The sequence below is a fragment of the Amblyraja radiata genome, chromosome 1, assembly GCF_010909765.2.
Source record: "Amblyraja radiata isolate CabotCenter1 chromosome 1, sAmbRad1.1.pri, whole genome shotgun sequence".
In the NCBI taxonomy this organism is placed as follows: Eukaryota; Metazoa; Chordata; class Chondrichthyes; order Rajiformes; family Rajidae; genus Amblyraja; species Amblyraja radiata.
The window spans coordinates 190,626,852-190,698,125 of NC_045956.1; the positions used below are offsets into that span (position 1 = coordinate 190,626,852).

General features: G+C 52.4%; 2 protein-coding genes across 2 annotated transcripts; both read right to left on the reverse strand.

Moving 5' to 3' along the window:
- Positions 1–1,473: 1,473 nt before the first annotated feature.
- Positions 1,474–13,670, reverse strand: LOC116989505 (galectin-3-binding protein-like). The gene is made up of 5 exons (XM_033047005.1): positions 13,613–13,670; positions 10,605–10,796; positions 8,742–8,873; positions 7,969–8,236; positions 1,474–3,992 (listed from the first exon to the last, which is right to left on the reverse strand). The coding sequence occupies exons 1-5, from the start codon at positions 13,668–13,670 to the stop codon at positions 2,921–2,923; spliced, it is 1,722 nt and encodes a 573-aa protein (XP_032902896.1). The 3' UTR covers positions 1,474–2,920.
- Positions 13,671–32,354: 18,684 nt separating this feature from the next.
- LOC116989572 (galectin-3-binding protein-like) lies at positions 32,355–42,571 on the reverse strand. Its single transcript, XM_033047133.1, has 6 exons — positions 42,511–42,571; positions 42,042–42,233; positions 38,612–38,743; positions 36,399–36,666; positions 32,496–33,670; positions 32,355–32,458 (listed from the first exon to the last, which is right to left on the reverse strand). The coding sequence occupies exons 1-6, from the start codon at positions 42,569–42,571 to the stop codon at positions 32,355–32,357; spliced, it is 1,932 nt and encodes a 643-aa protein (XP_032903024.1).
- Positions 42,572–71,274: the final 28,703 nt, after the last annotated feature.

A 71,274-nucleotide genomic window follows, 5' to 3' on the forward strand; every position in this document is an offset into this window, starting at 1 on the left:
GTGTATATATGTGTGTGTGTATATGTGTGTGTGTGTGTATATGTGTGTGTGTGTATATGTGTGTATATGTGTGTATGTGTGTGTGTATATGTGTGTGTGTGTGTATATATGTGTGTGTGCCTATCAGTGTATGTCTGGCGCGGACGGATTCACCAATGCCGGTCACGGGCCGCTGTCCCGCAATTTGACGGAATTTTCCGGACACGGGACCGAGCGGGGCCCGGGCGACGGAACCGCGAGTGTCGGATCCTACGACCGGCCGTCTGGCTCAGCCCGGGACAAATGTCCGTCTCCCCGCGGCGCGTTGCACCCGAACTCACAATAAACTGACAGCGAAAATCTCCGCTTTAGAGACTGTGGTCCTTGCGTCGGCGCCGGAGGTCCGCGGGCAATAATTTGGGGGGGACGAGGACGTGGGGTGAACGTGTGGCGGGAGTGTCCGGGTGTGGGAGGGGTCGGGGGGGGGGGGGGGGTCTGCGGGAGCCCCGGCGTGAGGAGGGGTCTCCGGGTGGGTGAGGGGAGCCCGGGCGGTGAGTGCGTGGGAGAAGTCAAACACAAGGACAACTTTGAAAAGGTGACGCTCTTTAATTACAGCGTGTTCTCGGATTCTAGATGTTTCCGGGATTTTGTGCATTGTCACTTTGTGTACAAATCAACGCGGTAAATGGTTAGTTTGGTGCCGTGGGCAGCGTGGACCTGGTGGGTCGATGGACCTGTTTCTGTGCTCGCACTACCCGTGTTGAGTCTTGTGTAAACTGCTTTCGAGATCGTGGACAGTAAAGGGCCTGTCCCACCGGCGTCATTTGCGCGTAATTTACGCGACATCATTCACGCGTCACGCCGCGCGCATGCTGTGCGGTGACGTAGGCAGTGACGCGCGGTCGCCCCAGGATTTGAGGTTTTACAAAATCTTCGCGCGCCATCTGCGTGACGCGCAAATGACGCCCAAGTGGGACAGGCCCTAAGGTAACAGCTCTGTGCATTGAACAGTGCAGCACAGAAACAGGCCCTCTATGTTCGTGCTGAATATGGTGCAGCGTTAAAGTAATATTCTCTGCCTGAACGTCATCCATATCCCTCCATTCCCAGAATGTGTTCATGTCCATTCCATTTTACAGTGATCTTGGGCCCATAACCTGCTGTGTGGCATCCTCAGTACACAGTCTAACAGTCTGTACAAGATTACAACTGTAGAATTCGGTGTAACACCATGAAAACACAGTGGAACTCCCTCAGTGCACAGTTTAGCACCATCAGTACACAATGTAACACCATCAGTAGAGTGTGACACCATCAATACAGTGTAACGCCATCAACGTACAGTGTAACACCATCAGTACATAGTATAACACCATCGATGTTCAGTGTGGCACCATCAGTGCACAGTGTAACACCATCGGTACAGTGTAACATCATCAATACAGTGTGACACCATCACTACACAGTGTAACCATCAGTACAGGGTGTAACACCATCAGTACAGGGTGTAACGCCATCAGTACAGTGTAACATCTTCAGCACAGTGTAACACCATCAATGCTCAGTGTAACACCATCAGTGCACAGTGTAACACCATCGGTACAGTGTAACATCATCAATACAGTGTGACACCATCACTACACAGTGTAACACCATCAATGCACAGTGTAACACCATCAATGCACAGTGTAACACCATCAATGCACAGTGTAACACCATCAATGCACAGTGTAACACCATCAATGCACAGTGTAACACCATCAATGCACAGTGTAACACCATCAATGCACAGTGTAACACCATCAATGCACAGTGTAACACCATCAGTACAGTGTAACATCGTCAATGCTCAGTGTAACATCATCAGTACATTGTAACACAATTCAGTACAGGATTAACACCATTACTACAGTGTAACACCATCAGTACAGGGTGTAACGCCATCAGTACAAGGTGTAAAACCATCAGTACAGGGTGTAACACCATCAGTACAGGGTGTAACGCCATCAGTACAAGGTGTAACACCATCAGTACAGGGTGTAACACCATCAGTACAGGATTAACACCATTACTACAGTGTAACACCATCAGTACAGGGTGTAACACCATCAGTACAGGGTGTAACGCCATCAGTACAAGGTGTAAAACCATCAGTACAGGGTGTAACACCATCAGTACAGGGTGTAACGCCATCAGTACAAGGTGTAAAACCATCAGTACAGGGTGTAACGCCATCAGTACAGGGTGTAACACCATCAGTACAGGGTGTAACACCATCAGTACAGGATTAACACCATCAGTACAGGGTGTAACGCCATCCATACAGGGTGTAACACCATCAGTACAGGGTGTGACACCATCAGTACAGTGTAACACCATCAGTACAGTATAACATCACCAGTACAGGGTGTGACACCATCAGTACAGGGTGTGACACCATCAGTACAGTATAACATCACCAGTACAGGGTGTGACACCATCAGTACAGTATAACACCATCAGTATAGTGTAACACCATCAGTACAGGGTGTAACACCATCAGTACAGGGTGTAACACCATCAGTACAGGGTGTGACACCATCAGTATAGTGTAACACCATCAGTACAGTATAACACCATCAGTATAGTGTAACACCATCAGTACAGTATAACACCATCAGTACAGGGTGTGACACCATCAGTACAGGGTGTGACACCATCAGTACAGAGTGTGACACCATCAGTACAGTATAACATCACCAGTACAGGGTGTGACACCATCAGTACAGGGTGTAACACCATCAGTATAGTGTAACACCATCAGTACAGGATTAACACCATCAGTACAGTATAACATCACCAGTACAGGGTGTGACACCATCAGTACAGGGTGTAACACCATCAGTACAAGGTGTAATCCCACCCGTACAGCCCACTGTCGAGGGTCTCGTTGCTGGGCTATTCACTTGTACACAGGTCTGACCACGAACCTGAGAGTGGAGAAAAGGCCAGATTCACAGCCGAAGAAGAAGAGGCCCTGGCCTTTGAAGGAGGGGAGGATAGCGCTGTTCTCCTTCACGTCGTGTACGTATGAGACGTAGTTGTTGCTGCAGAGTAGCAGGACCTTGTTGTGGTAGCGCACGTGGTTCTCCTTGTTGTGGCCATTGCTGGTGAGGGTGGCGATGGGGTAGATGGTGAAGGGGCAAGGCACGTTGCTGCTCTTACAGCTCTGCGCACTCAGGTGGTAGAAGGCCGTCCAGAAGATGTTGTCGGAGTCGTAGAAGGAGCTGGTATACCTGTTGGTCTGGAAGGAGATGGTGGGCGAGGAGGGCTGGGTAAAGCTGAGCTGGTGTACATACTGGTAGCCGTTGTAGTAGGTGGCGGCTGAGCTGTGGGCCTGAGCGCCCGTGTCGACGTGCAGGGCCGCGCTCCAGGCCGGAGATGTGTAGATCCTGGGCTCCAGGCTGAGCTCCGAGCCGTGCCGCTCCACACTCAGCTGGGCCACCGACACAGAGTGGAACTCGAAGGCTTTGAGGAACCTCTTGAGGAAGAAACTGTCGTGTTCTTCGTAGAGTGAAGACTGCAGCTGGATCTTGGACAGGTCCTCGGCCGAGATCATTTGGAAGCGGATCTTGTCCATCAGCTCGTGGGTGAGTTCCGTCTTCTTGTTGTTGACGATCCACGACTCGACGGCGCGGAACAGAGTCACCTCGTTCCAGATGACGATGTCCGACCTGAGCAGCAACGAGTTCAGCTGCTCGCCGCTAAACTCCAGCCACGACGGCGAGCGGATAAATGCCTGGCAGTTCCACGCCAAGTACTCCAGGCAAACCTCCTTCAGGAGCGGGTCCTTCACCGCCTCCGCATAGTTGAACAGCTCCAGCTGGTGGCGGAAGGACGGGTCCTGCGGCAACAGTTTGTAGAAGAGTCGGTCACAATGATCCCGCACCGCAGTCACCCCGTAATCTGATGCCATGTTGTGGATACACTTCACCGACGCTAGAGTCACATCGATGGTCTTGGTGTAGAAATACCTGCGGGGGAGACGGAGGGGGTGAGGGGGGAGGGGAGGGGGGTGAGGGGGGAGAGAAGGGAGGGGGGGGGGTGAATCAGGGGGGCGAGAGGAGGGGATGAGGGAGGGGAGGGGAGTGCAGGGGAGGGGAGTGAGGGAGAGAGAAGGGGAGTGAGTGAGGGGGGCGAGAGGCGGGAATGTGGGCGGAGAAGGGGTGAGGGGAGGGAAGTGAGGGGAGGGGAGTGAGGGGAGGGGGGTGAGAAAGAGAAGGAGGGTGAGTCAGGGGGGTGAGAGGAGGAAATGAGGGGGGGGAGGGGGGCAAGAGGGGAGGGGTAAGAGGGAAGGGGAGTGAGGGGGGGGGTGAGGGGAGGGGGTGAGAGGGAGTGGAGGGAGTGAGGGGGAGTGAGTGAGGGGGGCGAGAGGCGGGAATGATGGAGGGGAGAGGCGTGAGAGGGGAGGGGAGTGAGGGGATGGGGAGCCGATCCGGGGAGTGGAGAAGGAGGCGAGGAAAGGGTAGGAGTGTGAGTGTTAGCCACGGGGACGAGGAGACACCGAATATACGCACGAAATCACGGGGTGAACACACGAAGTCAGGAAGCTGTTAAATCTCTGTCGGGCTGACGCATTATAGATTCACTGTAGAGTGAATGGCAGGGCCATGGGGAGTGTTGTAGAGCAGAGGGATCTAGGGGTGAACACAGGGCCATGGGGACTGTTGTAGAGCAGAGGGATCTAGGGGTGAACACGGCCATGGGGAGTATTGTAGACCAGAGGGATCTAGGGGTGAACACAGGGCCATGGGGAGTGTTGTAGAGCAGAGGGATCTAGGGGTGAACACAGGGCCATGGGGACTGTTGTAGAGCAGAGGGATCTAGGGGTGAACACAGGGCCATGGGGAGTGTTGTAGACCAGAGGGATCTAGGGGTGAACACAGGGCCATGGGGAGTGTTGTAGACCAGAGGGATCTAGGGGTGAACACAGGGCCATGGGGACTGTTGTAGAGCAGAGGGATCTAGGGGTGAACACAGATACACAGTTCCTTGAAAGTGGCGGGTGGCCGTGAATTCATTTGGCACATTGGCCTTGATCAGTTGGGGTAGTGAGTGCAGAAGTTGGAAGATCGCGTTATCGTCGTTCAGGACATTGGCGTACACACACTGGGTGATTGTATCTATTTTTGGTCGCCATGTTGCAGGAAAGAGTGCAGAGAAGATTAATGAGGATGTTGCTTGGACTCGAGGGCTTGAGCTACAGGGAGAGGTTGGGCAGCCTAGGACTTTATTCCGTGGAGCGCAGGCACGGTCATGATAGGAATGGATTGGGTGAAGATTCTTTCACCGCGGACCAGCCGTTTAGTGCAGGGAGAACCGTCTCACACAAATGTGATTGTTTGATTTGAAGAGGTGACAGGGAGGTTGATGAGGGCGGGGTGGGAGATATTGTCTACCTGGACTTTCACAAGGCCGGTTGGTCTGAAGGTGATGGGATCCAAAGTGAGCTGGAGAAGAGGACACAACACTGGATCTGGGGCACACAAAATTGCTGGGGAAATTTCCCCAGCAATTTTGTGTACCTTCGATATTCCAGCATCTGCAGTTCCCTTTTGAACACTGGATCTGGGGCTCCTTGTTCATCGGTCTATGAAAGTAAGCATGCAGGTACAGCAGGCAGTGAAGAAAGCGAATGGAATGTTGGCCTTTATAACAAGAGGAATCGAATATAGGAGCAAAGAGGTCCTTCTGCAGTTGTACAGAGCCCTAGTGAGACCACACCTGGAGTATTGTGTGCAGTTTTGGTCCCATAGTTTGAGGAAGGACATTCTTGCTATTGAGCGAGTGCAGTGTAGGTTTACAAGGCTAATTCCCGGGATGGCGGGACTGTCATATGCTCAGAGAATGGAGCCGCTGGGCTTGTACACGCTGGAGTTTAGAAGGATGAGAGGGTATCTCATTGAAAAATATAAGATTGTTAAGGGTTTGGACACGCTAGAGGCAGGAAACATGTTCCCGATGTTGGGGGAGTCCAGAACCAGGGGCCACAGTTTAAGAATAAGGAGTAAGCCATTTAGAACGGAGGCGAGGAAACACTTTTTCTCACAGAGTGGTGAGTCTGTGGAATTCTCTGCCTCAGAGGGCGGTGGAGGCAGGTTCTCTGGATACTTTCAAGAGAGAGCTGGATAGGGCTCTTAAAAATAGCGGATTCAGGGGATATGGAGAGAAGGCAGGAACGGGGTACTGATTGGGGATGATCAGCCATGATCACATTGAATGGGGGTGCTCGCTCGAAGGGCCGAATGGCCTCCTCCTGCACCTATTGTCTAACTCTGGCTGGTGGTCATTCAGATCGGAGATGTCTGACCATGTGAGTGGCCAGCGGAGAGTGGACAGGGGAGGGGTGACCAGGGCAGTGGCCCAAGGGAGTGACTAAGGGGAGAGAATGACCAGGGGAGGGGGCTTTGCGACGTGGGTGGGCACTGGGGCCACCGTGACCGCGTTACCTATTTTGGAGACCATCTAGTTGCCATGTTCAGTAGGTTTGTAGACGACACTGAATGAGTAGATACTGCTGGGTATCTGCTGGTGAGAGATGACTAAGGACGTGGGCGAAGGCAGGTGGAGGTTGCATCTGTTTTCACCGAGGAGGGCGGTGAGATCAGTGTGGAGAATGCTAATATGCAAGGGTTGTTTGAGATCAAAGAGAAATAGGTGTTTGGGCTCTTCAAGCGCATGAATGTGGATAAATCCCCAGGACCTGTTTGTGTTAAATTTTATTGTGTATTGTGTGTTCTTTTTAAATGTATCGCTGCTGGCAAATTCATTTCACTGCATGAATAAAACTTTGACTTTTGACTTTGACCTGATGGGATCGATCCCAGGTTATTGAGAGAGCCAACAGTGGAGATTGCGGGAGGTTTGACAAAGATCTTTGTGTCTTCTCTCGCCACCGGCAAGATGCTGGAGGACTGGTCAGTAGCCAATGTTGATCCTTTATTTAAGAAGGGAAGAAGCGAGAACCAGCGAATACCAGGCTGGCGAGCCTGAGTCGTGTCAGTGGTGGGGAAGCTCGGACAGGATGTATCCTGCAGATGCTGGTTAACGCCGAAGATAGACACACAAAAAGCTGGAGTAATTCAGCGGGACAGACAGGCAGCAGCTGTGGAGAGAAGGAATGGGTGACGTTTCAGATCGAGACCATTCTTCGGTCTGAGATGCTGCCCGACCCGTTGAGTTACTCCAGCATGTTTTGTCTGTGGGAGAGGATATTTGGGATCGGATTAGGTTTAATCAGAGACGGGGAGTGTTCTAGGTTTGTTTTTTTGCCCCCGTGTGGGAGAGGTCCCCTCAAGAAGGGGTTCGGAGTGGAGGTCGTGAGGGCAGGGGTCGTGGGTCGCTCCCCACCCGGTGAGGCCCACGTACGCTGCACCGTAATGTAGTCGGGACCGAGGCTCAGGGCCGGGCCGGGTGAGGGAGTCAGGGTTGGGGGTCGGTGCGGGGACTGGCGGTCCGGTAACGGGTCGGCGGGGTTGGAACCCGGGGTCGGGATCAGGGCCGGGGTCAGGGGTCTGGGATCAGGGGCTAGGTGCCGGGGTCATGGGTCGAGGTCAGGTGCCGGGGTCAAGGGCCGGGATCAGGGGTCTAGGTTCAGGGTCGGGTCAGGTGCTGGGGTTGAGGGTCGGGGTCAGGTGTCGGGGTTACGGTCGGGGTCAGGTGCCGGGGTCAAGGGTTGGTGCTGGGGACAGGTCCGGGGTCAAGGGGCGGGGTCAGGTGCCGGAGTCAAAGGTTGGAGTCAGGGTTCAGGGGCTAGGTGTCGGGGTCAGGGGTTGGGGTCAAGGTAGGGGTCAGGTATCTGGGTTAGGGTCTGGGTCAGGTGCCGGGGTCAAGGGTTGGGGTCAGGTAGCGGGGTTATTGGTCGGGGTCAGGGGTCTGGGCTCAGGGGCTAGGTGCCGGGGTCTAGGGTCAGGTGCCGGGGTTAGGTTCGGGGTCACGGGTGTCGCCCACCTGATGAAGTCCTCGACATGGGGCAGGCACTCGGGGCGGACGGTGATGTGGACGCCGCTGCTCCGGTTGCCGCTGATGAGGTTGCCGTCGGCGCTGAGGCCGAGCACCAGGCGGTGGGCGCACAGGTGCAGCTTGACGGGGCCGCGTCTCGCCGTCTGCACCAGGATCCGCACCTGGCAGCGCTTCTGGCTCAGGTACAGTTGCCCCAGAGACTGCCGCAGCTCCGCCGTCTGCTCCAGCCGGTAGCTGGGCAGCGCTCCGGCCAGGCCTGGGGCAGAGACTGACCGTCAGTGTCCGGCCACTCACCGTCCGCACCCCCCCCATACCTCCTCCCCCCCCCCCCCCCCCCCCCCCCCCCCCCCCCACTCCCACCCCCGCACGTACCTTTCAAGAGAGAGCTAGATAGGGCTCTTAAAGATAGCGGAGTCAGGGGATATGGGGAAAAGGCAGGAACGGGGTACTGATTGGGGATGATCAGCCATGATCACATTGAATGGCGGTGCTGGATCGAAGGGCCGAATGGCCTACTCCTGCATCTATTGTCTATTGTCTATTGAGCCGGGGTCACAGCGGGCCCCTGCATCCTCCGAGTGCTGGCAGCCGTGGCCTCCCCTTCCCTACTCGCCCTCTCGCCCTCTCCCCTCCGCCCCCCTCCACCCCCCACTGTTCTCCATCTCCCCTTACAACCTCCTCCCCTTCCCCCTCCCTCCTCCCTCTCCCCCACCCTTGCCCTCCCGACCCCTTCTCTATCCCCCCCCCCTCCCCATACGTACGGGGGTCGCAGCGGGCCCCTGCATCCTCCGAGTGCTGGCAGTCGTGGACCTTCCAGCCACGACTCTTGCAGAGTGTGAGCGAGGTCTCGGTGCCCGCACACGCCACCTCGTCCATCAGGATGGGGCCAGAACCTGGAGTGTAGGGGGGGGGGGGGGGGGGAAGAGAGAGAGGTTGAGGGGGTCAGTATGGCCGCGCTATCTCCGCACGGACCGCCCCCCCCCACCTCCCTCCTGCTGATCGCCCCCCCCCCCCCCGTGTATAAAGGGGCTCTTACCACCCCCATTGGAGTTGCCGCCCCAGGCCGCGGTGTCACCAGTCACAACCCCCCTCCCCGTTGTTGATATGTGCAGCTTCAGCGGCGTCTCTGCGGACAAGCCCAATCTCCGCATGTTTCTCGGGACGTTGAGGTCTTGATGGGTTTTCTCCACCACCGACCCACCGACAGAGTCACGGAGCTGCACGGTACAGCACGGAAACATGCCCTTCGGCCCACTTTGTCCATGGCGGGACTGTTATATGAGGAAAGATTGAAAAGACTCGGCTTGTATTCACTGGAGTTTAGAAGGATGAGGGGGGGGGGGGGGGGTCTTAAAAAAACAAATAAAATTATAAAAGGACTGGACAAGCTAGATGCAGGAAAAATGTTCCCAATGTTGGGCGAGTCCAGAACCAGGGGCCACAGTCTTAGAATAAAGGGGAGGTCATTTAAGGCTGAGGTGAGAAAAAACGTTTTCACTCAGAGAGTTGTGAATTTGTGGAATTCCCTGCCACAGAGGGCAGTGCAGGCCAAATCACTGGATGGATTTAGATAGAGCTCTAGGGGCTAGTGGAGTCAAGGGATATGGTGAGAAGGCAGGCACGGGTTATTGATAGGGGACGATCAGCCATGATCACAATGAATGGCGGTGCTGGCTCGAAGGGCCGAATGGCCTCCTCCTGCACCTATTTTCTATGTTTCTATGTTTCTATGTTTGTCCGACCAAGTTAGCACTCTGGGCTCAGTCCATTTGCCAGTATTTGGCCCAAATCCCAATTCACCGACAGCGTGTGTTTGGGATTCCGAGTGAGAGTTTGTCACACAGATGGGGGTTATATCTGGAATTCACTGTCTGATTGGGGGGAATGGAGGAGGTGAGGGACAGGTAACGTCAAAGTGCTGGGGTAACTCAGCGGATCAGGCAGCATCTGTGGAAAGGGATCTAGAGACGTGGTTGAATTTAGGCAGAGAAGGCTAATGTAGATAAAAGTGACGTCAGCCCGCCTTGGCCATGCCGCCTGTTACCAGTCTGGGATAGTCCCATTTGCCTGTCCAGGTGTCTTTAGTGCAGATAGGTTTGTGGGAGAGGCATCGAATGATAGGCCGAAGGGCCTGGCACTGTCCAGTTACAAACGACATTGTCATAACACTGACCTCCCTCGGGGAGCAGGGTGTTTCAACATAGCGTAGTAGACTGCGCTGTACCCCCCCCCCCCCACCCCCTCTTCCCCTCTACCCCCTCACCAGATGTCACCCCGGCCACCACTGCCCGTGTCCCCTTCCTTGGCAGGTCTAGTCCTCCCTCCCAACAGACCCGGGTTCGATCCTGACTACGGGTGCTGTCTGTACGGAGTTTGCAGGTTCTCCCCGTGACCGTGCGGGTTTTCTCCGGGTGCTCGGGGTTCCTCCCACACTCCAAAGACATACAGGATTGTAGGCTATTTGGCTTGGTATAAATGTAAATTGTCGCTAGTGTGTGTATAATAGTGTTAACGTGCGGGGATCACTGGTCAGCACAGAGCTTGTGGGCCGAAGGGCCTGTTCCCGTGCTGTGCTGGCCCATGTTGTGTGTGTGCAGCGTGTGGGTGATGTGTGGCGCTCCCACCTGCCCCGAACACGCCTCCGATGGTGGCCTCTGTGGCGTTGAGGAAGCCCAGGCTGCGGCAAACCACGTTGGCGTCGGTCAGGTCCCAGCCATCGTCACACACCGTGCCCCACTCCCCGTCATAGTAAACCTCCACTCGGCCCTCCGTCGGCTGCTGGCCCCCTGACAGACGCAGCTCACCACGATCCACCGCTGGGGAGACAGGGTGGTCAGTACAGGGGGAGACACAGACACAGGGGGAGACAGAGACACAGGGGGAGACAGAGACACAGGGGGAGACACAGGGGGAGACACAGGGGGAGACACAGACACAGGGGGAGACAGAGACACAGGGGGAGACAGAGACACAGGGAGAGACAGAGACACAGGGAGAGACACAGACACAGGGGGAGGCAGAGACACAGGGGGAGACAGAGACACAGGGGGAGACAGAGACACAGGGGGAGACAGAGACACAGGGGGAGACACAGAGACACAGAGACACAGAGACACAGGGGGAGACAGAGACACAGGGGGAGACACAGAGACACAGAGACACAGGGGGAGACAGAGACACAGGGGGAGACAGAGACACAGGGGGAGACAGAGACACAGGGGGAGACACAGGGGGAGACACAGGGGGAGACACAGACACAGGGGGAGACAGAGACACAGGGGGAGACACAGGGGGAGACACAGACACAGGGGGAGACAGAGACACAGAGACACAGGGGGAGACACAGACACAGGGGGAGACAGAGACACAGGGGGAGACACAGAGACACAGGGGGAGACAGAGACACAGGGGGAGACAGAGACACAGGGGAGACAGAGACACAGGGGAGACACAGAGACACAGGGGGAGACACAGGGGGAGACACAGGGGGAGACAGAGACACAGGGGAGACAGAGACACAGGGGGAGACACAGACACAGGGGGAGACACAGGGGGAGACAGAGACACAGGGGAGACAGGGACACCAAAGTGGATAACCTCACATTTATCCGTATTAAACTTCATCTGCCATGCATCTGCCCACTCCCCCAACCTGTCCAAGTCACCCTGCATTCTCATAGCATCCTCCTCCCAGTTCACACTGCCACCCAGCTTTTTGTCATCTGCAAATTTGCTAATGTTACTTTGAATCCCTTCATCCAAATCATTGATGTATATTGTAAATAGCTGCGGTCCCAGCACCGAGCCTTGCGGTGCCCCACTAGTCACTGCCTGCCATTCTGAAAGGGACCCGTTAATCCCTACTCTTTGTTTCCTGTCTGCCAACCACTTCTCTATCCATGTCAGCACTCAACCCCCAATACCATGTGCCCTCTGGCACATGGTATTGGCCACTAGATCCTCTGGCCACTACTATATCAGGAAGATTGTTTGTGTCCTCCTTAGTGAAGACAGATCCAAAGTACCTGTTCAACTCATCTGCAATTTCCTTGTTCCCCATAATAAATTCACCTTTTTCAGTCTTCAAGGGTCCAACTTTGATCTTAACTAATTTTTTCCTCTTCACATACCTAAAGAAGCTTTTACTATCCTGCTTTATATTCTTGGCTAGCTTACCGTCGTACCTCATCTTTTCTTCCCGTATTGTCTTTTTAGTTATCTTCTGTTGTTCTTTAAACATTACCCAATCCTCTTGCTTCCCGCTCATCTTTGCTACGTTGTACTTCTTCGCTTTAATTTTTATACTGTCCCTGACGTCCCTTGTCAGCCATGGTCGTCCCTTTCTCCCCTTGGAATCTTTCTTCCTCCTAGGAATGAACTGATCCTGCACCTTCTGTATTATTCCTAGAAACACCTGGCATTTTTGTTCCACTGTCATCCCTGCTAGTGTATCTTTACAGTCAACTTTGGCCAGCTCCTCCCTCATGGCCCCATAGTCCCCTTTATTCAACTGTAACACTGACACCTCCGATCTACTCTTCTCCCTCTCCAATTGTAGATTAAACATGATCATGTTATGGTCACTGCCTCCTAATGGCTCATTAACCTCGAGGTCCTTTATCAAATCCGGTTCATTACATAACACTAAATCCAGAATTGCCTTCTCCCTGGTAGGCTCCAATACAAGCTGTTCAAAGGATCCATCACAAGCTGTTCAAAGAATCCATCACGAAGGCACTCCACAAAGTCCCTTTCTTGGGGTCCAGTACCAACCTGATTTTCCCAGTCTACCTGCATGTTGAAATCTCCCATAACAACCACAGCATTACTTTTGCTACATGCCAATTTTAACTCGATTCAAGTTGCGCCCTATGTCCAGGCTACTGTTTGGGGGCCTGTAGATTAGTCCCATTAGGGTCTTTTTACCCTTACAATTCCTTAGTTCTATCCATACTGACTCCACATCTCCTGTTTCAATGTCACCCCTTGCAAGGGACTGAATTTCATTCCTCACCAACAGGGTAACCCCACCCCCTCTGCCCACCTGTCTGTCTTTTCGATAGGAGGTATACCCTTGAATATTCAGTTCCCAGCCCTGGCCCTCTTGCAGCCATGTCTCAGTAAATCCCACAACATCATACTTGCCAGTTTCTAACTGAGCCTCAAGCTCGTCCACTTTATTCCTTATACTCCGCGCATTCATATACAGTATGTTGACCCCGACACGGGGGGAGGGGGGGGGGGGAGACAGAGACAGAGGGGGAGACAGAGACAGAGGGGGAGATAGGGACACGGGGGGAGACAGGGACACGGGGGGAGACAGAGACAGAGGGGGAGACAGGAGAGAGACGGAAGGAGACGAGGGTGGGGGGTCAGTACAGTCGGGGGATCGGGATACATATTGCGCGCTTCAGTGCTGGTGGGGGGAGAGACATGGGGAGGGGAGTCGGTACATGCGGGGGGAGAGGAGGAGCGGGAGAGACTGGGGAGAGGGTTGGGTAGCGGGCGTGGGGGGTGGGGAGTGGGTGGGGCGGTGGAGGTGTGTGGAGCGGGTGGGTGTTGGGTGGAGCGGATGCGGGGTGAGTAGAGTATGGGGGGGGGGGGGTGCGGTGCTCTCGGGGAGGGAGTTTACCTGTGGTGGGGAGGGCGGTGAGCAGAGACAGGCAGAGCGCCGCCAGCAAACTCTCCATCGTCCGTCCGTCCGTCGCCTGCGGGAGCGGGTCAGTGGATGAGGCGCGGTCTGGGGCCGCCCGGACCCCCGTCCCCCTCCAACCCGGACACCCAGCGCTTCCCCCGGGAATCAGCGCCTCCAACCCCCCTCCAGCGGTCCCTCACAGCGCGGACCCCCCCCCCCCCCCCTACCCCCGTCGTCCAGGAATGGTCCTGAGGCCAAGTCCGCCCACTCCCCCACTCACCCCACCCCCTCCCCCACTTTAATCCCACCCCCTCTCCCACTCGCCCCGCCCCTCCCCATCATTACCCCTCCCCATCACCCCCCCCCCCCTCAACCCTACCCCCCCCCCCCCATCCATCCACCGCCCTCCCCCCCACAGATGGTGGTTTACGTGATCCCGGTCGCGCTGACTCCGTCTCCGGGAAACACCGATCTGCGCTCGCGGATTCCCACCGGCGTCGGCGGCCGCAGCTCCCCGTCTGTGTCCGTGTCCGTGTCTGTGTGTGTGTCTGTGTGTGCGTCTGTGAGTGTGTGTGTGTCCGTGTGTCCGTGTCCGTGTCCGTGTCTGTGTGTGCGTGTGTGTGTGTGTGTGTGTCCGTGTCCGTGTGTGTGTCCGTGTCCGTGTCCATGTGTGTGTGTCTGTGTCCGTGTTCGTGTCCGTGTCCGTGTCTGTGTGTGCGTCTGTGTCTGTGTCCGTGTCTGTGTCTGTGTCCGTGTCTGTGTCTGTGTCTGTGTCTGTGTCTGTGTCTGTGTCCGTGTCTGTGTTTGTGTCTGTGTCTGTGTCCGTGTCTGTGTCTGTGTCTGTGTCCGTGTCTGTGTCTGTGTCTGTGTCCGTGTCCGTGTCTGTGTGTGCTTCTGTGTCTGTGTCTGTGTCTGTGTCTGTGTCTGTGTCCGTGTCTGTGTCTGTGTCTGTGTCTGTGCCTGTGTCTGTGTCTGTGTCTGTGTCTGTGTCTGTGTCCGTGTCTGTGTCCGTGTCTGTGCCTGTGTCTGTGTCTGTGTCCGTGTCTGTGTCTGTGTCTGTGTCTGTGTCCGTGTCTGTGTCTGTGTCTGTGTCTGTGTCTGTGTGTGCTTCTGTGTCCGTGTCTGTGTGTGCTTCTGTGTCTGTGTCTGTGTCTGTGTGTGCTTCTGTGTCTGTGTCTGTGTCTGTGTCCGTGTCCGTGTCTGTGTGCGTGTCTGTGTCTGTGTGCGTGTCTGTGTCTGTGTGTGCATGTCTGTGTCGATGTCTGTGTGTGCATGTCTGTGTTTGTGTCTGCGTCTGTGTGTGCATGTCTGTGTATGTGTCTGTGTCTGTGTGTGCATGTCTGTGTCGATGTCTGTGTGTGCATGTCTGTGTATGTGTCTGTGTGTGTGTGTGTGTGTGTGTCTGTGTCTGTGTCTGTGTCTGTGTCCGTGTCCGTGTCTGTGTCTGCGATGTGTCCGTGTCTGTGTCTGTGTCTGCGTCTGCGTCTGTGTCTGCGTCTGCGTCTGCGTCTGTGTCTGTGTCTGCGTCTGTGTCTGCATCTGCGTCTGTGTCTGTGTCCATATCTGTGTCCGTGTCTGCATCTGCATCTGTGTCAGTGTCTGCATCTGCGTCTGCATCTGTGTGCGTGTCTGTGTCTGCGTCTGTGTCTGTGTCTGTGTGTGTGTCTGTGTCTGTGTCTGTGTCTGTGTCTGTGTCTGTGTCTGTGTGCGTGTCTGTGTCTGTGTCTGTGTCTGTGTCTGTGTCTGTGTGCGTGTCTGTGTGCGTGTCTGTGTCTGTGTCTGTGTGCGTGTATGTGTGCGTGTCTGTGTCTGTGTGCGTGTCTGTGTGCGTGTCTGTGTCTGTGTCTGTGTGCGTGTCTGTGTGCGTGTCTGTGTCTGTGTGCGTGTCTGTGTGCGTGTCTGTGTCTGTGTCTGTGTGCGTGTCTGTGTCTGTATCTGCGTCTCTCACCCTTCCCGCCCCGACTGTGTCTGTGTCTTCCCCATCACTGCCTCCCCGCCCCCCCCCCCATCTCTGTCTCCACTCCTGCCATTGTGTGTGTCCAAACGGGGAGTTCCGACCTTGGTCAGTGTGTGTGGTCAGTGGTCAGTGGTCAGTGTCTGTGTCTGTGGTCAGTATCTGTGTGTGTGGTCAGTGTCTGTGTCTGTGGTCAGTATCTGTGTGTGTGGTCAGTTTCTCTGTCCGTGGTCAGTTTCTCCGGCCGGACCGGCGGGCGGAGTGAATGCCTCGGACAGTCTGGACATCCGTGGCCGTAGCATCGAGGTGGTGACCAGTGCGGGAAGATGCCTCATCTCCGAGCGCACCCTCAGGCCAGTCCCCGCCTCACCCCCTCCTGCCCGGTGGGACAGAGCCCGCGGTGGGATGGGTGGGGGGGGGGGGGGGGGGGGTGGGGGGGGGGGGGGGGTAGGGGGGGGGATAGTGTCCAGCGATGCGGTCACACAGCCGATTCAGACCAAAACCAGGGACCTCCCCTGAACACTGACCATCGGGGGAGGTTGAGGGGTGACATTATTGAGGTGTACAAGATCATGAGGGGCACGGATAAAGCATACACTCTCATCCTTATCTCCAGGGTAGAGGATTATAAAACTAGAGGGCACAGGGTTAAGTTGAGGGGAGAGATTTAAGAGGGACCTCAGGGATATCATTATCACACAGAGGGCAGTCCGCATCTGGAACAAGCTGCCAGAGGAAGCGAAACAAATAATACAATTACGACTTTTAAGACATTTATCAAACATGTAGAAACATAAAAACATAGAAACATAGAAATTAGGTGCAGAAGTAGGCCATTCGGGCCTTTGAGCCTGCACCGCCATTCGATATGATCATGGCTGCTCATCCAACTCAGTATCCCGTACCTGCCTTCTCTCCATACCCCCTGATCCCTTTAGCCACAAGGGCCACATATAACTTCCTCTTAAATATAGCCAATGAACTGGCCTCAACTACCTTCTGTGGCAGAGAATTCCACAGATTCACCACTCTCTGTGTAAAAAATGATTTTCTCATCTCAATCCTAAAAGACTTCCCTCTTATCCTTAAACTGTGACCCCTAGTTCTGGACTTCCCCAACATCGGGAATAATCTTCCTGCATCTAGCCTGTCCAACCCCTTAAGAATTTTGTAAGTTTCTATAAGATCCCCCCTCAATCTTCTAAATTCTAGTATGTACAAGCCGAGTCTATCCAGTCTTTCTTCATATGAAAGTCCTGCCATCCCAGGAATCAGTCTGGCGAACCTTCTCTGTAAGAATGTGAAAGAATGGATGGACTGGGCTTGCATTCACTGGAATTTAGGATGAGAGGTAGTCTTATAGAAATATTTAACATTCTTAAAGGATTGGATAGGCCCGGTGCAGGAAAAATGTTCGCAATGTTGGGGGAGTCTAGAAAATAGGGGTCACAGTTTAAGAATAAGGGGTTGGCCATTTAGGACTGAGATAAGGAAACACTTTTTCGCCAAGAGAGTTGTAAATCTGTGGAATTCTCTGCCAAAGAAGGCAGTGGAGGCCAATTCATTGGATGTTTTCAAGAGAGAGTAAGATTTAGCTCTTAGGGCTAAAGGAATCGAGGGATATGGGGAGAAGGCAGGAACGGGGTACAGATTGTGAATGATCAGCCATGATCACATTGAATGGCAGTGCTGGCTGGAAGTGCCGAATTGCTTTGTCTATGTTTCTATGACAGGGTTTAGATGGATCAAATATAGGTTAATGGGACTAGCATCGAACCGTGAAGCGCAGGAAGAGGCCTTTCGGCCCACAATGTCTGTGTTGAACATGATGCCGACACGATCTCTCATCTGCCTGTACATGGTCCGTATCGCTTTATTCCCTGAGTATCCACGTGTCCAAAAGCCTCGTAAACACCACTATAGTATCTGCCTCCATCACCACCCTCTGTGTAAAATAACTTGCTCCGCACATCTCCTTTAACCTTTGCCCCTCTTACCTCAAACTTGTGTCTTCTAGCATTCACTCATTCCCCGCCAATATCCACTCACTCCACACCAGTGTCCACTACTGTCCACGCCAGTGTCCACTCACTCCACACCAGTGTCCACTACTGTCCACATCAGTGTCCACTCACTCCACGCCAGTGTCCACTCACTCCACACCAGTGTCCACTACTGTCCACATCAGTGTCCACTCACTCCACGCCAGTGTCCACTACTGTCCACATCAGTGTCCACTCACTCCACACACCAGTGACCACTCATTCCACACGCCAATACCCACTCACTCCACGCCAGTGTCCACTCACTCCACACCAGTGTCCACTACTGTCCACATCAGTGTCCACTCACTCCACACCAGTGTCCACTACTGTCCACATCAGTGTCCACTCACTCCACACACCAGTGTCCACTCACTCCACACCAGTGTCCACTACTGTCCACATCAGTGTCCACTCACTCCACGCCAGTGTCCACTACTGTCCACATCAGTGTCCACTCACTCCACGCCAGTGTCCACTCACTCCACACCAGTGTCCACTACTGTCCACATCAGTGTCCACTCACTCCACACCAGTGTCCACTACTGTCCACATCAGTGTCCACTCACTCCACACCAGTGTCCACTACTGACCACATCAGTGTCCACTCACTCCACGCCAGTGTCCACTAATGTCCACATCAGTGTCCACTCACTCCACACGCCAATACCCACTCACTCCACGCCAGTGTCCACTCACTCCACGCCAGTGTCCACTCACTCCACGCCAGTGTCCACTCACTCCACACCAGTGTCCACTCACTCCACACCAGTGTCCACTTACTCCACACACCAGTGTCCACTCACTCCACACGCCAGTGTCCACTCACTCCACACGCCAGTGTCCACTCACTCCACACCAGTGTCCACTCACTCCACACCAGTGTCCACTCACTCCACACGCCAGTGTCCACTCACTCCACACCAGTGTCCACTCACTCCACACGCCAATACCCACTCACTCCACGCCAGTGTCCACTCACTCCACACGCCAGTGTCCACTCACTCCACACCAGTCCACTCACTCCACACGCCAGTGTTCACTCACTCCACACCAGTGTCCACTCACTCCACACGCCAGTTTCCACTCACTCCACACCAGTGTCCACTCACTCCACACCAGTGTCCACTCACTCCACACGCCAGTGTCCACTCACTCCACACCAGTGTCCACTCACTCCACACGCCAATACCCACTCACTCCACGCCAGTGTCCACTCACTCCACACGCCAGTGTCCACTCACTCCACACCAGTGTTCACTCACTCCACACCAGTGTCCACTCACTCCACACGCCAGTGTCCACTCACTCCACACCAGTGTCCACTCACTCCACATCAGTGTCCACTCACTCCACACCAGTGTCCACTCACTCCACATCAGTGTCCACTCACTCCATGCCAGTGTCCACTCACTCCACACTAGTGTCCACTCACTCCACGCCAGTGTCCACTCACTCCACGCCAGTGTCCACTCACTCCACACGCCAGTGTCCACTCACTCCACGCCAGTGTCCACTCACTCCACGCCAGTGTCCACTCACTCCACACACCAGTGTCCACTCACTCCATGCCAGTGTCCACTCACTCCACACTAGTGTCCACTCACTCCACGCCAGTGTCCACTCACTCCACGCCAGTGTCCACTCACTGCACACATCAGTGACCACCCACTCCACACCAATACCCACTCACTCCAGTGTCCACACCAGTGTCCACTACTGTCCACTCACTCCACACCAGTGTCCACTCTTGTCCACACCAGTGTCCACTCTTGTCCACACCAGTGTCCACTCAGGAAGAGGGGTGATCTTATAGAGGTGTATAAAATCATGAGAGGAATAGATCGGGTAGACGCAGTCTCTTGCCCAGAGTAGGGGGGTTGAACCATAGGTTTAAGGTGAAGGGGGGAAGGAGAAAAATTAATAGGAACCTGAGGGGTTTACATTTCCACACAGAGGGTGGTGGGTGTATGGAACGAGCTGCCAGAAGAGGTAGTTGATGCTGGGATTATCCCAACATTCCAGCGATCTCCGCTTGACGTGGACTTGACTGGACAGCTATCCCGTCATTGTGCCTTGTTACTCGAGACACTGACTGACCGATACACTGCAGGAGGTCAACCTGGAGCCCACACTATCCATCCCCATCCACCCCCCACCCTCCCCCCACTAACCCTCCCCATTCCCCTCTACCTCCCTCACCCTCCACCTACCCCCCTCGCGCCCCTCGCCTCATCCTCCACCGGTCTGCACTCAATCAATTATCTCTGGCAGTTTTACCCAAACAATACACCCCCACCGACCCCCCTCTCTTGACCCCCCCTCCCCCCTCCTGCTCCGACCCCCGACCCCCGACCCCCCGCCGGCCCATTCCCCGGGCGAGGCCAGAGCGACAGCCGGGAGCCGCACTTACCCGATCCGGAGCCGCTCCACCGCTCGTTGCTCCCGCGGCCACTGAGCTCTGCACCTCCTCCCCTCCCGCGGCCGCTCCCCCGTCCCGCCCCGTCCATCCCCTCCCCGCCCACAGGCCTCCTCAGGGGGAAGGGGAGGCGGGAGAGCGGGGAGAACGATAACTGAGCTGCTGTGGGGGGGGGGGGGGGGGGGGGGGGGTGAATGGGAGAGAGGAGAGGAGGAGGGACGGGTGTGTGTGTGTGGGGGGGGGGGGGGTGAAGGGAGGGAAGAGGCCTGGGGTGGGGGTAGTAGGGGAGGGGAGAGGGGTTGGGGGCGGGGGGAGTGGAGGGGGCAGGCGGGGAGGGGTGGGGGCGGAGAGGAGAGGGGGAGTGGGTGAGGGGATGGGGTTGAGGGCGGGGGGGTGGAGGAGACAGGCAGGGTGGCGTTGGGGGAGGGGGGGGTGAAGGGAGGGAAGAGGCCTGGGGTGGGGGTAGTAGGGGAGGGGAGAGGGGTTGGGGGCGGGGGGGGGGGGGGGGGGGGGCAGGAGACAGGCAGGGTGGCGTTGGGGGGAAGGGGGGGGGTGGTGGTGCGATCACCGCCCAGCGGCGGATGGGGAGCGGAGGAGCGCGTCCTTGCTCGGACACAAGTTCCCGCCGCTAGATTGTTGCAGCCTCCGGTTCCTGCTTCCGCCGCTCGGTCGACAGAAGCCGCAACATCGCAAGGACACGGCCCCGCACTTCACACAGACTCGCCCAGCACGGGAACAGGTCGTTCGGCCCAGTTCTCCCTCGCCCACCAACATGCCCCATCCACACGTGTCTAACCTGCCCGCGCTTGGCCCTCTACACCTTCCCTATCCATGTACCTGGCTAAATGTCTTGTATGTGTTGTGATAACAGCAGCCTCAACCACCTCCTCCGGCAGCTCGCTCCAGAAACTACCCCCTCTCCCTGAAAAGTTGCCCCTCGGGTGCCAGGATGTTCATGTTAAAATGTATTTTGTGTGTTTTGTTGATTTTTTTCATTTGTTGATTTTCATGTTGATTTGTTGAAATCAAATTCCTGGTGTGTTGCAAAACATACTTGACTGATACATTATGATTGTGATTATGATTTTTTGTTTAAGAAGGAACTGCAGATGCTGGAAAAATCGAAGGTAGACAAAAATGCTGGAGAAACTCAGCTGGTGAGGCAGCATCTATGGAGCTAAGGAATAGATGACGTTTAGTGTTGAGACCCTTCTTCAGACTGATGTGGGGTGGTGGGGGGGGGGGGAGAAAGGAAGAGGCGGAGACAGTGGGCTGTGGGAGATCTGGGAATTGGAGGGGAAAGAGGGAGAAAACAAGGACTACCTGAAATTGGAGAAGTCAGTTAGTCCTTGCTTTCTCCCTCCTTCCCCTCCCCTCCCTAGCTCTTCCACAGCTCCCCCACCCCCACCCTGAAGAAGGGGCTCGACCCGAATCGTCACGTTCCTTCTCTCCACAGATGCTGCGCCACCCGCTGAGTTTCTCCAGCATTTTTATGATTATGATATTGATCAAATCTATCTTCCCTCATCTTAAACATATAGTTCTTGATTCCCCAACTTTGGGAGTAAAATTCTCAGTCTATTCACCATTCGTCTCATGATTCTTATACACCTATATAAAATCACCTCTAATCCCCCTACGCTCCAAGGTATATAATCCTAGCCTGCTCAACCTGTCCCTGTAGTTCAACCTCGAGTCCTGGCAACATTCTTGTAAATATTCTCTGCACTCTTTCCAGCTTAATGGCATCCATCCTATAACAGCGAGGCCAAAACTGAATACAATACTCGTTGGACAAAGCGCGCAGGAATAACTCAGTGAGTTCAGTTACTCCAACACTTGATGTCATCGTTTATAAACCACTATCCGCAGTGCATTGTTTCTACATAATACTCCGTGTGACGCCTCAACAACATCTCGTCAGGAATCGAGGGTCTGTGTCATAGGAAACCTCATGAGACTTTGTGCCCCACCCAAGGTTTCCGTGCGGTTCCCAGAGGTTTTTGTCAGTCTCCCTATCTGCTTCCACAACCTGCAACCTCCGGGAACCTCCGGGAACCGCACGGAAACCTTTGGTGGGGCGCAAAGTCTCCAGAGGTTTCCGTTCAGGTTTCCTAAGTGGGACAGGGGCATAACAGCCCATAGCTACAGCCCGTAGAGAGATACAGCGTGGAAACAGGCCCTTCAGCCCAACTTGCCCACACCGGCCAACGTGTCCCAGCTACACTAGTCCCACCTGCCCGCGTTTGGTCCATATCCCTCCAAACCTGTCACATCCATGTACCTGTCTGAGTGATGGGGAGAGATTGAGTAGGCTGGGTCTCTAAACCCTGGAGTGCAGGAGGATGAGGGGCGATCTTATAGAGGCGTACAAAATCATGAGAGGAATAGATATGGTAGATGCACAGAGTCGCTTGCCCAGAGTAGGGGAATCGAGGACCAGAGGACATATGTTTCTCCTCCAGTCACGTTGACCTTGGTGCATGCCAGGCGAACTGGCAGAGAATGTTCCAGAACAGGATGATCCTCCCACTTCCCAGGACACAGTGTCTCTCTACGCAACGGTTCCTCCACCTCCTCTCTACAGTCCCTCCCTCCGGCCTCACCCCCCCCCCCCCCCCCCCCCCCCCCCGCTCACGTAAACATTTACATCTAACACATCATCCTCCGACATTTCAGCCTCCAACGTTATCCCACCACCAGTCACATCTTCCTCTCTCCTCTCACCCTTCCTGCGCACCCCCTCTCTCCCCGCCTCTCATGACTTTCTCTGCAACAGGGACGTTATGTTGCTGTAACACTATATCCTGCATCTGGTATTTTCTCTTTGTACTACTTGTACATGTGTGTGGCTTGTCTATGACAATAGACATTAGGTGCAGGAGTAGGCCATTTGGCCCTTCGAGCCAGCACCGCCATTCAATATGATCATGGCTGATCATCCCCAATCAGTATCCTGTACCTGCCTTCTCCCCATATCCCCTGACTCCGCCCAGGCCACCCTTGACTCCCACACGGACATTGACTCGTATACTCTTATACATCCTCTGTTTCAGATTTTATCAACTCCGCCATCAACAGTGTCACCTCCCTCAAACGGGTGACCATATTCCCGAATCAGAAGCCATGGATGAACAGCGAGGTCAGGCTACTGCTGAAAGCACGGGACACTGCTTTCAGGTCAGGTGATGCCCGAGCCTACAGTTCATCCAGGGCTAACCTAAAGAGGGGCATCAAGAAGGCCAAGCACTGCCATAAGCTCAGGATTGAGGAGCACTTCAACAACAACTCCAACCCCCGACGCATGTGGCAAGGCATCTAGGCCATCACGGACAATAGACCCACCAACACCACCCCCACATCCAGCGACGCCTCCTTCCTTGAGCAGCTTAACCACTTTTATGGCCGCTTTGACAGGGACAATCTAGAGACAGCCATCAAGGCTGTGCTCCCTGCCGATCACCAACCCCTCACACTCACCCCTTACGATGTGTACATGGCACTGAGTAGGACTAATGCACGTAAGGCTGCTGGCCCTGACGGCATCCCCGGGCGCGTCCTCAGGGCCTGTGCTGCGCAGCTGACAGACGTCTGGACTGACATCTTCAACCTGTCACTTGCCCAAGCAGTTGTCCCCACGTGCCTTAAAACCACCTCCATCGTGCCGGTGCCAAAACACTCCACTGCGGCAAGCCTCAACGACTTCCGCCCAGTTGCACTTACCCCCATCATCACCAAGTGCTTCGAGAGGCTGGTCCTGGCACACCTCAAAGGCTGACTACCCCCCACATTGGATCCCTATCAGTTTGCCTACCGCAAGAACAGGAGTACGGAGGATGCCATCTCAACGGCACTTCACTCCGCCCTCTCCCACCTCGACAACAGAGACACTTACGTGAGAATGCTGTTCATCGATTACAGCTCAGCATTCAACACCATTATACCATCTAAACTGATCACCAAACTCGGTAACCTGGGCATCGACCCTTCCCTCTGCAACTGGATACTGGACTTTCTAACCAACAGACCCCAGTCTGTTAGGTTAGACAAGCACACCTCTTCAACCCTCACCCTGAACACCGGCGTTCCACAGGGCTGTGTGCTGAGCCCCCTCCTATACTCCCTCTTCACCTACGACTGCACACCTGTACATGGTACTAACACCATCATCAAGTATGCAGATGATACAACGGTGATTGGCCTCATCAGCAACAACGATGAGTCGGCCTACAGGGAGGAGGTCCAGCTCCTAGCAGCATGGTGCGCTGACAACAACCTGGCCCTTAACTCCAAGAAGACCAAGGAGCTCATTGTAGACTTCAGAAAGTCTAGGGGTGGCACGCACACTCCCATCCACATTAACGGGACGGAGGTGGAATGTGTTTCCAGCTTCAGGTTCCTGGGGGTCAACATCTCTGATGACCTTACTTGGACCCACAATACCTCAACTCTGGTCAAGAAGGCTCACCAGCGTCTCTTCTTCCTGAGGAGACTAAAGAAGGTCCATCTGTCTCCTCAGATCCTGGTGAACTTCTACCGCTGCACCATCGAGAGCATCCTTACCAACTGTATCACAGTATGGTATGGCAACTGCTCTGTCTCCGACCGGAAAGCACTGCAGAGGGTGGTGAAAATTGCCCAACGCATCACCGGTTCCTCGCTCCCCTCCATTGGGTCTGTCCAAAGCAAGACATGTCTGCGAAGGGCGCTCAGCATCGCCAAGGACTGCTCTCACCCCAACCACAGACTGTTTACCCTCCTACCATCCGGGAGGCGCTACAGGTCCAGGAACAGCTTATTCCCTGCGGCTGTTACACTACTCAACACTGTACCTCGGTGATTGCCAATCACCCCCCCCCCCCCTCTCTGTACTGTACACTGCTCAATGACAATAAAAGTTTAATCTGAATCTGAATCTGAATCCGGAATTTTAAGAGCCCTTTCTAGCTCTCTCTTGAAAGCATCCAGAGAACCAGCCTCCACCGCCCTCTGAGGCAGAGAATTCCACAGACTCACCACTCTCTGTGAGAAAAAGTGTTTCCTCGTCTCCATTCTAAACAGCTTACTCCTTATTCTTAAACTGTGGCCCTGGTTCTGGACTCCCCCAACATCGGGAACATGTTTCCTGCCTCTAGCGTGTCCAAGCCCTTAACAATCTTATATGTTTCAATGAGATACCCTCTCATCCTTCTACACTCCAGAGTCTACAAGCCCAGCCGCTCCATTCTCTCAGCATATGACAGTCCCGCCATCCCGGGAATTAACCTTGTAAACCTACGCTGCACTCCCTCAATAGCAAGAATGTCCTTCCTCAAATTAGGGGACCAAAACTGCGCACAATACTCCAGGTGTGGTCTCACTAGGGCTCTGTACAACTGCAGAAGGACCTCTTTGCTCATATATTCGATTCCTCTTGTTATAAAGGCCAACATGCCATTCGCTTCCTTCACTGTCTGCTGTACCTGCATGCTTACTTTCATAGACTGATGAACAAGGACCCCCAGATCCCGTTGTACTTCAACTTTTCCCAACTTGACGCCATTTAGATAGATAGATGCTGATGTACAGTATGATTAGACTGGATAGCCTGCAGACAGACAAGTTGCCACTGCATCTTGGTGCACGTGACTATAATAGAATCTATCAGCTGGAAAATGATAAACTTCAGCGGATTGAGGTGAGAAATGAGAAGAAATCGCTTCAGGGGAAAGCAACGTTTGCAAAGTTCTAACCGAGTGGCCGCCGATTATCAGAAAATACAAAGTGCTGGAAGAACTCAGTGGGTCAGGCAGCATCTGTGGAAGGTGGACACAACGAATTGTAGATGCTGGTCGCTGAAGGGATGCTGAAGAAGGGGTCCTGACCCGAAACGTCTCCTGTCCATTCCCTCCATAGATGCTGCCTGACCTGCTGTGTTCCTCCAGCACTTTGTGCTTTACTCAAGATCGCGTCATCTGCAATTCCTTGTGACTCTGCACATCCTGCTGTGCTTGTGTATAACGTGAATGTACACATGTGTAGTATGATCAGGCTGGATAATATGTGGATGGTATGACCGGATGTTATGACTGGATAGTATGTGTATTATGACATGGATGTACACATGTGACCAGTGGATAGCGTGTTTTCGCTGTATCTCACTGCAAGTGACAATATAAATCACCAACTACCTGGGTGGTTGAATGAGGGAGACCTGTTTCGTTGGTCGAAAGGTAACGTGGCGGTTGGTGGATTTGTGGGCGATGAGAAGCTTTGTCTCTGACTACAGAGTGGGGTTAATGGGTTGGGGCCAAAGGGGGGGGGGGGGAATGAGATAGAAATGGACACCAGTGGCTGCAGTGGGACTTAGATGAACCGGAAGGTATCTTTATGGAAGGTAGACAAAAGTGCTGGAGAAACTCAGCGGGTGCGGCAGCATCTATGGAGCGAAGGAAAGAGGCAACGTTTCGGGCCGAAACCCTTCTTTATGGAAGGATCTTTTCTAATGACGAGGCAGCGTGAAATGTAGATGGAGTCAATGGTGGGGAGTGTGGCCAGTCTGATGGACTGTGCTAAATCTACAATGGCGAGGAGTCTGATCTGTGGTGACCTGGGCTACACCCACAACTCCTTGACATTTCTTGCGGTCTTGGGCAGAGCTGTTTCCAAAACAACAGATTCCACGGATGGCGGGACTGTCATATGCTGAGAGAATGGAGCAGCTGGGCTTGAATACTCTAGAGTTTAGAAGGATGAGAGGATATCTCATTGAAACATATAAGATTGTTAAGAGTTTGGACACGCTAGAGGCAGGAAACATGTTCCCGATGTTGGGGGAGCCCAGAACCAGTGGCCACAGTTTAAGAATGAGGAAACACTTTTTCACACAGAGAGTGGTGGAGGCTGATTCTCTGGATGCTTTCAAAAGAGAGCTAGATAGGGCTCTTAAAGATAGCGGAGTCAGGGGATATGGGGAGAAGGCAGGAACGGGGTACTGATTGGGGATGATCAGCCATGATCACATTGAATGGCGGTGCTGGCTCGAAGGGCCGAATGGCCTACCCCTGCACCTATTGTGTATTGTCTATTGTCTATATACCTTCAATGGTGTATCAGTTCATACGCTCATACGTGAGAGGAGCAGAATTAGGCCATTCGGTCCATCAACTCTACTCCGCCATTCAATCATGGCTGATCTGTCTCTCCCTCTTATCCCTAATTCTCCTGCCTTCTCCTCATAACCCCTGACATCCGTACTAATCATGAATCTATTAATTAAAATATCCATGGCCTTGGCTTCCACGACCTTCTCTGGCAATGAATTCCACAGATTCATCACACTCTGAAGACTATCTAAATTCCTCCTCATCTTCTTTCTAAAAGGACGAACTTTAATTCTGAGGCTATGACATCTAGTCCCAGACTCTCCCACCAGTGGAAACATTTTCTCCACATCCACTCCACCACACATGGAGTATTACGTACAGTTTTGGTCTCCTAATCTGAGGAAAGACATTCTTGCCATAGAGGGAGTACAGAGAAGGTTCACCAGACTGATTCTTGGGATGTCAGGACTTTCATATGAAGAAAGACTGGATATACTCGGCTTGTACTCGCTAGAATTTAGAAGATTGAGGGGGGATCTTATAGAAACTTTAAAAATCCTTAAGGGGTTGGACAGGTTAGATGCAGGAAGATTGTTCCCGATGTTGGGGAAGTCCAGGACAAGAGGTAACAGTTTAAGGATAAGGGGGAAATCTTTAGGACCGAGATGAGAAAAATATTTTTCACACAGAGAGTGGTGAATCTGTGAAATTCTCTGCCACAGAATGTAGTTGAGGCCAGTTCATTGGCTATATTTAAGAGGGAGTTAGATGTGGCCCTTGTGGCTAAAGGGATCAGGAGGTATGAAGAGAAGGTTGGTATGGGATACTGAGTTGGATGATCAGCCATGATCATATTGAATGGCGGTGCAGGCTCGAAGGGCCGAATGGCCTACTCCTGCAACTATTTTCTATGTTTCTATGTTTCTATCCAGTAGAACATTGTAAGAGTCACTGGGGACATGTCGGATTTCCCAGTCTGCCATGTAAGTAGATGTGTTCGTGTGGTTTAATAGACGATAGACAACAGCTACAGGAGGAGGTATTCCCTTGAATATTCAGTTCTTGGCTTCTTGGCTGTTGCTCCAATGTGGTCGGTTCGACAGGTTGTTGAGGCCAAGAAGCTTCATGCTCTCAACCACTTCCACATCCGCACCAATGCTGCTGGTTGGCGCTTGTACTCCATCCATCACGTTTCCTGTCATTGATAACTGGCTCCTGGACGTGCTGGCACTGATGGAGAGGTTGTTGTCCTGACACCATGTTACCAAGCTCTCTGTCTCCGTCTCGTCAAATGCAATGAAACCCTATTTACACAGAGAACTGGGCTGGAAGGATATGGGCCAAATGTAGGCAAACAGGACTAGCCCAGTATGTCAACTGGCTCAACATGGACATTGCGGGCCGAAGGGCCTGTTCATGTGCTGTACTGTTTTATGTTCTAGTATGTTCTGCAGACACGTGACTCGGTGAAGGGTGAAAGGTCACCGCGGACCGGGATGCAGAGAAGGTTACAATGGGATCAGCGACGATCATCTTAATGGTGGGGTAGAATAGAGGGGCAGAACGGCCTCATCTTGCCCCCAGTCCCCAGCTTCAGTCCTCCCTTCAGTCACCCAACCACTCCCCCCCCCCTCCCTCCTCCTCCCCACCAACCGCTTTACGATTTCTCCCCCAGGGACGTGTGAGTGTTGTTCCTGAGAGAAAACGCCCCCTCCCCCACTCCACCCAGTGGCTCGTCATTATACTCCCCCCCACACACCCACCAGTCTACCCCGTCCCCCCTTCCCTCACCCAACCAACTCCCACCACACTGATGGGCCCATTGCGTCACACAGCACTGAAAAAGACCCTTCGGCCCAACTTGCCAACCCGACCAGGATGCCCCATCTACACTAGTCCCACCTGCCTGCGTTTGGCCCATATCCTTCTCAACCTGTCCTATCCATGTACCTGTCTGAGTGTATTATAAATGCTGTTATAGTACCCGCCGACTTCGGGTGCTATCTGTACGTTCTCCCCGTTTCTTCGAGATCTGCGGTTTCCTCCCACACTCCAAAGACGTACAGGCGTGTAGGTGAATTGGCTTGGTACATGTAAAAATTGTGCCTAGTGTGTGTAGAATAGTGTTAATACGCGGAGATCGCTGGTCGGCGCGGACCCGGTGGGGTCGAAGGGCCTGTTACCACAGTGCATCTCTCAACTAAAGTAAACTAAATTAAATATCTTCATAAATATTCTCTGCACTCTATAACAGTACAACTGTGACACGACGCTCCGTCGTCTGTACTAAATACCCGGACTGATGAAGGTCAACGTGCCAAAAAGCCCCTTGACCCGAGCTACTGTGAAACCACGTTCATGGAACTATGTACCTGCACCCCTAGATCCCTCTGGTCTACAACAGTCCCCATGGCCCTGTGTTCACCCCAAGATCCCTCTGCTCTACAACAGTCCCCATGGCCCTGTGTTCACCCCAAGATCCCTCTGCTCTACAACAGTCCACATGGCCCTGTGTTCACCCCTAGATCCCTCTGCTCTACAACAGTCCACATGGCCCTGTGTTCACCCCTAGATCCCTCTGCTCTACAACAGTCCCCATGGCCCTGTGTTCACCCCTAGATCCCTCTGCTCTACAACACTCCCCATGGCCCTGTGTTCACCCCTAGATCCCTCTGCTCTACAACACTCCCCATGGCCCTGTGTTCACCCCTAGATCCCTCTGCTCTACAACACTCCCCATGGCCATGTGTTCACCCCTAGATCCCTCTGCTCTACAACACTCCCCATGGCCATGCCACTCACTCCCATATCCCTTCAGCGAGTGGGAACCCGTACCCGGGGCAGCTCCGCGGCCCCCACACACGTCACCAGGACACGGCTTGCAGCAAACATCCTTTATTGAAGGCAGTAACGGCGATGACTGGTGGGGAATGTATCAGGGCTCGCGTCACCTTTCTCACGGACAACAGAGCCACAGAGCTGGAGTAACTCAGCGGGTCAGGCAGCATCTGTGGAGAACGTGGATAGGTGACGATTTGGGTCGGGACAAATCTTCTGAAACGTCATCTATCCATGTAAATCAGCGTTTGAAGTTCCTTGTGATCAGGGCCGGCGTGTAGTCCGTGGTCCGGGTGGGGAGCCTCAGGGGGGTCGAAGGCCTGGGAGCGGGGGGGTGGGGGGCGGAGAGGAGCCGCTGGTGCGGGGGTGGGCGCGGGTCCGGGCTGGGAAACTCCACCAACGGGTGGCGAAGGGCGAAACCGCGGGCGCTCGGGATGAGATCTGTGGTGCGTAAGTTGCCGTAGAGTATTCTGAGGGGTAAAATATAAATGCAGTTAGATGGACAAGGGCTGATAGTCAACATGGTTTTGTGACCATAAAGGATTGATGAGGGCAGAGCTGTAGATGTTGTGTACATGTATTTCAGTACGACGTTCGACAAGGTGCCGCATGGTAGGCTGCTCTGGAAGGTTAGATCTCATGGGATCCAAGGAGAGATATATATGAATGGATAGCAAATTGGCTCCATGGAAGGAAGCAGAGGGTGATGGTGGAAGGTTGCTTCTCGGACTGGAGGCCTGTGACTAGTGGTGTGCCTCAGGGTTCAGTGCTGGGCCCATTACTGTTTGTTATCTACATCAATGAATTGGATGAGAACATACAGGGCAAGATTAGCAAGTTTGCTGATGATTCAAAAGTGAGTGGGTTTTGCAGATAGTGAAGATGGTTGTGAACGATTGCAGCAGGATCTGGATCGATTGGCCAGGTGGGCGGAGGAATGGTGGATGGAATTTAATACAGAGAAGTGTGAGGTGTTGCATTTTGGGATGTTGAATAAGGGCAGGATCTACACAGTAAATGGTAGAGCTCTGGGTAGTGTTGTAGAGCAGAGGGATCTAGGAGTACAGGTGCATGGTTCAATGAGAGGTGTGACAGAGTGTTAGGGAGTGTCGGGTGTCAAGGCATGATCGGATATGTTCGGTGCGCCCAGGTGTGACAGGTGCGGCCAGTTGTGACAGGTGCGGCCAGGTATGACATAGAAACATAGAAACATGGAAACTAGGTGCAGGAGTAGGCCATTCGGCCCTTCGAGCCTGCACCGCCATTCAATATGATCATGGCTGATCATCCAATTCAGTATCCTGTACCTGCCTTCTCTCCATACCCCCTGATCCCTTTAGCCACAAGGGCCACATCTAACTCCCTCTTAAATATAGCCAATGAACTGGCCTCAACTACCTTCTGCGGCAGAGAATTCCAGAGATTCACCACTCTCTGTGTGAAAAAAGTTTTCCTCATCTCGGTCCTAAAAGATTTCCCCCTTATCCTTAAACTGTGACCCCTCGTTCTGGCCAGGTGTGACAGGTGCGGCCAGGTGTGACAGGTGCGGCCAGGTGTGACAGGTGCGGCAGGTGTGACAGGTGCGGCCAGGTGTGACAGGTGTGACAGGTGCGGCCAGGTGTGACAGGTGCGGCCAGGTGTGACAGGTGTGACAGGTGCTGCCAGGTGTGACAGGTGCGGCCAGGTGTGACAGGTGCGGCCAGGTGTGACAGGTGTGACAGGTGCGGCCAGGTGTGACAGGTGCGGGCAGGTGCGGGCAGGTGCGGCCAGGTGTGACAGGTGTGACAGGTGCGGCCAGGTGTGACAGGTGCTGCCAGGTGTGACAGGTGCGGCCAGGTGTGACAGGTGCGGCCAGGTGTGACAGGTGCGGCCAGGTGTGACAGGTGTGACAGGTGCTGCCAGGTGTGACAGGTGCGGCCAGGTGTGACAGGTGCGGCCAGGTGTGACAGGTGTGACAGGTGCGGCCAGGTGTGACAGGTGCGGCCAGGTGCGGCAGGTGTGACAGGTGCGGCCAGGTGTGACAGGTGCGGCCAGGTGTGACAGGTGCGGCCAGGTGTGACAGGTGTGACAGGTGCGGCCAGGTGTGACAGGTGCGGCCAGGTGTGACAGGTGCGGCCAGATGTGGACAGGTGCGGCCAGATGTGGCCAGGTGCGGCCAGATGGGCCAGGTGCGGCCAGGTGCGGCCAGGTGTGGCCAGGTGCGGCCAGGTGTATTCGTGGCACCCACACCCATCTCCTGTCCCCCGGGGTGGGGTTCAGACGTAGACGGGTCGCACGACGAAAGTGAGCGCGGTGATGCGGGTGTGACAGGCGAAGCGGGACAGGCGGGAAGCGTCGGGGCCGGGGGACGAGGCGGGTGTGGATCCGGGCGGGGGAGCAGGCAACACGGCGCTCGAGTTCTTCATCTCCTGGGCGTGGACCACGATGGCCCCACAGTGCAGAAGCAGCCGGTTGTGGTAGAACAAGCCGGGCCGGCGGGAGGGCAAGGCGGCCGTGCCAGGCGGGCTGGTCGCGGGGGGAAGAGGACCGGGGGCGGGAGGACCTGGCGCGGGGCCGCGGGCGAAGCCGGGCGAGACGTCGGGTCTGGCGGCGGGGCCCCGGGCGAAGCGGGACGGGGGTTTGGGTTTGGGTTTGGGGTTGGGGCCGGGCGGGAGGTCGGGGCCGGGTGTGGGCCAGGCCGAGAGGTCAGATCTGGCGGCGGGGCCGCGGGAGAAGCGGGGCGGGGGTTTGGTTTTGGGTTTGGGGTTGGGGTTGGGGCCGGGCGGGAGGTCGGGGCCGGGTGTGGGCCAGGGCACAAGGTCAGGTCTGGCGGCGGGACCGCGGGCCGACAGCACGGCCACCGGGTAAGTGTCGTACGGGCACAGGAGGCCGGCGGCCCGGCATTGGGCGCGGCTGGCGTGGTAATACGCTGCCCACGACTGGCGGCCGCCCCGGTGCCCGCTGGTGTAGAAGTAAAGGCCGGGCGAGGCGGGGTCCCTGGGCGGGCCGGCCCGCTGACTGTCCTGGCCCGGGTAGGCGAACCTGCCCCCGTAGCGGCCGGTGCGGCTGTAGGCGGGGTGTCTGCGGGCCGGCGCGGCGGGCTGAGCCCGGGGAATGACCGCTAGCTCCAGGCGGCAGCTCCACGCCGGCGAGGTGTAGAGACGCGGGCGGAAGCGTGGCTGGGACAGGTCGGTGTAGAGTCTCAGGCGCTCCGGGGCCACGGCGTGGAACTGAAAGGCCTCCAGCAGGCGAGGCGTGAGCAGAGGCCGGAGCTGCTGCCCCACCGCCGCCGGCAGCGAGACCAGCTCCTCCGGCGACATCATGGGGAAGCGGATGCGGCTGAGCAGCAGGTCGGCGGCGTCTCCTCGCCCGCGGGTCTCCAGCCACCGCTCCAGCGCCCTGTACAGCGACAGCTCGCTCGGCACCGCCAGGTCCGACCGCTGCAGCAACGTGTCCAACTCTTCTGCCGTCACCTCGGGCCACGCCAGCGACTGCATGAATGCCTGGCAGTTCCACGCCAAGTACTCCAGGCAAACCTCCTTCAGCAGCGGGTCCTCCACCGCCTCCGCGTAATTGTACAGCTCCAGCTGGTGGCGGAAGGACGGGTCCTGCGGCAACAGTTTGTAGAAGAGTCGGTCACAATGATCCCGCACCGCAGTCACCCCGTAATCTGATGCCATGTTGTGGATACACTTCACCGACGCTAGAGTCACATCGATGGTCTTGGTGTAGAAATACCTGCGGGGGAGACGGAGGGGGGAGTGAGGGGGGAGGGGAGGGAGTGTGGGGAGGGAGTGAGGGGAGGGAGTGAGGGGAGGGGGTGAGGGGGTGAGGGAAGGGGAGGGAATGAGAGACCAGAGGACTGGGAGAAATTCAGAGTCCAGCAGAGGAGGACAAATGGCTTAATTAGGAAAGGGAAAATAGATTATGAAAGAAAACTGGCAGGGAACATAAAAACCGACTGCAAAAGTTTTTATAAATATGTGATGATAAAAAGATTGGTTAAAACAAATGTAGGTCCCTTGCAGTCAGAAACAGGTGATTTGATCATGGGGTACAAGGACATGGCAGACCAATTGAATAACTACTTTGGTTCTGTCTTCACTAAAGAAGACATAAATAATCTGCCGGAAATAGCAGGGGACAAGGGGTCAAATGAGATGGAGGAACTGAGTAAAATCCAGGTTAGTCGGGAAGTGGTGTTAGGTAAATTGATTGGATTAAAGGCCGATAAATCCCCAGGGCCAGATAGGCTGCATCCCAGAGTACTTAAGGAAGTAGCCCCAGAAATAGTGGATGCATTAGTGATAATTTTTCAAAACTCTTTAGATTCTGGAGTAGTTCCTGAGGATTGGAGGGTAGCTAATGTAACCCCACTTTTTAAAAAGGGAGGGAGAGAGAAAACGGGGAATTACAGACCAGTTAGTCTAACATCGGTAGTGGGGAAACTGCTAGTCACTTATTAAAGATGGGATAGCAGCACATTTGGAAAGTGGTGAAATCATTGGACAAAGTCAGCATGGATTTATAAAAAGTAAATCATGTCTGACGAATCTTATAGAATTTTTCGAGGATGCAACTAGCAGCGTGGATAGGGGAGAACCAGTGGATGTGTTATATCTGAACTTTCAGAAGGCTTTTGACAATGTCCCACATAAGAGATTAGTATACAAACTTAAAGCACACGGTATTGGGGGTTCAGTATTGATGTGGATTGAGAACTGGCTGGCAGACAGGAAGCAAAGAGTAGGAGTAAACGGGTCCTTTTCACAATGGCAGGCAGTGACTAGTGGGGTACCGCAAGGCTCAGTTCTGGAACCCCAGCTATTTACAATATATATTAATGATTTGGGCGAGGGAATTGAATGCAACATCTCCAAGTTTGCGGATGACACGAAGCTGGGGGGCAGTGTTAGCTGTGAGGAGGATGCTAGGAGGCTGCAAGGTGACTTGGATAGGCTGGGTGAGTGGGCAAATGCATGGCAGATGCAGTATAATGTGGATAAATGTGAGGTTATCCACTTTGGTGGCAAAAACAGGAAAGTAGACTATTATCTGAATGGTGGCCGATTAGGAATAGGGGAGATGCAGCGAGACCTGGGTGACATGGTACACCAGTCATTGAAAGTAGGCATGCAGGTGCAGCAGGCAGTGAAGAAGGCGAATGGTATGTTAGCATTCATAGCAAAAGTATAGGAGCAGGGAGGTTCTACTGCAGTTGTACAGGGTCTTGGTGAGACCACACCTGGACTATTGCGTATCGTTTTGGTCTCCTAATCTGAGGAAAGACATTCTTGCCATAGAGTGAGTACAGACAACGTTCACCAGACTGATTACGGGGATATCAAGACTTTCATATGAAGAAAGACTGGATGGACTCAGCTTGTACTCGCTAGAATTTAGAAGATTGAGGGGGGATCTTATAGAAACTTACAAAATTCTTAAGGGGTTTGACAGGCTAGATGCAGGAAGATTGTTCCCGATATTGGGGAAGTCCAGAACAAGGGGTCACAGTTTAAGGATAAGGGAGAAATCTTTTAGGACCGAGATGAGAAAAACATTTTTCACACAGAGAGTGGTGAATCTCTGGAACTCTCTGCCACAGAAGGTAGTTGAGGCCGGTTCATTGGATATATTTAAGACTTAGATGTGGCCCTTGTGGCTAAAGGGATCAGGGGGTATGGAGAGAAGGCAGGTACGGGATAATGAGTTGGATAATCAGCCATGATCATATTGAATGGCGGTGCAGGTTCGAAGGGCCGAATGGCCTACTCCTGCACCTATGTTCTATGTTTCTATGAGTGATTTTGCAGATAGTGAAGATGGTTGTGAACGATTGCTGCAGGATCTGGATCGATTGGCCAGGTGGGCGGAGGAATGGTTGATGGAATTTAATACAAAGTTTGAGACGTCGAATAAGGGCAGGACACCAGCAGGCTGGAGATGGGCCCTATGTTCGCCCCCCCCCCCCCCTCCCCGTATCTGCCCCCTCAGCCTTGCGAGAGAAGGAGAGGCAATGGGTGATGAGGGGTGAGGGAGCGGGGGTTGGGTGGGGTAATGGGGTTTGGAGGGAGTGACGGGGTGTTACGGGGTTGAGGGAGTGAGGGGGGTGGGGGTTGAAAGGGTGTGGGTGAGTGGGGTAACGGAGACGGGGAGGGGTGTGGGGTGATGGGGTGAGTGGGTGAGGGAGGGGGGTGGTGAGCGGGTGAGGGGAGTGGGGGTGAGCGGTGGTCAGTGATGGGGTGAGGGTGGTGGGGATGAGGGAGGGGTGAGCGGGATGAGGGAGGGGTGAGCGGGATGAGGGAGGGGTGAGCGGGGGGGGGGGTGAGCGGGATGAGGGAGGGGGTGAGCGGGTGGTGGGGATGAGGGAGGTGGTGGTGGGGATGAGGGAGGGGTGAGCGGGATGAGGGAGGGGGTGAGCGGGGGGGGGGGGGGGGTGAGCGGGTAAGGGATGTGCGGGCCTAACCTGATGATGCCCTCCACGTACTGCACGCAGTCCTGTGACAAGAGCAAGCTGACGTTGGGCCCGTCGCTGCGGCTGATGGTGTTGCCGTCGTTGTGCAGCGCCAGCACCAGGCGGTGGACACAAGAGCGCATCTGCTCCCTGCCGGTCTCCAGCGCGATCACGGTGATGTTCAGGTCGCAGTCCCTGCGACTAGCGTACAGCTCCTGCAGCGACACCCGCAGCTCCGCCGTCAGGTCCAGTCTGTAGCCGAAGAAATGGTCCCATCTGCCTGCAACACGCATTGTATGCAGCAACGCATCGCAACTGTGCATGGAGTCTCGCAACCGTGCATGTATAACCATATAACAATTACCGCACGGAAACAGGCCATCTCGGCCCTTCTAGTCCGTGCCGAACACTTACTCTCACCTAGTCCCATCTACCTGCACTCAGACCATAACCCTCCATTCCTTTCCCGTCCATATACCTATCCAATTTATTTTTAAATGATAAAATCGAACCTGCCTCCACCACTTCCACTGGAAGCTCAGTCCCGCAACCGTGCATGGAGTCCCGGAAGCATGGAGTCCCGGAAGCATGGAGTCCCGGAACAGTGCATGGAGTCCCGGAACAGTGCATGGTCTCGCAACCGTGCATGGTGTCCCGGAACCATGCATGGAGTTCCACAACCATGGAGTCCTGGAACCGTGCATGGAGCCTCGCAACCGTGCATGGAGTCCCGCAACCGTGCATGGAGTCCCGCAACCGTGCATGGAGTCCCGCAACCGTGCATGGAGTCCCGCAACCGTGCATGGAGTCTCGCAACCGTGCATGGAGTCCCGCAACCGTGCATGCAGTCCTGGAACCGTGTATGGAGTCCGGGAACCGTGTATGGAATCCGGGAACCGTGCATGCAGTCCTGGAACCGTGCATGCAGTCCTGGAACCGTGCATGGAGTCCCGCAACCACGCATGGATTCTCGCAATCATGGAGTCCCGCAACCATGCATGGAGTCCCGCAACCGTGCATGGATTCTCGCAACCGTGCATGGAGTTCCGCAACCGTGCATGGAGTCCCGCAACCGTGCATGGAGTCCCGCAACCGTGCATGGAGTCCCGCAACCGTGCATGGATTCTCGCAACCGTGCATGGAGTCCCGCAACCGTGCATGGAGTCCCGCAACCGTGCATAGAGTCCCGCAACCGTGCATGGAGTCCCGCAACCGTGCATGGAGTCCCGCAACCGTGCATGGAGTCCCGCAACCGTGCATGGAGTCCCGCAACCATGCATGGAGTCCCGCAACCGTGCATGGAGTCCCGCAACCGTGCATGGAGTCCCGCAACCGTGCATGGAGTCCCGCAACCGTGCATGGAGTCCCGCAACCGTGCATGGAGTCCCGCAACCGTGCATGGAGTCCCGCAACTGTGCATGGAGTCCCGCAACCGTGCATGGAGTCCCGCAACCGTGCAACATTTTCCCATCGGGCAATGGATACAGAAGTGTTAACACACACATGTCCAGATCCTTCCCAGCTGGTTGGTTTAGTTTCGAGATACAGCGCAGAAACAGGCCCATCGGCCCACAGAGTCGACGCCGACCGGCGATCCCCGAACACTAGCACCATCCTACACACTCTAGGGACAATTTGCATTTACACCAACGCCAATTAACCCACAAACCGGTACGTCTTTGGAGTGTGGGAGGAAACCAAAGCACCCGGAGAAAACCCACGCGGTCACAGGGAGGACGTGCAGACCCCGCACACACTGCGCCGGGAGTCGGGATCAAACCCGCGACTCTGCTGCGCGACTACTATGTACCTCTGTACAAAACCTTGATCGCACTTCACTGAATGTTATCTTGTACTATGGTAGGATCTTGTACTGGAGAGAGGCACGCTAGAAGCTGGTATGGAGGGTAGTGAGATAACCAAAATGGCAATACGGGGGGAAACGATGAGGTACGAAGGTAAGCTAGCCAAGAATATAACGGAGGACAGTAAAAACCTCCCAAACACCTCAACCCCACCCCCACAATGAACCCCCTGACCCCCTCCTCCATCTCCCTCTCCCTTCCCTCACCTACCTCCAGACCCCCCCCCCCCTCAACCCCAGCCCCACAGTGAACCCCCAGTCCCTCTCCCCTGCCCCCACCTTCCTCACCCCCTCACTCCCCTTTCTCTCTCCCCCCCCTCTCCTCCCGACCACTTCTCTATCCCATCCTCTCCATACGTACGGGGGTCGCAGCGGGCCCCTGCATCCTCCGAGTGCTGGCAGTCGTGGACCTTCCAGCCACGACTCTTGCAGAGTGTGAGCGAGGTCTCGGTGCCCGCACACGCCACCTCGTCCATCAGGATGGTGCCAGAACCTGGGAGGGGGGAGGGGGGCGGGGGGAGTGGGGAGTGGGGAGAGAGGGGGAGAAGGGAGAGGGGAGGGGGAGAGAAGAAGGAGAGGTGGAGAAGAGAGAGGGGAAGGAGAGGGCGGGAGAGGGGATAAGGCAGAAGGCAGAGGGGAGAAGAGAGAGGGGAGAAAGGGGAAAAGGGGGAGTAGAGAGGGGGTGTGAGGGGGAAGGGAAGGAGGAGAGAGGGGGAGGGGTGTGAGTGGGAAGGGAAGGAGGAGAGAGGGGAGAGAGAGGGGGAGGGGGAGAGAGAGAGAGAGGGGGAGGGGGAGAGAGAGGGGGGGAGGGGGAGAGGGTGAAAGGGATCAGTGTAGCAGGGAATCGAGCGATATGGATCACATGCAGGCTGAGGAGACCAGTTTAACTTGACATCATAGATAGACACAGAGTGCTAGAGTAACTCTGCGGGTCAGGCAGCATCTGTGGAGAACATGGATAGGTGACGTTTCACAGAGTGCTGGATCTAGTAACTAAACCTATCCATGTTCTCCACAGATGCTGCCTGACCCGCTGAGTTACTGCAGCACTCTGTGAAACGTCACCTATCCATGTTCTCCACAGATGCTGCCTGACCCGCTGAGCTACTCCAGCACTCTGTGAAACGTTACCTATCCATGTTCTCCACAGATGCTGCCTGACCCGCTGAGTTACTCTAGCTTTTTGTGTCTATCTTAGGTGTCTATCTTAGGTATCCCAGTTTAGTTTAGATTAGAGATACAGCGTGGAAAAAGGCCCTTCAGCCCACCGAGTCAGTGCCGACCAGCGATAATTCCCGATAATTCACCAGACTGATTCTTGGGATGTCAGGACTTTCATATGAAGAAAGACTGGATAGACTCGGCTTGTACTCGTTAGAATTTAGAAGTTTGAGGGGGGATCTTATAGAAACTTACAAAATTCTTAAGGGGTTGGACAGGCTAGATGCAGGAAGATTGTTCCCTATTTTGGGGAAGTCCAGAACAAGGGGTCACAGTTTAAGGATAAGGGGGAAATCTTTTAGGACCGAGATGAGAAAAACATTTTTCACACGGAGAGTGGTGAATCTCTGGAATTCTCTGCCACAGAAGGTAGTTGAGGCCAGTTCATTGGCTATATTTAAGAGGGAGTTAGATGTGGCCCTTGGTGCTAAAGGGATCTGGGGATATGGAGAGAAGGCAGGTACAGGATACTGAGTTGGATGATCAGCCATGATCATATTGAATGGCGGTGCAGACTCGAAGGGCCGAATGGCCTACTCCTGCACCTATTTTCTATGTTTCTATGCACATAAACTTCATCCTACACACACCAGAGACATGTTTTTACATTTATGCCGAGCCAATTAACCTACACACCTATACGTTTTTGGAGTGTGGGATGAAATTGGAGCACACGGAGAAATCCCACACAGTCACAGGGGGAAATCATATGCTGCGAGAATGGAGCCGCTGGGCTTGTACATTCTGGAGTTTAGAAGGATGAGAGGTTATCTTATTGAAACGTATAAGATTGTTAAGGGTTTGGACACGCTAGAGGCAGGAAACATGTTCCCGATGTTGGGGGAGTCCAGAACCAGGGGCCACAGTTTAAGAATAAGGAGAAAGCCATTTAGAACGGAGATGAGGAAACACTTTTTCACACAGAGAGTGGCGAGTCTGTGGAATTCGCTGCCTCAGAGGGCGGCGGAGGACGGTTCCCCGGATGCTTTCAAAGTTCGCTGCTGGCAAATTCATTTAACTGCATGAATAAAACTTTTACTTTTGACAGCACACGGCATTGGGGGTTCAGTATTGATGTGGATAGAGAACTGTCTGGCAAACAGGAAGCAACGAGTAGGAGTAAACGGGTCCTTTTCACAATGGCAGGCAGTGACTAGTGGGGTACCGCAATGCTCAGTGCTGGGACCCCAGCTATTTACAATATATATTAATGATCTGGATGAGGGAATTGAAGGCAATATCTCCAAGTTTGCGGATGACACTAAGCTGGGGGGCAGTGTTAGCTGTGAGGAGGATGCTAAGAGACTGCAAGGTGACTTGGATAGGCTGGGTGAGTGGGCAAATGTTTGGCAGATGCAGTATAATGTGGATAAATGTGAGGTTATCCATTTTGGTGGCAAAAACAGGAAAGCAGATTATTATCTAAATGGTGGCTGACTAGGAAAAGGGGAGATGCAGCGAGACCTGGGTGTCATGGTACACCAGTCATTGAAAGTAGGCATGCAGGTGCAGCAGGCAGTGAAGAAAGCGAATGGTATGTTAGCTTTCATAGCAAAATGATTTGAGTATAGGAGCAGGGAGGTTCTACTGCAGTTGTACAGGGTCTTGGTGAGACCACACCTGGAGTATTGCGTACAGTTTTGGTCTCCAAATCTGAGGAAGGACATTATTGCCATAGAGGGAGTGCAGAGAAGGTTCACCAGACTGATTGCTGGGATGTCAGGACTGTCTTATGAAGAAAGACTGGATAGACTTGGTTTATACTCTCTAGAATTTAGGAGATTGAGAGGGAATCTTATAGAAACTTATTAAATTCTTAAGGGGTTGGACAGGCTAGATGCAGGAAGATTGCTCCCGATGTTGGGGAAGTCCAGGACAAGGGGTCACAGCTTAAGGATAAGGGGGAAATCATTTAAAACCGAGATGAGAAGAACTTTTTTCACACAGAGAGCGTGAATCTCTGGAACTCTCTGCCACAGAGGATAGTCGAGGTCAGTTCATTGGCTATATTTAAGAGGGAGTTAGATGTGGCCCTTGTGGCTAAGGGGATCAGAAGGTATGGAGAGAAGGCAGGTACGGGATACTGAGGTGGATGATCAACCATGATCATATTGAATGGCGGTGCAGGCTCGAAGGGCCGAATGGCCTACTTCTGCACCTAATTTCTATGTTTCTATGTTTCTATGACAGAGAGCTAGATAGGGCTCTTAAAAATAGTGGAGTCAGGGGATGTGGGGAGAAGGCAGGAACGGGGTACTGATTGGGGATGATCAGTAGATCGCATTAACTGGCGGTGCTGACTCGAAGGGCCGAATGGCCTACTCCTGCACCTGTTGTCTATTGAACGTGCAAACTCGGTAGAGACAGCAGCCGTAGTCAGGATTGAACCCGGGTGTCCAGCGCTGTGAGGCACCAATTCTACCGCTGCGCCACCGGGCCGCTCTGACCATCATCTGCAGTAGCTTCCTATCATGTCCAGCACAGAGCTTGTGGGCCGAAGGGCCTGTTCCCGTGCTGTGCTGGCCCATGTTGTGTGTGTGCAGCGTGTGGGTGATGTGCGGCGCTCCCACCTGACCCGAACACGCCTCCGATGGTGGCCTCTGTGGCGTTGAGGAAGCCCAGGCTGCGGCAAACCACGTTGGCGTCGGTCAGGTCCCAGCCATCGTCACACACCGTGCCCCACTCCCCGTCATAGTAAACCTCCACTCGGCCCTCCGTCGGCTGCTGGCCCCCTGACAGACGCAGCTCACCACGATCCACCGCTGGGGAGACAGGGTGGTCAGTACAGGGGGAGGCAGGGTGGTCAGTACAGGGGGAGACACAGACACAGGGGGTGACACAGACACGGGGTTGAGGTGGGGCTGAGGGGCGAGTTGAGGAGGGGTTTGGGGGGGGGGGTTTGGGGGGTGGGTTGAGGGGGGGGGGTGAGTCGGGGGGGTTAAGGTGAGGTTGGGGAAGTTGGGGTTGAGGGGAGTGAGTTGGGGGGTTAGGGTGGGGTGGGGTTGAGAGGGCAGTTGGGGGTTGAGAGGCAGACGCTACCTTTGCTGAGGCCAGCCAGCAGCAGGGTGAGTACCAGGGTCCGCGGGCGAGGCATCTCCATGGGGATGGGCGAGACCTGGGAGAGAAGGGTCGTGTCAGACGCTGGTCGCCATTGTCCATCCGGGCAGCGAGTATAAGAGTGACGGTGCGGCTCTGCAGGACTTAGTTTAGGCAGTATTTGGAGCAAGGGGCAGCGGTAGAGTTGCTGCCTCACAGCTCCATAGACCCGGGTTCCATCATGAACACGGGTGCTGTCTGTACGGAGTTTGTACCTTCTCCCCGTGACCATGTGGGGTTTCTCCGGGTGCTCCAATTTCCTCCCACACTCCAAAGACATGCAGGTTTGTAGGTTAATTGGGTTTGGTATAAATGTGATTTGTCCCGAGTCTGTGTAGGATGGTACTAGTGTGCGGGGATCGCTGGTCGGTGCGGACTCGGTGGGCTGAGGGGCCTGTTACCGTGCCGTATCTCTAAACTATTGCGTGTAGTTCTGGTCTGCCCTTGAGTGCTGTCTCTTTTGGAGGGTTTCAGCTATAGGGAGAGGTTAGACAACCTTCATGTTCAGTCTGAGGAAAGGTCTCCACCCGAAACGTCACTCATTCCTTCTCTCCACAGATGCTGCCTGACCCACTGAGTTACTCCAGCACTCTGTGAAACGTCACCTATCCATGTTCTCCACAGATGCTGCCTGACCCGCTGAGTTACTCCAGCACTCTGTGAAACGTCACCTATCCATGTTCTCCACAGATGCTGCCTGACCCGCTGAGTTACTCCAGCACTCTGTGAAACGTCACCTATCCATGTTCTCCACAGATGCTGCCTGACCCGCTGAGTTACTCCAGCACTCTGCTCCACTAGCTGCACCACTGAGCTGCCTGGACTAGAGGCCTGTGACCAGTGATGTGCCTCAGGGTGCGGTGCTGGGCCTATTGCTGTTCATCATCTATCTCAATGATTTGGATGAGAACGTACAAGGCAAGATTAGCCGATGACACTAGACGTGGGTTGTATTGTAGATGGTGAAGATGGTTGTCAAAAATAGCAGCAGGATCTTGATCAGTTGGGTAAGTGGACTGAGGAATAGCTAATGGTGTTTCATGCAGATTAGTGTGAGGAGTTGTATTTTGGGAAGCCAAACCAGGGCAGGACCTACACAGTGAATGTCAGGGCCCCGGGGAGTGTTGTAGAGCAGAGGGATCGCGGGCAACTACAACCAGTAAAGGAGAAGAACAGGCCTTTTGGCCCAGTATATCTGTGCTAGCCATGATGCCAATTTAAACTACATCTGTTGCATGTGGTCGATATCCCTCCATCCCGTGCCTGTTCACCACATGTCTTGCATCAGCCTCCACCACTATTCCAGGCAGCCACCACTCTCTGTGTACATCCCCTCCCATATTAAAGCTATGCCTTGTACGTGAGACTATATGGGTGGGAGTGAGAACCAAAGGGGTGAGCACTCTGTTGATGTTGTACAAGAGGCCCACATGTCAGTGGAGATGGAGGGTCTGTAGAATTCATTGCAGAAGCTGCTTCCAAGTGGATGTCAGCCCCGGGTGACTATTTCAAGAGTCAAGAGTGTTTTATTGTCGTATGTTCCGGATGGGACAATGAAATTCTTACTTCCTGCAGCAGAACAGGATATGTGAATATGTAAATATTGTACATAAAGAGGGGAAGAGAAAAAAGTAAAAGTTCAATAGATGACAAACATAGTGCAAATAACAAACAATGATATAATCTTTTGCAGTTCAGAGCTCAGAGCTTACTCGTTGTGTTTAATAGCCTGATGGCTGCAGGGAAGAAGCTGTTCCTGAACCTGGACGTTACAGTTTTCAAGCTCCTGTACCTTCTTCCCGACGGCAATGGTGAGATGAGTGTGTGGCTAGGATGATGTGGTTCTTTGATGATTTTGGCTGCCTTTTTGAGGCAATAGATCCCTTCGACGGTGGGGAAGTCAAAGCCGGTGATGGACTGGGCAGTGGTCACAAATATCTGGAGTCTTTTTCGCTCCTGGACGTTCAAGTTGCCGAACCAGGCCACGATGCAACCAGTCAGTATGTTCTCTACCGTGTTAGGAGAATCCTCTTCGACATTTACATGTTAACACAGAGGCAGATCTACAGTCACATATTACAAAGTTCCACACTCTTAAATCTCTGCTCTCCTACAGCAACATTGCTTATTCCCTTATCATGTATCTGTACACGGCGAATGGTTCAACTGTAATCATGTATTGTCTTTCTGGTTAGCACACAACTAAAGCATTCCACTGTGCCTCAATACATGTGAAATAAACTAAACTGAACAATGATGGACACAAAATGCTGGAGTAACTCAGTGGGAGAGGCAGCATCTCTGGAGAGAAGGAATTCATGACGTTTCGGCTCGAGACACTTTTTCAGACTGAACAGTGGATATTTTAAAGGCAGATAGATTGTATTGTATTGTATTGTATTGTATTTTTTAATAGATTCTGGATTAGTGTGGGTGTCAGGAGTTATGGGGTTATGGGGAGAAGGCAGGAGAATGGGATTAGGGGGGAGAGAGATATGGCGGTGTAGACTTGATGGGCCTAATGGCCTAATTCTACTCCTATACTTGAACAATTATTTGGGAGATTGGTGAGAATTGTAAGTCTGTAATGGTGGGAGATCTTCACTTTGCAAATAGTGACGGGTTACACCCGAGCAATGAGCTTGGATGAAGTTGAATTCATTCATTGGAAAGTGTGCAAAGAAGATTCACAAGATGTTACCAGGACTGGATATTATTGGATCTGATTTCATCTTTCTATATCTTGCATCGTTTCCTTTGGACCAAATTTACAATCTCTGGTCATCCAAGGTTCCTTACTTTGCCACCCTGACTGCAAGATGCCAGGTCTAAACATCGATGACTGGCCTTTAACTCACTCCCACGGGTCAGATGTGGACTTGCCCAATAACTGGTGCCAGTGCCCGCTCGCCAGCTCCTGCCCAATAACCTTGTCATCTGACGTACTTTCCCACAAGGTCCAGCCTTATCCCCGTTCAAAACAATCTTCAAACTTCATGTACACAAAGTGCTGGAGTAACATGAATTACTCCAGTACTTTGTATCTTTGTCTGTAAACCAGGATCTGCAGTTCCTTCTATCTCCTTCACTATCTACCTCTTTGGTGGCCCTAGGACTATCCTTGATCGGACTTTGCTGGCTTTACCTTGCACTATACGTTGTCCCCTTATCATGTATCATGTATTGTCTCTCCACGGACTGGTCAGCACGCAACAAATGTTTTTCACTGTATATCAGTACACGTAACAATAAACAAAACTAAGACTAACTAAACTAACTGAGAAATGTGGGCCAAACGTGGTCTGGTGGGACAAGCTCAGTTACACAACTTGCCCATCATGGTTGAGTTGGGCCGAAGGGCCTGCTTTTATGCTCTTTGACTGTATAAATGTGTTCATGCCAATTTAGGGGAGATTAGGCAGGAACTGGCAGAGCTGCTGGGAGGGGGAGGCTGTTTGCAGATAAGGGCAGGTCCGGCAAGTGGGAGGATTCAGTCGTGTGATAGTGAGACCGCAAGGTCAGTGTGTTCCTGTCAGAGTGAAGGGCAAGGCTGCTGGGAGGAAGGGTGCTGACACAACAATGTTTGACTGGCATACACTCTGAGACCAGCATTATCACATTGTTACTTGCTGCAGCTAAACTCACACATAAACCCCTCATTGGAGACCCTCGGGCTGTCTTTGATCGGACCTTACTGGCTTTATCTTGCACTAAACATTATTCCCATTATTCCCTTAATCATGTATCTGTACATTGTAGACGGATTGATCGTAATCAGGTCCCCCCCCCAACTACTATTTAGTTTAAACATACAAATTTATAAAAGAATTGGACAAGCCAGATGCAGGAAACATGTTCCCAATGTTGGGCGAGTCCAGAACCAGGGGCCACAGTCTTGGAATAAAGGGGAGACCATTTAAAAGGCTATTGAGGGAGTGCAGCGTAGGTTTACAAGGTTAATTCCTGGGATGGCGGGGCTGTCATATGGTGAGAGAATGGAGTAGCTGAGCTTGTACATTCTGGAGTTTAGAAGTATGAGAGGGTATCTCATTGAACCATGTAAGATTGTTAAGGGCTTGGACACACTAGAGGCAGGAAACATGTTCCCGATGTTGGATGAGTCCAGAACTAAGGGCCACAGTTTAAGAATAAGGAGTAAGCCATTTAGAACCGAGATGAGGAAACACTTTTTCTCACAGAGTGGTGAGTCTGTGGAATTCTCTGCCTCAGAGGGGGGTGGAGGCCGGTTCTCTGGATGCTTTCAAGAGAGAGCTAGATAGGGCTCTTAAAAATAGCAGAGTCAGGGGATATGGGGAGAAGGCAGGAACGGGGTACTGATTGATGATGATCAGCCATGACCACATTGAATGGTGGTGCTGGCTCGAAGGGCCAAATGGCCTCCTCCTGCACCTATTGTCTATTGTCTGAGGCAAAACTTTATCACCCAGAGAGTTGTGAATTTGTGGAATTCTCTGCCACAGAAGGCAGTGGATACCAATTCACTGGATGAATTTAAAAGAAAGTTAGTTAGAGTTCTTGGGGCTAGCGGATTCAAGGGGTGTGGGGAGAAGGCAGGAACGAGTTACTGATTGTGGATGATCAGCCATGATCATATTGAATGGCGGTGCTGATTCGAGGGGCCGAATGGTCTCCTCCTGCACCTATTTTCTATGTAATCTTGTATCATCTTTCCACTGACTGGTTAGCACGCAACAAAAGCTTTTCACTGCACCTCGGTACACGTGAGAATAAACTAAACTCATTCTGATTTCTCACAACTCTTCCTATCCATATATCGTCAAAGTGTCTTTTCCAATTTGTTATTGTTGCCGCTTCTATCGCTTCCTCTGGCAGCTTGTTCCAGATACAGACTACCTTCTGTGTGAAAAAGGTACCCCTGAGGTCCCTCTTAAATCTCTCCCCTCACCTTAAGCCTGTGCGCTCTAGTTTTAGAATCCTCCACCCTGGGGATAAGACAGAGAGTGTTCACTTTATCTGTGCCCCTCATGATCTTATACACCTGAATAATGTCCCCCCTCAACCTCCCCCTCCAATCAATAACGTCCCAGCCTATCAAACCTCAGCCTTGTAGCTGAATCTCACAAGGTTAGAGGAAGGGTCTCGACCCGAAACGTCACCCATTCCTTGTCTCTGGATGCTGCCTGCCTGTCCCGGCTGAGTTACTCCAGCACTCTGAGTGAAACATTCTGGTGTATCTCTTCTCCATCCGTTCCATCCTTCCCTGTAGCTGGGCCACCAGAACCACACACAGAACTCCAGCTGTGGTCTCACCAACAACTTGTACAGTTCATGCAGCATCAGTGGGGCTTGGACTGCACCCCACTTTGTCGGTGTTACCCCAACACAGTCCCACCACAGGATGGGGGGGTCCTGAACCCCACTATTCCATCACAGAGTGGGGGGTCTGTACCCCACTGTGACCTTTCCCCCAGTCATGGGCTGAGCTCTACACTCACGTGTGGTGTTGGCTGGTCAGTCACTCCGGCTGCTGGTCTCTGGTGGTCAGTGGTGTGGTGAGGTCTCTGGCCACTGGTCTCTGGTGGTCAGTGGTGTGGTGAGGGCTCTGGCCGCTGGTCTCTGGATGCTGCGGTGAGGACGATGCTGTGGTCGCTGACCTCCCTCGGCACGCTCCACGAACACAGACGGTTCCCCACCCCCAGGGGAGGATGTGTGTGGTGCTGACGAGCAATGTTACTAAATGTGTAGATAAAGCCGGCACGGACTGTTCTGAGAAACGGTATCATCAGACCAGGGGTGGGGGGTGTATATGGCTGGGGAGGGGAGGGGGGGGGGGTGGTGGTGTAGGGGGGGGGTCTTTAGGGGTCGAGGAGTGTATATGGGTGGGGAGGGGAGGGGGGGGGTGGTTTAGGGGGGGGTCTTTAGGGGTCGAGGAGTGTATATGGGTGGGGGTATATATGGGTGGGGGTATATATGGGTGATGTATATTGTTGGGGGTAGGGGGGTGTATATGGCCAGGGGTGGGTGTATATGGCCTGGGGAGGGGAGTGGGGGGTGGGGGTGTGTATATGGGTGGGGGTTGTATCGGCTATCCCTCGAGGTCGAGGATGAATGTCTACGTTCCGTTGTACGTTCTACGTTCTGAGTCCAATCCTGGCTTTGAAAGTTCTTCGACATTCAGGAGAGGTAATTCCAGATGGCAGATCAAGCTTTGGTTGTTGCTGCTGCCTCTCTTTCCATTTTCTTCTCTTTTCTTCTAATTCTGCGCACCTCTCTCAAGCTTCTCCAGTTTGCGGACGACACAACCCTGATTGGACTGATCCAGGATGGGGAGGAATCTGCCTACAGACAGGAAGTGTCACAGCTGGCGTCGTGGTGCCGTAGCAACAACCTAGAGCTCAATGCTCTTAAGACAGTGGAATTGATTGTAGACTTTAGGAGAGCTCCCCCTCCCCTCCCCCATTCACCATCAACAACACCACAGTCACATCTGTGGAGTCTTTTAAGTTCCTGGGAACCATCATCTCCAAGGACCTTAAGTGGGGGGCCACCATCGACTCCACAGTCAAAAAGGCACAACAGAGGATGTACTTCCTGGGTCAGCTGAGGAAGCACAATCTGCCACAGGCAATGATGGTCCAATTCTACACAGCCATCGTAGAGTCTGTCCTCACCTTCTCCATCATGGTCTGGTTTGACTCAGCCACCAAGCACGACACCTGGAGGCTGCAGTGAATCGTCCGATCAGCAGAGAAGGTTATTGGCTACAACCTTCCCTCCATTGAGGAACTGTACACTGCAAGGGCCAGGAAGCGAGCGGGCAAAATCATCTCTGACCTCTGTCATCCTGGCCACAAACACTTTGAATCACTTCCCTCTGGAAGGTGACTCTGGACTGTCAAAGCTGCCACAGCCAGACATAAAAACAGTTTTTATCCACGAGTAGTTGCTCTACTCAACAGCCAAAAATCTGTAGCCTCCCTTTGATCTGGTATTTTGTTGGTTCACATGCTTGATCAATGGTGTTTTATCATTAATGTTTTATTATTATTCATGTTTAGTGTTTTCTGAGTCATTCATAACTGTCACTATGTCATGTTGTTACTTGTGGGCGGAGCACCAAGGCAAATTCCTTGTATGTGAATACTTGGCCAATAAACTTACTTACTGCCTTACTATTTCTTGGCTACAAAGGTTGCTGTTCCTTCTTCGATGATGGCTCGCTAGAGGTTCCCGTCTTTGGCATTGGCTTTAAAGGCATCTTTGACTTTTTTACGTTTGCCTTCTTTGAGCTTGGTAGACATAGAAACATAGAAAATAGGTGCAGGAGTATGCCATTCGGCACTTCAAGCCTGCACCGCCATTTGATATGATCATGACTGATCATCCAACTCAGTATCCCATCCCTGCCTTCTCTCCATACCCCCTGATCCCTTTAACCACAAGGGCCACATCTAACTCCCTCTTAAATATAGCCAATGGACTGGCCTCAACAACCTTCTGTGGCAGAAAATTCCACAGATTCACCACTCTCTGTGTAAAAAATGATTTGCTCATCTCGGTCCTAAAAAACTTCCCTCTTATCCTTAAACTGTGATCCCTTGTCCTGGACTTCCCCAACATCGGGAATAATCTTCCTACATCTTGCCTGTCCAACCCCTTAAGAATTTTGTAAGTTTCTATAAGATCCCCCCTCAATCTTCTGAATTCTAGAGAGTACAAGCCGAGTCTATCCAATCTTTCTTCATTTGAAAGTCCTGCCATCCCAGGACTCGTCTTCCATCTGAACAACATGACCGACCCATCTTAGTTGGTTCTTGATGACGAAGGCTTCGATGCTGGATGTTTTTGCTTCATACAGCACGCTGACGTTGGTTCTTCTGTCTTCCCAACTGATATTTAAGCTGCTTCAAAGACATAGTTGATGGAACTTTTCAAATGCTTTCAGTTGGCGTTGGTATGTTGTCCACGGGGGGGGGGGATGTGTATATGGGTCGAGGGGTGTATATGGGGGGTCTATATAGGTCGAGGGGTGTATGTATATAGGTGGGGGTGTATATGGGTGGGGGGTGTATATGGGTGGGGGCTATATATGGGTGGGGGCTATATATGGGTGGGGGGAGGGGGTGTATATGGGTGAGGGTATATATGGGTCTAGGGGTGTATATGTGTGGGGGGTATATATGGGTGGGGTATATATGGGTGGGGGAGGGGAGTAACAATGGGTGGGGGCAGGGGGGTTTATATGGGTCGAGGGGTGATGTAGTGGCCATTTGGCTTTATTCTGTGTCATTAATTATGGCATTTGCCGTTAAATTTTAGTCTGTGGGTGGGATTTATTACGTAGTCGGTGGCGTGTTTGCTGCTGGGATTCTTGCGCAGAAGCTGTTAGGTCGTTAGTTTTAGTTTGGAGGACCATGGCTGACCATGAGTTTTCTAATGTTTCTAAGCAATAAGCTGAAGTTTGACGAAGTTTAAAATGTACGAATAAAAGAAGAAGGTTGGATGCATACCTTACTGTCTTTCTTTAACAATAAAGAAACAATTGGTCAAAAGACCGTGTTATGAAGATTTGTCTTTCAAGATGGTGTATATGGGTTGGGGGTGTATATGGGTTGGGGGTGTATATGGGTTGGGGATGTATATGGGTTGGGGGTGTATATGGGTGTGGGGGTGAGAGGGAGGTGTATATAGGTTGGGGGGGTGTATATGGGTGTGGGGTTGAGAGGGAGGTGTATATGGGTTGAGGGGTGTATATGGGTCGGGGGGTGTATATGGGTTGGGGGGTGTATATGGGTTGGGGGTGAGAGGGAGGTGTATATGGGTCGAGGGGTGTATATGGGTTGGGGGGTGTATATGGGTCGAGGGGTGTATATGGGTTGAGGGGTGTATATGGGTTGGGGGGTGTATATGGGTTGGGGGGAGGGGGAGTGTGTATTGGTGTGGAGCGTATATGGCTGGCGAGGAATGTATATGGGTGGGGGATGTATATTGCTGAGGAGGGGTGTATATAGGTAGGTGGAGAGGTGTATATGTGGAGGAAGGGGGTTGTATATGGCCTGGGAGGGGGGAGTTTGGGATCTGCATACACACACCCCACCCTGGGTGTCAGTGTCTGTGGGTGAGAACTGCCGTCCAACTCCAACAGACACCCTAGGGTGCAGATCTGGGTGCAGTGGTGCTGAGCTTGGCACCCCAGGGTGCTGGGCCGGGCCCCCCAGCGCTAAGCTGTGCACCCTGGAGTGCTGGACCGGACATTGGTCATACTGTGCTGTGATCTTTATCTGTGGGGACACCATCTGTATTGTCACAATGACAAGTCACAATGACATTCTTTGCTTGCTGACCCACGGTACGCAAACGGTCGTTACAAAAGCCCGTTGACAAAATGACAAAGTAGACACGGTATCCGCGCACCCGGTCCCCCGTTATTCTCCCCCTCACTGCACGGCGCCTCCCCCCCCCCACGCTGGGTCCCCATTGTTCTCCCACCCTCACGGCCAGGAGGTGACTGTTCATCGCCAAAGCTGTGAATGGGGATGATCAGCCATGATGACATTGAATGGCGGTGCTGGCTCGAAGGGCCAAATGGCCTACTCCTGCACCCATTATCTATTGTCTGTGTAAATGATCGCTTGTTTATAAGTTCACGTTGCTCATTTTGCAAATGGTGTTTCTCCCCCAAAGATGATGTTTCGAGTTGGATTGTGAAATACTGAGCTGCTGTCGAGTTTGTTGAGAAATAGTGAAGAAGGACTTTTAACTATTTCTCCAGTGACATTTATCTTCAGTCAGTTGATTCAGAAAGCTCTGTAATGAGAATGGCTGTGACATCTCACATCTACAAGAGACCCACAGAGGCCAGCAGCAGCATAGACCTACGATCCCTGGAATGAAGCTCCTTATTGAAAGGCCACATGAGAAATATGGCAGCACTATCTTCAGCAAATGAGACCTAATCATGGGCCAGACTTCAATGACAGAAAGAGACATAGAAATCCTTGCTGTGAACCTGGGGAAAGTAACTGTGACCTCATTTTACAAACCGCCAGGCTCTATATTCTAACGAGGATGGTAATGTTGTAGAGGGTTGGGCAGAAGCACATCATCTTGAGCTAATTCATGATGTCAAACTTCCCCCTTCCTTCAATAGCTGCCGATGGAAGAAAGGCTACAATCCAGACCTGGCCTTTACATGTGACTGAATAGCATGTCAAAGCAAAACAATAGTCTTAGAGCCAATACCACACTCACAACACAGACCAATCATAATTGGCATCACTGCTGTTGTGGTACCTCAGAGAGTTCCTCTAAGATGGCGTTTCAACTTTCAACAAGTAACTGGGAGCAGTTTGCCATCAATCTGGATGGAGCCCGATCTGATCTCGAGCCAGTCCCAGGAAACTATGATCAGTTCATCAGTGCAAGACATCTCCAGAAAGTATATTCCACACGGATGTAGGAAGGATGTAGGTTCTTAAATGTGTGAGCAGAGAGACAGAGAGGTGTAAAATGAGGGTAGAAGCAATAGGTAGCAAGGTGAAAAGTAAAAGTGACAGGCAGACAAATCCAGGAGATTCTGGAGTAGTTCCTGAGGATTGGAGAATAGCTAATGTAACCCGACTTTTTAAAAAGGGAGGGAGAGAGAAAACGGGGAATTACAGACCAGTTAGTCTAACATCGGTATTGGGGAAACTGCTAGAGTCAGTTATTAAAGATGGGATAGCAGCACATTTGGAAAGTGGTGAAATCATTGGACAAAGTCAGCATGGATTTATGAAAGGTAAATCATGTCTGACGAATCTTATAGAATATTTCGAGGATGTAACTAGTAGAGTGGATAAGGGAGAACCAGTGGATGTGTTATATCTGGACTTTCAGAAGGCTTTCGACAAGGTCCCACATAAGAGATTAGTATACAAACTTAAAGCACACGGTATTGGGGGTTCAGTATTGATGTGGATAGAGAACTGGCTGGCAAACAGGAAGCAAATAGTAGGAGTAAACAGGTCCTTTTCAGAATGGCAGGCAGTGACTAGAAAGACTGGATGGACTCGGCTTGTACTCGCTAGAATTTAGAAGATTGAGGGGGGATCTTATAGAAACTTACAAAATTCTTAAGGGGTTGGACAGGCTAGATGCAGGAAGATTCTTCCAGATGTTGGGGAAGTCCAGAACAAGGGATCACAGTTTAAGGATAAGGGGGTGATCTTTTAGGACCGAGATGAGAAAAACATTTTTCACATGAGTGGTGAATCTCTGGAATTCTCTGCCACAGAAGGTAGTTGAGGCCAGTTCATTGGCTATATTTAAGAGGGAGTTAGATGTGGCCCTTGTGGCTAAAGGGATCAGGGGGTATGGAGAGAAGGCAGGTACAGGGTACTGGGTTGGATGATCAGCCATGATCATATTGAATGGCGGTGCAGGCTCGAAGGGCCGAATGGCCTACTCCTGCTCCTATTGTCTATGTTTCTATGTACTATATACCTGGATTCTCAGCTAACAGTGCGTCATTGTATGAGAAATTCTCAAAACTGTACGAGGAAGATCCCGTCTCAGATGAAACTATGAACAGGGGAGATGCTCATGTTTGCACTATCAGGTTGCTCACCAGCTGCTTCTGAACGGCAAACCACCACACAGGAAGTACCACAAAAGGAGTCTCGGGCAAGAGAGTCAACCTGCTAGTTTAACAGCAAGGAACTCCAGACAGCAATCGATTACCTCAAGAACAGCAAGGCAGCGCCATGATGACATTCACACAGAACAGATTAAACATTTTGGGCAGATTACACGAGAGTGGTTCCTCTTGCTGGTCAACAATTGTGTAACCCTCTCCCGGCTACCGAAAATATGCCGGAAAGCTTGTGTGATCGCTACCCTTAACCCAGGGAAAGACCCTAAAGAAGCAACAAGCTACAGACCAATCTCCCTACTATACCATCTCTCCAAGCTCTCTGAGCGTCTCATCTTGAACAGGCTAGGCCCAATCACAGAACAACACCTTATACCAGAGCAAGCTGGCTTCCGGCCTGGGAGATCATGTACCAGCCAAGTGCTCAATCTAACTCAGCACCTTGAGGACGGCCTTGAGAGGAATGAACCAACTGGCAGAGTCTTTGATGATCTGACAGCTGCTGATGACAGTGTGAACCACCGGCTGCTCCTCAACGAGCTCGGTGAAATGACAGAGGACTTCCACTTGACTAAACTGATTCAACAGCTATTGAAAAACACCCGCTTCTATGTTGAGCTAAATGATAAACGCATCAGACGGAGGAAACACAAGAAAGGCCAACCTCAGGGCAGCGTCCTTGCTCTGGTGCTGTTCAATGTGTACACTAATGCTCAGCCAGTGTTCCCACGGACGACAAGCTTCATTTATGCTGCCGACCTTGGATTAGATGGATGAGATGGGTGTTCGGCAGCTGTGGCGGGGCCTGAATGCAATCACCTCCTACAAGGCGAAATCAAAAGGCAGCTCAAATGTCAGCGAAGCATCACTCCTTGATGAGTTCAATGCGTTTTACGCACACTTTGATAGGGAGAACACATGTGCCTTCCCATAGAAACATAGAAAATAGGTGCAGGAGTAGGCCATTCGGCCCTTCGAGCCTGCACCGCCATTTGATATGATCATGGCTGATCATCCAACTCAGTATCCTGTACCTGCCTTCTCTTCATATGCCCTGATCCCTTTAGCTACAAGGGCCACATCTAACTCCCTCTTAAATATAGCCAATGAACTGGCCTCAACTACCTTCTGTGGCAGAGAATTCCACAGATTCACCACTCTCTGTGTAAAAAATGTTTTCCTCATCTCGGTCCTAAAAGGCTTCCCTCTTATCCTTAAACTGTGACCCCTAGTTCTGGACTTCCCCAACATCGGGAATAATCTTCCTGCATCTAGCCGAGTCTATCCAGTCTTTCCTCATATGAAAGCCCTGCAATCCCAGGTATCAGTCTGGTGAACCTTCTCTGTACTCCCTCTATGGCAAGAATGTCTTTCCTCAGATTAGGAGACAAAACTGTACGCAATACTCCAGGTGTGGTCTCACCAAGACCCTGTACAACTGCAGTAAAACCTCCCTGCTCTTATACTCAAATTCCCGAGCCCCCATTCACCGTGATGGTATTTCGGTCTCAGTCACAGAGGCCGACGTCAGAAGATCCTTAAGAGGGGTGAACCCTCGGAAAGCGCCTGGACCTGGGCGTGTTTTAAAAACCTGCGCGTACCAACTGGTTGGAGATTTTACGGACATTTTCAACCTCTCACTTCTGAGGTCTGAGGTCCCCACCTGCTTTAAAAGGGCATCAATAATACCGGTGCCCAAAAAGAGCAATGTGATGTGCCTCCAGGACTACCGACCTGTGGCACTAACGCCTGTGGTGATGAAGTGCTTTGAGAGGCTGATCATGGCGCAAATCAACTCCTACCTCGACAAAAACCTGGACCCACTGCAGTTCGCTTACCGCCACAACAGGTCAATGGTGGATGCGATCTCGCTGGCCCTCCACTCCACTCTGGACCACTTGGACAACAAAAACTCATATGTCAGGCTGTTATTCATTGATTACAGCTCGGCATTTAACACAATCATCCCCTCCAAACTGGTTACCAAACTCACAGAACTGGGTCTCTGCGCATCCCTCTGCAACTGGATCCTCGACTTCCTCGTCCACAGACCACAGTCTGTTCGTATTGGTGGAAATGTGTCAGCCTCAATAACAATCAGCACGGGAGCACCTCGAGGCTGCGTGCTCAGCCCCCTGCTGTACTCACTCTATACTCATAACTGCATAGCCGGTCATAGTGCGAACTCCATCATCAAGTTCGCTGACGACACGACTGTTGTGGGACGTATCACTGATGGGGATGAGTCAGAGTATAGACGAGAGATCGAGCAACTGTCCATATGGTGCCAGTGCAATAAGCTGGCCCTCAACACCAGCTAAACCAAGGAACTGATTGTGGACTTTGGGAGGGGTAGGATTGGGACCCACAGTCCCGTTTATATCAACGGGTCGATGGTGGAAAGGGTCAAGAACTTCAAATTCCTGGGCGTGCATATTTCCGAAGATCCCTCCTGGTCCAAGAACACTGATGCAATTATAAAGAATGCACATCAGCGCCTCTACTTCCTGAGAAGATTACGGAGAGTTGGTTTGTCAAGGAGGACTCTCTCTAACTTCTACAGGTGCACAGTAGAGAGCATGCTGACCGGTTGCATCGTGGCCTGGTTCGGCAACTTGAGCATTCAGGAGTGGAAAAGGCTGCAAAAAGTAGTAAACACTGCCCAGTCCATCATTGGCCCTGAACTCCCTACCATCGAGGAGATCTATCGTAGTCGCTGCCTCATCAAGGACCCACACCATCATGGCCACACACTCATCTCTCCGCTGCCATCAGGTAGAAGGTACAGGGGCCTGAAATCTGGAACATCCAGGTTCAGGAACAGCTTTTCCCCCACGGCCATCAGACTATTAACACAACTTCAAACAAACTCTGAACTATAATAAGGCTGTGTCCCAAGCCCCCTGCTGTTTAGTCTGCTTACACACGACTGTACTGCTAGACTCAATAACAACTTCATCAACAAGTTCGCTGATGACACAACAGTGGTGGGTCTCATCAGTGACAATGATGAGTCGGCATACAGGATGGAGGTGGAGCTGCTCACAGGATGGTGCAAATCCCACAACCTCATTCTCAACGTGGGAAAAACTAAGGAGATGGTGGTTGACTTCAGGAGGGCGGGAAAACAACACCATACACCTCTGCACATCGATGGAGCTGATGTGGAAAGGGTCAGCAGCGTGAAGTTCCTAGGACTCCACCTGTCAGATGACCTGATGTCCACAACCAACACCACAGCACTGGTCAAGAGAGCCCAGCAGCGACTACACCCTCTCCGAAGACTACGTAAAGCAGGTCTCCCCACTACACGTCTACGAACGTTTTATAGGGGGACAATCGAGAGCACATTAACCAACGGCATCACTTCCTGGTTCGGGAGCTGCAAGGCGTACGAACGGCACCAACTTGACAGGATTGTGAAGACCGCCAGCAGGATTATTGGTGCTCCACTCCCTTTCTTGCTGAACATATACAGGAAGAGATGTATCAACAGAGCCATCTCCATCATCAAAGACCCCTACCACCCATCGCATCACATATTCTCCATCCTGCCATCTGGGAAGAGGTACAGGAGCATTAGCTGCAAAACCAGCAGGATGCTCCTCAGCTTCTCCCCGCAGGCTATAAGACTGTTAAACGGACTTTGCCCCCTGCCAAAGTATCGCGCACCAACCACCAACCTGGACAGAGCTACTGTCGTGCCGCTGCCGATCGGAACGCCTGTTGATGTTTAGTTGAGAGTAGTGTTAAACTTGTTCATGATATATGTATTTTTATTTCTATTTATTTTTTACTGCACACTGAATGGACACTGGTTTGAGTAACGTTTTTTTGTTTCCTCTGGGTATGTGAGTACTCAGGAAATAACAATAAAGATATACAATACAGGTAACACTTTATCTGTTATTTATGTGTGTATATATATATTCCATGGTATATGGACACACTGATCTGTTCTGTATTAATACTATATTCTGTTGTGCTGCAGCAAGCAAGAATGTCATTGTCCTATCTGGGACACAGGACAATAAACTCTCTTGACTTGACTCAGAGCACTCACATAGATGAGGTAGAAGCGACCCTCTCATCATCCTTAGACAACTTGAGAAACTCTTACACCCCCTTCGGACATGGCTGACCATGGGTGTCTCCAGGGTGCTATTCCCTATATGGAGGACGCCAGTGCGTGACTGGTGCACAGACAGCCACCCCACGGTCCTTGACAGATCTGGGTCAGGATCCAGTGGCATTGAGTCCAAGACGACCGGAGACCCTTTTCTGCTGCTGCCTTCATCCGCCTTCCCAGCCGTTGTGACGCTCCACTAAGGTCAGCCATGGCCCTCCGCCTGTTCCACCACTCTGGGCGCAGGTATAGGGGCACTCGCCGGTGTGGGTGCACTGGTGCACTGTGCTGCTTCACTTCCGGCGGCGACTTGAAGCCTTTGCCACAGTCAGAGCAGGTGAAGGGCCTGGGGAAGGGATGGTCGCCGGTGTGCACCCGCTGATGGGCAGCAGGCGGGTGGAGCAGGTGAAGCCCTTGCCGCAGTCGCTGCAGGTGTAGAGGCGCTTGCTGGTGTGGGTGTGCTGGTGCTCCAGCAAGCTGTAGGACAAGGTGAAGCCCTTGACGCAGTCACTCTCCGGTGTGCATGAGCCTGTGCTGCTTCAGTTCTGGTGGCGACTTGAAGCCTTTGCCACAGTCAGAGTAGGTGAAGGGCCGCTCACTGCCGTGCACCCGCCGGTGATCCAGCAGCCCTGACAACCGGACAAAGCTCTTACCGCAGGTGGAGCAGACATAGGGCTTCTTTCCCGTGTGTACCTGCCAGTGGGCCTTCAGGTCATATGCCCTCGTGAAGCCCTTGCCGCAGTCGCTGCAGGTGCAGGGATGGCTGTGCAGGTGCCTGTGCCTCTTCAGGTCCGTGGTCGACTTGTAGCCTTTGCTGCAGTCGGAGCAGGTGAAGGGCCGCTCACTGCTGTGCACCCGCCTGCAGCCCCGACGAGTTTGCAAAGCTCTTGTGAACCCGCCGGTGCATCAGGTGATTCGCCATCTTGAAGCTCTTGCCACACTCCGAGCAGTCGAAGGGACCGGCACCCTGGCCACCCTCAATGGCCGCTCACAGCCCCGTCTCTCCGTCCACAGCAAGAATTTCATTGTCCTATCTGGGACACATGACATTAGATATTGTCAAGGGTCAATCACTACCGACATTAGTGCCAATAGTTGATAGTCATTGAGGCACGTCACCTTGCTATTCTTGGGCACCGGTATAATTGATGCCCTTTTAAAGCAGGTGGGGACCTCAGACCTCAGAAGTGAGAGGTTGAAAATGTCCGTAAATTCTATGTTTCTATGTAAAAACTCCCGCCAGTTGGTCCGCACAGGTTTTTAGAACACGGCCGGGTATACCATCAGGACCAGGCGCTTTCCGAGGGTTCACCTCTCTGAAGGATTTTCTGACATCGGCCTCCGTGACTGAGACTGAAATGCCATCACAGCAAATGGGGGCTCGACAAGGCACATGAATATTCTCCCTATCAAAGCATGCTTAAAACGCATTGAGCTCGTCAGGGAGTGATGTTTCGCCGACATTCGAGCTGCCGCCTGGTTTCGCCTTGTAGGAGGTGATTGCATTCAGGCCCTGCCACAGCTGCCGTACATCTGTCTCATCCTCCAGTTTGGAGCAGAAGTCCCTTTTGGCCTTTTTGATGGCCTTACCAAGGTCGTATCTGGACTTCTTGTAGACCACTGTATCATCAGACATGAATGCCCTGTGTCTGGTCTTCAGAAGAGTGCGGATCTCAAAGTTCATCCAAGGCTACTGATTGGGAAACACTCGGAAGGTTTTTGTAGGGATGCAGTCCTCCACACATTTCTTTATGAAGTCTGTAACGACTGTGGCGTATTCGTTCAAGTCCGTTGCCGAGTCCTTGAACATTTCCCAGTCTACAGACTCCAAACAGTCCAAGGAGGTGTTCCTCTGCCCCCCCCCCCCCCCCCCCCCCCCCCCCCCCCCCCCCCCCCCCCGACCAGCTCTGTACTGTCCTCACCTCTGGGGGTGCGCTCTTCAAGAACCAGCTCTGCTGTATGGTCGGATTTACCGAAGTGAGGGCGAGGGATGGAGCGATAGGCATTCTTGATGGTGGTGTAGCAGTGGTCGAGGGAGTTTGGTCCTCTGGTGCAGCAGGAGACATGTTGGTGGAAGTTAGGGAGTGATTTCTTGGGGTTTGCTTTATCCCCGGCTATGGTGGCAAATGCCTTGGGGTAAGACATCTGGTGTTTGTTGACCACAGCGTGCAGCTCCTCCAGTGCCAGACGGACGCCTGCCTGGGGTGGGATGTAGACCGCGGTCAGGGTAATGGAGGTGAATTCCCTTGGAAGGTAGAAGGGGCGAGCAAATGTTCGAGCTGTGGAGAGCAGGAGTTGGACAGGACTGCCACGTCTGCGCACCACACAGAGTTGACCATGAGGCAGACGCCCCCTCCTCTCCTTTTCCCAGGTGCCTGCGTATGGTCCATACGGTGGATGGAGAACCCTTCAGGCTGGACCGCTGAGTCTGGGGAGCTGGGGGTGAGCCATGTCTCTGTGAAACAGAATACAGAGCATTCCCTCAGCTCCCTTTGATAGAGCAGCCTTGCCCTTAGTACCTCATCTTTTCTCCCCGCATTGCTTTTTTAGTTGCTCTTTGCAAGTTGCCCAATTCTCTGGCTTCCCACGCATCTTTGCTATGTTCTACTCTTATATTTTTATACTGTCCCTGACGTCTCTTGTCAGCCACAGTCGCCCCTTACTCCCCTTGGAATCCTTCTTCCTCTTTGGAATGAACTGATCTGGCACCTTCTGTATTATTCCCAGGAATACCATCCATTGTTGTTCCACTGTCATCCCTGCGAGGGTATCTTTCCAGTCAACTTTGGCCAGCTCCTCCCTCATGGCTCCATAGTCCCCTTTATTCAACTGTAATACTGACACTTCTGATTTTACCTTCTCCCTCTCAAATTGTAGATTCAAACTTATCATATTATGGTCACTACCTCCTACTGGCTCCTTTACCTCGAGTTCCCTTATTAAATCCAGTTCATTACACATTAAATCCAGAATTGCCTTCTCCCTGGTAGGCTCCAGTACAAGCTGCTCTAAGAATCCATCATGGAGGCACTCCACAAACTCCTTTCTTGGGGTCCAGTACCAACCTGATTTCCCCAGTCTACCTGCATGTTGAAATCTCCCATAACAGCCGTAGTATTACCTTTGCAACATACCAATTTTAACTCTTGATTCAACTTGCACCCTATATCCAGGCTACTGTGTGGGAGCCTGTAGATAAGTCCCATTAGGGTCTTTTTACCCTTACAATTCCTCAGTTCTATCCATACTGACTCTTCATCTCCTGATTCTACGTCACCCCTTGCAAGGGACTGAATTTCATTCCTCACCATCAGAGCTATCCCACTCCCTCTGCCCACCTGTCTGTCTTTTCGAGCGGATGTATACCTTGAATATTCAGTTCCCAGCCCAGGTCCTCTTGCAGTATGTAAACGATGGCGGACTGCAGGAGTGGGGCGCCATTGTGCTGCTGTGCCTGCAGTCCCTCCTTTCACCCTTTTTTATATTTATTTTTAGTCCTGTTAAAACAAAATGTTTGTTGGAGGTCTTCTTTTATGTGGTGGGTGGTGGGTGGGGAAGGGGGAAACTTTAATTCCTGGTCCCTACCTGGTCGGAGAGGCGGCTTCCTTCCGAGCTGCTTCTTCGCGGCCTCCCATCGGACTGGAGCAGCGTTTCCTGTCGGGACTGGCTGGAACCCCAGCTTCGGCGGTGGTGCAGCGCTAGGACACCATCACAGAGCGGGCGATGCCTTACCGGGTCGCCGTGCGGTAAGCTCGAGTGCTGTGACCACCGACTCCAACATTCGAGGAGCTGTGGCTGCGTAGCGTCCAGCTGCGGGCGGCGCTGGATTTAAAAACACCGCGGAGCCTGGGATTCGAGATCGCCAGAGTCGGAGCTCTATCCAACGCGGCCTGAGGACTTCAGGAGCCGCGGTCTCCAGGGAGGGAGCGGCCGCTCCAGACATTTCCAAGCCGCCGAGGAGTGTTCACCCGACGCCGGAGTTCCATCTTCCCGGCAAGAGGGCCTGAAAACATCGGACTGGCTGCGGAGGCCACAAATAGGCCCCGACCTCGGGTGATCAGAGGAAGAGGACTGAAACTTTCTGATGCCTTTCCCCACAGTGGAAAATTCTGATTCTGTTGTGGGGGGATGTTCATGTTGAATTCTATAATGTGTTGTGTCATTTTTCTTTAAAAAAAAAATTCAATGGATGTATGGAAACTTAATTATTTTTTCTATGTAAAGCACTTTGGTTTCAACGCGAGTTGATTTAAACGTGCTATATAAATAAAATTTACTTACTTACTTACTTGCAGCCATGTCTCTGTAATTCCCACAACATCATACTTGATAATTTCTAACTGAGCTCACCCACTTTATTCTTTATACTTTGATGCATTCATATAATATTAATTCTGGGGTTTTGCTTAACTTTTTTTAATGCTCTCTTTCCCTTTAACTTCATCATCACATCTCCATTTTGTCTCCTCCCCCCCCCCCCCCCCCCACTATTTTCTATCTATACTATTATTAAAACTCTCATCTTGGCCACTTCCTGTCTGCATTGTTTTTAAATTGTGCAAAAACACTACCCTATATCGCTAGGATTTTTTGCCACCTTATTCACCGTTCACCTTTGCTCCAAGCGCACCAAATTCTGTTCCGATCGGTGAAATATTAGAAAAGTTATGAAGGTTTAAAAACCATGAGATCAGCAGATTGGTCTGCTTGCCTGTCTGTCACCATGAAGGTAACGCCCCATCCGGGGGCGAGGAGAATAAAGACCCGGAGGACAGGCATGAGACAGTGTAGGGGTTTTGTGTTTCCCTTTACTCCACAAAAAGGATTCCCCTAGGTTCTAGACCTCGGAATTATGGTGGGATATGATAAAAATGTTGAATTGACCAGAGTGAGCTGATGAGAGAAAACAGAAACCAAGATGGACTCAAAGCAAGTCTAAATTACAGGCTTTATTAAACAATGAGAAATCGAATCTCACCAACACTACATAATCAGTGGCTAAACTTATGCATTAAACTAAGACTATGGATGGAAAACTAACGGGCACGTCGTGAAACTTACTTTAACACAAGTTTACTCCCCCTCGACCTCTATCCTATTTCGGGAATTTTCACCAGGTCACCAGGATACTCACAGCTAAGTCGATGCAGGCCCACGAGCTGTCCAGCAGAGCAGGAAGAGCAGGAAGAGAGAGAGAGTTCTGGCTTGACTTCGACTTTTATACCTGAGCTTCCTTTGAAACCCCCAGGTGGTCCTCTGGATAAAAGGGGTTCTTTTGATGTTTCCCAGTTTCGATCTGGCATTAACAATAGGCTTCCGATGATAAGGGGTTTGCTGATGTCATGATCCCTCAGCCTGATCGTTATCATCCCCGATGGTGATTGTGCTTGTGCTGGCCTGTTTACCACCGTCTGCTGAGGCTTGGTTCCTCCCTTTGTGTATCCAAGAGAATCTCGTTATCTCCGTCTCAGCCTTTCCTGTTCACACCGTTGTGTGATGTCCAAGTCCACAGGCCAGACGGGTTTGATTCTTGATGTGGATTGGGGGGGGTGGTTTCCGTTGCAGCCAGCAAATTTGTCTTTTAAAATATCCATGTGCTTATCCAATTTCTTCCATAATTTTGGAGGGTTTGCCCAAATAACTTACATGCCCCTACGACACGTCCAGGCTCGCACGGACCGTGTCGATTGACAAAGTTAGTGGGCAATCCTCCAGCCTCAAGAGCTGTAAACACTCCTGGTGAGAAGGTGAAATTATGTACCCCGAAAGCCCCCTTAATCGCTAAACTAGGCCCTCGAAGCACATTAACTTACACTATACACATTTTACTTTACATCAATCCCACAAACCATACAGTACCCTCACGACCATTCCCTGAAAATGCAGGGATTACAACTTATGTACAAAAACTATTGCACTAGAGTACAGACATTTTACAGTGATGGGGTGTCGTTATGGTGACGTCGGGCGGCTCGATTTACCAGCTGTTGTAATTTGGCCATCCTCCTCCGCCTTTTAAATTTGCAATTAATGCATAGCAAATACACCACAATTATCATCTGGCAGATGATCAGAACATGGGACACGATGCGGACCCATGCTGGTACTATGATCCAGGACTCCAGGTCCCACCAACTTGGAGACTTGATCTCTTCGATCTCCCTGGCGATATCCAGAGTCTTTTGTTCCAGGGAGAAGAAGTGTTTGTGCGACAACTCGACCGCCACCAGCAACTCTTTTAATTTTTCATTCACTGGGGGAATATCATACCCAAAATGGGCAACATAGTCAAATAAGTCAGTTACATTTTCTCGTACCGAGAGGTGAACCGAAGAAGGTTCCGGGATGGGTAATATTCACTGCTGTGCCACATGGACTTCTGCCCTGGGTTTAAAGCAGAAGCTGCTGAGCGGTATCGGGCACCACAGCTGTGATCCGTGCTGATACCGCTGGGCACTTGTGGTGACACAGTACGTCCCACTGCCTATATACGCCACCTGTGGAGGGAGATGGTCTGCCGCCATCGCCTCCATGGTGCAGTTTATAGGCTGTGCCCCAACAGTCCTGAACCCACACTGAGGCCTAGCCTCAGCGCCCATGTGCTGGGGACACAGGATTACCTGTGCTCCCCGGCTCCGACAACCCAAAAGGTCAATGCCTGTCACAGCTTGCTCCCTCACTATGACATAGGGCGGGACCTTCCCGTAGCGAATATGCACCCCCCCACGAACAACTCCCACGTTCTCCACTCGGTACAGAGGAGCTGGTCGTGCCGAGGTTCCCATCACCGGGATTCTTACGACCACTCCCATTATGGTGTGATTGGATTTTCCGCAATCCACCGGTACCGGGTAGGCCTCGGAGGCCACACGAAGCTGACAAGGACTCAAAGTGCTGTTATAAGGGTGTAGCGCTGCTAGGTGCTGGTTGCTTATCCAGGAGGGGACCCGACCTTGCCTCAGGTCTTCCAGGTTGCTCCTCCCCTCCCCCAACAACCACGCACCATACAGCCCACACACCTCATTCTGTGCAGCCTGATCGGACGCATTCCGGTCCTCTTTAATCAAAGCGTTTATCGTTTTTGCATGTGTCTCCAATTGTGCTATGATTTCTTTTAGATGTAGAGTCATTGCCACCTCTTCGTGCAGTCCCGATCCTACCACCGCATTTTCCTCCCCCAGAACCTTTCTTAACTGGCCCTTCAACTGATTGATCTGCAGGGCCAGTTCTACGTTGTCCATGCTATTAATAATAGATGTCCCCGTGTTAAATGCTGTAAACCCGTCGTTAACCACCCCTCGTCTTTGCCTACCGGACCCCAAAGTGAAATCCCCTCCCCCGCGGTACATCTCTTCTATGTCTATGTCCCCAAAATCCAGGTTGTGGAATTTCTGGAACATGTCTTTTAACAGGGCCTGATATAATAATTCCGTCTCGCGGGGGCACCATGCGGGTACTCCTCCGTGTCCCCGCGACGCGCCACGCACATCCGGAGGCACATCGTTGCCATCATCCATACGGCGGGGCTACTTATCTGGAAAACAAAGCAAAACACCTCCTTGCCTCCACAAAGCTATCCGCCTAAAATAGCATTTGGGGTTTTGATTTTGTCTGTTGTGGTCAACTTTTCCACAGCACATCCCTTCGATCCCATACTGTCTGTCCCTGTACTCCCCTGTAGCTATACAAAACCTTATATCTAATTACGCTAACTACATCTACTTACACACAAACCAATGCTATATACAACGCCACCCGTCTCCGGGTGGCCAACTCATAACTGGTCCCCGTCACGCTGGGGCCACCCCTCTGGTGGGCCCTCCCGTGCAGGCCAGAACTCCTCCTGTCGAGGGGCCTGACTGCCCCTCACCTCCCTTTGCACTACGGGGTTTTGAGTTACCCCTACGTTCCCTGTGGAGACTGGGCTCCCTCCAGCCGCACTCCGTAGTGCCCTGTTTCGGCCACTCTCCTTCCCGGCCCTCCTGTGGCTGGCCCTAGCCCTAGGTTTAATTAGGGATGGGGACCACCTTACTGGAGGTTTAGGGACCCTGTCACTCCTACGTCTGACCGGGGGTTCCCACACCAGAGGTGATACCTCCATCTCCTCTGCTTCTGCTAGTTCTGCCTCTCTTAGGCAATCTACGGTACCTGCCTGCGGAGGGCTGGAGTCAGCCTCCTTCTCCGCTGCTTCCAGTCCTTGCCCTGGAACACAGCCGGCTACTTCAGGCTGACTACCTGTGGACTCGCCTGGCTTCCCTACGGTTTCCACATCAACCTGGGTCTGTTCTTGATCTTTACCCCCATACGATCCCTCTACCATCTCCTGCCTGCAAATGGCTGCTGAGGCAGCCTTTAAAATGGGGTCTTGTGCCTGGACCATGGTCAGGTCCGGGGCCAAAACCACTCCCGCACTCTCCTTTTCTCGAGGCTGCTCCCTGGCTGCAGCTACCTGTCCTTCCTCATGGGGATCCCATGCTTTCCCACTCCTGGCTCCTTCCCTGGCCAAGCAATCCGCCCTCTGATTTCCCTCGCCTCGTGGACTATAGGGCGCCCTACTAGATAGAGGGGATGTATGGGGGTTGTCCGTGTGGACAATGCTACTGGAAGCACCAATGTCCAGCAGATAACTCCCGACCACATCCTGGACCTCCATCTTGACCCAGGGTCTCCCACATGGGCCATACTCTAACGGGCATAGGAATGTGGGCTGTTTCGCTGGCAGTCATAAAGGTGCCGGGGGTGCGGATACGGGCGCGCCCTGGCCTGTTGCCATGGCTACCTGTCCGGACCCTCCCGCCTTTGACTGCAAATAGGTAATTAGATCTCTTACATCTATTGTTACCTCCGGGGCTGGGTTGGCCGTTACCGGGGTCCTATCCCCCACTGCTCTACTTGGGTTTCTGCACTCCCTCTTGTAGTGCCCGGGCTTCCCACACCCATAGCACACCGGCCTCATCTCGGAAGAGGTCTGGCTGCCTTCCTGTTTCCACTGCCTCCTTTTGGGGGGTGCCGGTACTATTTCGTGCACCTTGCCCTTAAAGGGCTTCTCCTCACTTCTCTCCCCATTGCGATACGCAAGGGTGAGCTTCCTGATCACCTCCGCCTCGTTAAGGTTTGGGTCAGCTGGGTCGAACCAGTGCTCGGCCCTTGCCCTAACTCGCGGGAGGCAATTCGCCACCAGAGTCTTCAGCCAGTGAGCTGTTCTCCCATCTATATTCTGCCTATCTAAAGGCATCCCACACGCTCCCTCATATACTGCCCACAGCCTGTCTGCGAACATGTCCGGGGACTCAGCTACCTGCTGCTTCGTCTCCCCCACCCTGGTGAAAGGACTACCCTGATTCAACCCCATGGCATCCAGAACCGCTGTCTGTGCCGCTACCCATGTTTCAGGTCTTCCCCCTTCCCTGGAGGTCACCGCCTTGCATAGGTATGAATCTAGGGTCATCAGTAGCAGCTTTACCCGTTCTACCTCATCGCAATCGTTTATGTCGGCTGCCTGCTGCACCTCCATAAAATGCAATGACGGGTCTCCTGCCCTGGTTAACTTGGGAACCTGAGCCACCATCCCCCTCAGCACATGTGCCCCATGGGGAATGATGATATCACTCTCTATGGGCCCCCTATCTGCCTGCCCTACCGGGGGACCATATTTCCTTTGCCGTGCCGGGCACATCTGCCCTACTCTGGGCTGTTGCCCCTTTACCCCTTGCTCTCCCACCATGATCGGTAACCCCACCACCTCGTGGTGTGCTACACATGGCGCGGAAGCCGCTAACTGAGGGTGCTCTCCCGCCCCTCCTTGGGCCTGTCCCTCCCCGGACAACCCGAACCCCACCTGCCGACCCGGACCTATCCCCGGCGCCTCAGGAGGCGGTCTATTCCCCTTTGCCCCTGGGGAATCATCTGCTGAGGGAAGCCCTCTGCCCCCGGGGGACCCCCCTGGTCCTACCAGGTGAACCCGTCCCCTAGTCTTGGACAGAGTCTCCTCCAGCTGCGCTATCCTCGCCTGGCAAGGCCCGTGATCACTATTGCCTAGCTCGCTACGGGCCACCCTGTATGCTGCTTGTATATTCTGGAACTTTCCCTCCAGCTCCCTGCACTTCTGTGTACTCTGAGCCAGGAGTTCCTGGGCGTTCCGTTCCCTCTCCTTTGCCTCTACCACCTGGCATTGGAGGAATTCCTGGGCATTTCTGTGGGACTCCCTCGCCTGCAAGATACACTGCCTGGCTTTACTGCATTCCTCAGATAGCCCTTCCCCTTCTCTAGCGCTTTCTTCAGCGCTGGCCCTAGCTTCTCTCAGTTGCTCTTCCAGTCTATCTATCTGTCTCTGCATGTTGGCTACCTGCTGTGATAGGCACGCTAGCCAAACTGCCTTTTCCTGCCCTTTACTATACGCTTTGCTTTCCGTCCATTGAGCTGCAGCTTCTGCGGGCTGCTCTGCTCTCAACAGTGCTATCACCCATTGTTTGGTGAGATTGATCTTTTTAAACAGATAAGAGGAGATTCTCTCCTCCATCTTGCTACGTTCTCTCACCCCCTCTGACAAATCACATATCCCAAACCACCGAGGTCCTGCCATGGTCGCCATTCTGTAGGGGTTTTGTGTTTCCCTTTACTCCACAAAAAGGATTCCCCTAGGTTCTAGACCTCGGAATTATGGTGGGATATGATAAAAAGGTTGAATTGACCAGAGTGTGCTGATGAGAGAAAACAGAAACCAAGATGGACTCAAAGCAAGTCTAAATTACAGGCTTTATTAAACAATGAGAAATCGAATCTCACCAACACTACATAATCAGTGGCTAAACTTATGCATTAAACTAAGACTATGGATGGAAAACTAACGGGCACGTCGTGAAACTTACTTTAACACAAGTTTACTCCCCCTCGACCTCTATCCTATTTCGGGAATTTTCACCAGGTCACCAGGATACTCACAGCTAAGTCGATGCAGGCCCACGAGCTGTCCAGCAGAGCAGGAAGAGCAGGAAGAGAGAGAGAGTTCTGGCTTGACTTCAACTTTTATACCTGAGCTTCCTTTGAAACCCCCAGGTGGTCCTCTGGATAAAAGGGGTTCTTTTGATGTTTCCCAGTTTCGATCTGGCATGAACAATAGGCTTCCGATGATAAGGGGTTTGCTGATGTCATGATCCCTCAGCCTGATCGTTATCATCCCCGATGGTGATTGTGCTTGTGCTGGCCTGTTTACCACCGTCTGCTGAGGCTTGGTTCCTCCCTTTGTGTATCCAAGAGAATCTCGTTATCTCCGTCTCAGCCTTTCCTGTTCACACCGTTGTGTGATGTCCAAGTCCACAGGCCAGACGGGTTTGATTCTTGATGTGGATTGGGGGGGGGGGTTTCCGTTGCAGCCAGCAAATTTGTCTTTTAAAATATCCATGTGCTTATCCAATTTCTTCCATAATTTTGGAGGATTTGCCCAAATAACTTACAACAGTCAGCCCAGAAGCCGTGAGTGAGAGTTGAGTCCAGAACTGTGAGTCCACAAGCCGTGAATGAGTGTACTTTGAGTCCACAAGCCATTCACGGTCAAACGCTTTGGAAGCATCAATAAAGCACATAAGGGTTGAAGAGTTTTTGCCTCTATATTTGTTTACAATCTCCTTTAGGGCATATATGCATAAGTCAGTGCCATGTTTAGCTTTAAAACCAAACTGGTTATCTGTGGAGTTAACAAACTCATTTACTCTATCCAGCAGAACTCTTTCTAAAACTGTTGACAATATGCTGGCTAAAGCTATGGGCCTGTAATTATTTAGGCTGCCTGCTTTACCAGCTTTGTCCTTAATGACCGGCACTAACAGGACAGACAACATTGAGTCTGGTAACAAGCCATGAATCATAAAGCCAGTAAAACAAATAGCTAGGAGAGGAACCATCCTCATACTCACATACATAGAAACATAGAAACATAGAAATAGGTGCAGGAGTAGGCCATTCGGCCCTTCGAGCCTGCACTGCCATTCAATATGATCATGGCTGATCATCCAACTCAGTATCCCGTACCTGCCTTCTCTCCATACCCTCTGATCCCCTTAGCCACAAGGGCCACATCTAACTCCCTCTTAAATATAGCCAATGAACTGGCCTCGACTACCCTCTGTGGCAGGGAGTTCCAGAGATTCACCACTCTCTGTGTGAAAAAAGTTCTTCTCATCTCGGTTTTAAAGGATTTCCCCCTTATCCTTAAGCTGTGACCCCTTGTCCTGGACTTCCCCAACATCGGGAGCAATCTTCCTGCATCTAGCCTGTCCAACCCCTTAAGAATTTTGTAAGTTTCTATAAGATCCCCTCTCAATCTCCTAAATTCTAGAGAGTATAAACCAAGTCTATCCAGTCTTTCTTCATAAGACAGTCCTGACATCCCAGTAATCAGTCTGGTGAACCTTCTCTGCACTCCCTCTATGGCAACAATGTCCTTCCTCAGATTTGGAGACCAAAACTGTACGCAATACTCCAGGTGTGGTCTCACCAAGACCCTGTACAACTGCAGTAGAACCTCCCTGCTCCTATACTCAAATCCTTTTGCTATGAAAGCTAACATACCATTCGCTTTCTTCACTGCCTGCTGCACCTGCATGCCCACTTTCAATGACTGGTGTACCATGACACCCAGGTCTCGCTGCATCTCCCCTTTTCCTAGTCGGCCACCATTTAGATAATACTTAAGATGTTCAGCAGAGATATGATCAAAGCCACTTGCTTTGTTGTTGGACAGCTTGTTCATGGCATGATACACCTCATGTGACATAATCGCCATCGAGTCATTACTCTCAATATTGTCCACCCTATACAAGTCACCTTGGACACAGTTGAATAAAGTACTATAATGTTGTTGTCATAACTCCGTGATATTAGCTGTTCCGGAGATTCCATCTACAGTACATGGTAGAGATGTTTTGCAACTGCTAAGAGCTCTCACTTCCTTCCAAAAATCTGTAGCATT

What these genes read in the sequence shown, in the direction of transcription:
- LOC116989505 (XM_033047005.1), bottom strand. Translation starts at nt 13,670, where the DNA reads ATGGAGAGTTTGCTGGCGGCGCTCTGCCTGTCTCTGCTCACCGCCCTC. An exon ending in CACCGCCCTCCCCACCACAG is followed by an intron (nt 10,797 to 13,612) that starts GTAAACTCCCTC and finishes CTGTCTCCCCAG; the next exon opens with CGGTGGATCGTGGTGAGCTG. An exon ending in CGGAGGCGTGTTCGGGGCAG is followed by an intron (nt 8,874 to 10,604) that starts GTGGGAGCGCCA and finishes CCTACACTCCAG; the next exon opens with GTTCTGGCCCCATCCTGATG.
- LOC116989572 (XM_033047133.1), bottom strand. Translation starts at nt 42,571, where the DNA reads ATGGAGATGCCTCGCCCGCGGACCCTGGTACTCACCCTGCTGCTGGCT. An exon ending in CGGAGGCGTGTTCGGGTCAG is followed by an intron (nt 38,744 to 42,041) that starts GTGGGAGCGCCG and finishes CCCCCCTCCCAG; the next exon opens with GTTCTGGCACCATCCTGATG. An exon ending in AGGGGCCCGCTGCGACCCCC is followed by an intron (nt 36,667 to 38,611) that starts GTACGTATGGAG and finishes TGCGTGTTGCAG; the next exon opens with GCAGATGGGACCATTTCTTC.